The sequence below is a fragment of the Amphibalanus amphitrite genome, unplaced genomic scaffold (genome assembly GCF_019059575.1).
Source record: "Amphibalanus amphitrite isolate SeventyFive unplaced genomic scaffold, NRLGWU_Aamphi_draft 000238F_arrow, whole genome shotgun sequence".
Taxonomy (NCBI): Eukaryota; Metazoa; Arthropoda; class Thecostraca; order Balanomorpha; family Balanidae; genus Amphibalanus; species Amphibalanus amphitrite.
The window spans coordinates 223,178-295,266 of NW_024881733.1; the positions used below are offsets into that span (position 1 = coordinate 223,178).

The 72,089-nt window shown below is 47.4% G+C and overlaps 1 protein-coding gene and 1 long non-coding RNA gene across 2 annotated transcripts in view; both read left to right on the forward strand.

Moving 5' to 3' along the window:
• The window catches only part of LOC122386039 (trichohyalin-like), a 33,564-nt gene extending 22,539 nt beyond the window's left edge, over positions 1–11,025 (forward strand). Inside the window, exons 2-3 of the mRNA XM_043374823.1 lie at positions 8,287–10,114; positions 10,960–11,025. Coding sequence (XP_043230758.1) covers positions 8,499–9,317 — 819 coding nt within the window. The 5' untranslated portion in view covers positions 8,287–8,498 and the 3' untranslated portion in view covers positions 9,318–10,114; positions 10,960–11,025. The remainder of the gene's footprint in view (positions 1–8,286; positions 10,115–10,959) is intronic.
• A 17,168-nt stretch (positions 11,026–28,193) lies between these two features.
• Positions 28,194–44,280, forward strand: LOC122386041. The gene is made up of 3 exons (XR_006257319.1): positions 28,194–28,244; positions 43,946–44,016; positions 44,229–44,280. It is a non-coding gene; the product is annotated as an uncharacterized LOC122386041 (long non-coding RNA).
• Positions 44,281–72,089: the final 27,809 nt, after the last annotated feature.

Genomic DNA, 72,089 nt, shown 5'->3' on the forward strand with positions numbered 1-72,089 from the left:
TTGTGTAGCGTTTGACCTAGAGAAAAATAGAAAAATAGTTTTGGTGACCTGAGGTCAGAGGTCAGGTCAACGACCCCGAAATGTGGTTTTAGTTTTTCGCAAATAACTTCGACAAAAATGGTCCTAGAGCTACGGCAGTGGTACCATCGCATTCGCCTCGTCAAACCGCGTCGAATGATATATATTTTGTTCGGAAAAGGTCAAATTTTATGTTGACCTCATGTGACCTCGAATGACCTCTGGTTGACCTTGACACATGAAAGGTCGTTTATGATGGATTTGTATCCGCTTATCACGAATCTGGCATCTATTTTCCTCTCAGCCTTCATTTAGAGCTTCCGGATGGCAAAATTGTCTTATTTATTATAACTAACTTGAATTAGTGAAATAGCCTCTAGCAGGGATACTCTTCAGTGACCTTGACCTTTGAGCAGCCTTGTATCGTAAGAGGAACCACAAATAGGGAACTGATAAGCCTCAAAACATTTCAAAACATCTTGAAAGTAAGCACGCAAGATGTGCGAAAAAGTGCCAAGTTTGAGGTCAACTTTGAGCGTGACCTTGACCTTGACCTTTTATTTTGAGCACATTTTCGGAATCCTCAGATTCTCTCCTTTCGTTTGACACCCAATTTTGCCGGTTTGATGCCGCCTGCCGTCCTCTAGAAGGCTTACTTTGAGATCACTACACATGTGCCGGTTTTTGCCTTTGACCTTGACCTCTGACCTTGAAAATTGACCTGAGGTCCAAAATTTTAGGTGCTTTAGAATCGTCTCGTAAGGACCTTTCGTTTGGTATCGCTTTTGTTTCCGTAGCTCCCTTATTCACGGAGTTAGGCAGGGGGGGGGGCGAAAAACGCCCCCCCCCCGGGCTGCGGTGGTTGGGATTACCCCCCGGGCCCGGCCGGGATATGGAGAGTTTTTCTCGAATAACTTTCGATTTAGTCAAGATAGGAGCAAACTAAGGGCATCATCGTGATCCTCTCGTCAATCCGCATCGAATGATATATATGTTGACCTCTAAAGGTCAAGGTCAAAGGTTGACCTCAGGTCACGTGACCTCGAGGTCATCATGTATATCATTCGATGCGTCTTGACAAGCTGAACACAATGAGACCATCCACGCGGCTGTATCTTGTTCCTGTACGGAGTTATTGGCCAAAAACCTTTGGTGACCTTTGATGACGTCACATGACCTCACAGCTGCCCAACAGCAAAATTGACCTCAAGGTAGTGAAGGTTGATCGTATATGAAGTCATGTATGGTATATGGGGCCATTCCGACCCGTTTTAGTGGTAAAAATAGGGAGTTGATTTTTCCCCCATTGACTTATAATGGGGAGGTCGCGAAATTGACCTGACCTTAGGTCACCGATATCAAAATTCCGAGATAAACAAATTGTAGCTACTAATGACCTTATAACATCCTGCGACTTTCAAAGGCCTCCGACATCTACTGTAGCTCTGGCACGGTGACAAAGTTGCAAAAAAGTGACTTGAGGTTGGGTCATTCAAAGTGACCTGGTGACCTGACCTTAAAAGTTAGGAGGTTCAAACTTGCGCACCATGTGTAAAATTGATGAGGGAATAGTCGTACCAAATTTCGCGGCGCTACGCGCCGTGGTTTTCCCGCTATTCGCGAAAAACCTCAGGGGGGGCGGATATCCGCCCCCCCGTCGGTGCGCGGGTTAAGGTAGTTAAGCAAATAACTACGTCATGAAATTAAGAAAATGTTGGCCCCTTCGCTCACATGGGCCCCTTTTGGTCTGATTAACCCCCCTGAGGAAAATCCTGGCTACGCGCCTGGCCCTGTCAGGCGTTCAGGGGCCCCTTGGGGTCCTTAACCCTCGCGTGCCCGGGGGGGGCGTTTTTCGCCCCCCCTGGCGAATATTTCCGATAACTCCCGAACGCTTAGGGATAGGAAGGCGAAACTTTCAGTACCTTTTCTCCCATCAATTTGACATCTTCTGAAGTAAAAAATTTGGACCTAGCCCCCTTGATGACGTCACAAGGTCCATTTTTCTAGACCCCTGCACGGCAAACTTAAGCGTCACAGACGCAAACTTCAAATAGCTGCTAAAAATAGAGTTTTAGAGATAAAGACAAATTACGAGCACGGCTGTGTAGCGTTTGACCTAGAGAAAAATAGAAAAATAGTTTTGGTGACCTGAGGTCAGAGGTCAGGTCAACGACCCCGAAATGTGGTTTTAGTTTTTCGCAAATAACTTCGACAAAAATGGTCCTAGAGCTACGGCAGTGGTACCATCGCATTCGCCTTGTCAAGCCGCGTCGAATGATATATATATATTTTGTTCGGAAAAGATCAAGTTTCATGTTGACCTCATGTGACCTCGAATGACCTCTGGTTGACCTTGACACATGAAAGGTCGTTTATGATGGATTTGTACCCGCTGATCACGAATCTGGCATCTATTTTCCTCTAAGCCTTCATTTAGAGCTTCCGGATGGCAAAATTGTCTTATTTATTATTACTAACTTAATAAGTGAAATAGCCTCTAGCAGGGATACTCTTCTGTGACCTTGACCTTTGAGCAGCCTTGTATCGTAAGATGAACCACAAATAGGGAACTGATAAGCCTCAAAACATTTCAAAACATCTTGGAAGTTAGCACGCAAGATGTGCGAAAAAGTGCCAAGTTTGAGGTCAATTTTGAGCGTGACCTTGACCTTGACCTTTGATTTAGAGCACATTTTCAGAATCCTCAGATTCTCTTCTTTCGTTTGATACCCAATTTTGCCGGTTTGATGCAGCCTGCCGTCCTCTAGAAGGCTTACTTTGAGATCACTACACATGTGCCGGTTTTGGCCTTTGACCTTGACCTCTGACCTTGAAAATTGACCTGAGGTCAAAAATTTTAGGTGCATTAGAATCGTCTCGTAAGGACCTTTCGTTTGGTATCGCTTTTGTTTCCGTAGCTCTCTTATTTACGGAGTTAGACAGGGGGGGCGAAAAACGCCCCCCCCGGGCTGCGGTGGTTGGGATTACCCCCCGGGCCCGGCCGGCTTAACCCGCGCACCGACGGGGGTCTGCGCCAACTTCGCACCGACGGGGGGGGGGGGGGGCGGATGACCGCCCCCCTGAGATCTCGAGAACGAAGCAAGATAGCGACAAGCGGTAAACGGCAAGGGATACGCACGGACAAGGTCTACAATTTTTACAAAGGTCATTTTCAGGTCAGGTCAAAGATGACGTCACAGGGGTCAAAAAAGTCAAAATGGCGGCGCTAGGTAAGGAGAGAGTTTTTCTCGAATAACTTTCGAACTAGTCAATATAGGAACAAACTAAGGGCAGCATCGTGATTCTCTCGTCAATCCGCATCGAATGATATATATGTTGACCTCGAAAGGTCAAGGTCAAAGGTTGACCTCAGGTCACGTGACCTTGAGGTCATCATGTATATCATTCGATGCGCCTTGACGAGCTGAACACAATGAGACCATCCGCGCGGCTGTATCTTGTTCCTGTACGGAGTTATTGTCAAAAAACCGCTGGTGACCTTTGATGACGTCACATGACCTTACAGCTGCCCAACAGCAAAACAGGCCTCAAGGTAGTGAAGGTTGATCGTATATGAGGTCATGTATGGTTTATGGGGCCATTCCGACCCGTTTTAGTGGTAAAAACAGGGAATTGATTTTTCCCCCATTGACTTATAGGTAATGGGGAGGTCGAGAAATTGACCTGACCTTAGGTCACCGATATCAAAATTCCGAGATATACAAATTGTAGCTACTAATGACCTAATAACATCCTGCGACTTTCAAAGGCCTCCGACATCTACTGTAGCTCTGGCACGGTGACAAAGTTGCAAAAAAGTGACTTGAGGTTGGGTCATTCAAAGTGACCTGGTGACCTGACCTTAAAAGTTAGGAGGTTGAAACTTGCACACCATGTGTAAAATTGATGAGTGAATAGTCATACAAACTTTCGCGGCGCTACGCGCCGCGGTTTTCCCGCTATTCGCGAAAAACCTCAGGGGGGGGGTGGATATCCGCCCCCCCGTCGGTGCGCGGGTTAATATGCTCAGAGAGTTTTCCTGTAGATCAGAGGACCCGTCACGCGCGCTCAGGGGCCTCTTCATGCACTTAAGGGCCCTGTCGTGTACTCAGAGAGCCTTTCTGTGGCTTAGAGGGCCCCGTGAAGCGATCAGGGGCCCCATCATGCGCTCAGGGGGCCCTGTCGTGTATTCAGAGGGTTTTTCTGTTGCTTATAGAGTGCCCTCGTCAAGTTATCAGGGGCCCCGTCAAGCGAAGTTAAAACCTTGCCATTGGGGCCCCTCTGGGCCCTTTCCATTGGTTGTAGAAGGGCCATTTGGGCCTGAGACCCTGCCACTGGGGCCCCTCTGGGCCCTCCATTGAGTTCGCAGGAGTCCTTCAAGCCTGAGACCTTGCCGCTAGGGCCCCTCTGGACCCTCTTCATTGGTTATAAAAGGGCCCTTCGGGCCTAAAGTTTTGCCACTGGGCCCATCGGGGCCCCTTTCCATTGTGTTCCCAGGGGCCCTTCGGTTTTCTCAGTTCTAACATTTTTTTCATTTTTTAAAATAATTTTTTAACCTTCGCTCCAGTGGGGGGGGGGGCATATGTTACCACCCTGTCGCGTTTTTTTGCGTGTAAATAAAAAGCTACGCGCCGTCTTGGGTTAGCTTTTGGTTCGTCAACTTTAGACAATGTGTGAAATTTTAGACCCCAGGTCATGTCAGGTCAGGTCACCAGGTCAAGTTAACTGACCAAGCCTAAAAAAGTTTGCAATCATGTCCAGCCTGCAGTGTTTGTCAGAAAGGTTTTAAACTTGGTGGATTGCATGATGTTATAGGCGCCTACAATTTGTATATTTCAGATTTTTTATATCCGTGACCTAAGGTCAGGTCCGTGGCGTGACCTTTCCATTACAAGTCAGTGGAGAAAAATGAAAATGCCTCTAGATACGTGTGTACGCATAGGAACAGTCCAAATATTTCAGAATCACAATGATTTGGACCACCCGTGATGACCAAGATGTCATTTTTGCTGATAGCCTCTAGAAAGGTCATCCGAGGTCATTTGAGGTTACAGATTTTTGCCAATAACTCGCGATTGGAAAGAGCTAGAACGCTGGGGATGGCCTCATTGTGTTTGTCTTGCCGAGACGCATCGACTGATATGCAACATGACCTTTTCCGGTCAGGTCATGACCTTGACCTGAGGTCAAATTTTCAAGTTGACCTTTCAAGGTCAAATTATAGTTCATTCGACGCGCCTCGGCGAGAGGAACACGATTCTGGCAATAGAAATGTCGTGGCTTTTTGTAGTCGAAAGTTATTATCGAAAAACACTGTTCGTAAAAACAGCTATTTTTGGAGTTTTTGCCCTCTGGAGGCTATACCGTTGACCTGAGGTCAATTTTGATAATAACCTTATCAAAAGAAGAGCTCAAAAGCTATCGATTGCTTTTCATGCGTTTTTCTAGGTACCATAGTTCCTGAGATAACGGCTTGTTTTCTGAAAAATATAATGACAGTTGTCAAAATTTGAACTTTGATGACCTCTGGTGACCCCAATATTGTTCTAAGATGAGAAATGACAGAAATACTTTCAGACGTACGCATTGAGAGCTATCGACTGCTTTTTGCCGCGTCTTTCTAGCCCTCTTAGTTTTTGAGTTAGAGGTGGGTGGTAACATATGCCCCCCCCCCCCCCCACTAGGGCGAAGTTGGCTGAGACAGCCCCAGTGCACTGGGGCGCGGGTTAAATTTATTTGGGTCCCCTCCAAAAAATAGTTGATGAAATGCGATGACTTTTTGGATTTTGAGGGGGTTTACCTTGGGCCCTGTAAGTTTGGCCCCCTCCTGGAGGAAATCCTGGCAACGCCCCTGACCCACCCTTTGCCGTTTCGCCCCTGATCAAGCTAGAGCTTCGCGGAAAAAGGAGCGTATTGCACGTGACGAGAGGAAGCCGATCATACCCAACTTTAAGGTCCTAGGTCATTGTTTGACCTTCCAGATCAGGTCAATGACCCAAAAGTCGAGAAAATCGGGACCTGTTAGAACGTCGTAAAATGTGGCTGCTATGGGTTTTTCGGGATGCTGATCACGAATACCATGTTAGTTTTTGATCACAGATAATGCCTTCATGCATTTAGGCCTGGTCGGGTAAGGTCAGGTCAGGTCAGGCCAGGTCAGGTCAGGTCAGGTGAGGTCAGGTCAGGTCAATCAGTAGGGGTTCTGCCGGGTATTCGTTGTAGGTGTCAACCGCCTCTGACAGCTTCGTAGCATGTAACGAAGGCACCAAAACTACTTCGTAAATCTTCATATGGTTGCTAAATTCGAATTCACCTAAAAAACTGACCTTGAAATATGTAAAATTTGTTTCAGGGTAAAAATTTGTTTCAGATTCAGGGTAAGGTTCAAGGTCATCCTAGGTCATCTAAAACATTGCGTTTTAGGCAAGCTGAATTTACTTTTCGTTAAGTTTCTTTGACTGCATTTTTGGTAAAAGCTTCTCAATTCATGATCTCATGTAACAGGGACACACAAACCAATCGGTGCACACATCACTATACACAGACACAAACACAGACATACAAACACATATCATTGACCTTGACCTAACCTGACCTGAAATGACCCCAGTCAGCAAAAGTTAGTCGCATAGTGTGACAAAGAGCTGTTCTAGCTGGCTTGACACCAATATTGCAGCGTCATCGGTATATGATGGGCACTGCACGTGATATTCCAACGGTGACCCCAAACAGGAACATTATTTAGTTTGACCTGACCTGGAAGGTCAATGACTGCACATTGAGGTAAAATTGGATACCATTGGATTTGTCTCTTCCAAAAGAATCTGTTAGTTTTTACCGCGAAACTCTATCTCCAGCAGGAACGAAATGGCGCGGGGGTATAGCACCCCCCCCCCCATGTGCGCTCTACGGTGGAAAAATGGCATGTGCGGGCGAGGGTTTAAAAAACTAACCCCGACCACTCTAAGTAGGTACACTTTCCACCGACTGCCGTCCTGTGTTCTTATCAAACATCATGGGCTAGATGGCGATAGTAATGACGCTGATACTGAACAGTTTTAGTCATGTACAGTACCGCGAGTCAGTGTCTTATTTGTTACATTATCACCGTGAGGCACGATGCAGTGCTCATTATTTGAACAAATCGTAAAATTAAAAAATCATTATTTAAACAAATCGTAACAAATCGTAAAAATAAATGCATAAAAACATGTTGAGCGGAGTAACTAGATTTGGCAACTCTCTTGCCCATGCTGATAAATGGCATGCCATAGCACATGGTTACGAGCGAGCGAGCGCAGCGAGCGAAGCGAAGTCTTTTCAATATAACGGAAAAATCTCAGTATGAGCGGCCCGGCCCGGCCCGGCCCGGCCCGGCCCGGCCTGTAACGCTTTTGAGAGGCTTATATCTCAGCAACCGCTGGACCGAATGGCCTGCGGTCTTTTTTACTGGGTAGCCCCATCCCTTCTACCCCGTAATTGACTACTTTTGATACATCTCAGTGACCGCCGTGGCACGTGCCACGTGAAAAGTCAAGGGTGTTCAAGCAGTTTTACAAAAGTAATGATTTTGAGAGGCCCATATCTCAGCAGCGGCTTGAGCGATTGTCTTGCGGTCATTTTTATAGGGTAGCTGCATCCCTTCTACCAAAGGTCGGATACTCTTCATCTATGTGAGTGACCCCCACTGCACGTGCAAAATACAACAATAAGAGGTGCCAAATTTGTTCCCATTTCAGTAACTCGGTAATTACTGGGGCGATTTCGCTGAAACTTGGCATACAGGTAGGCACCCACCAGGCAATGCATTCCCATGTGTTGCGGTTAGGGTGCTACTGCACGTGCGCACGTGCAGGGGGCGTTTCCAGATCTCGAGAACGGCTGGGCCGATTGCGCTCAAATTTGGTACACGGTTGGGGACCGGTCAGTAGGGTGCCGTGCAAAAGTCATTTTGGACCCCGTTTGCACGTGCGCACGTGCAGAATGCCGCTTCCAGATCTCAGGAACGGCTGGGCCGATTGCGTTCAAATTTGGTACACCGCTAGCGACCGGTTAGAAGGGTGCTTTGCACAAGCCCGTTGGAAGTACCCTTTCGCCCTTTTGCACGTGCAGGGCTCACTATCTCGCTCGCTCGTTCTTCGCCCAAAAGGCGTTTTACTGGTTTTTACCTTGTACTGTGAATAGTGATCCAGTTTTTTTTCTTTCGATTTGGTCGCCTATCGACCGTCCTCCCAGCGTATGACTTCTGCCTGACCTGCTGTGTTCCAGACTCGCCGCAGGGTGACCGCGACGGAGGGGTCCAAGACGAGGAGCAGCACTGCGATGAGGAGGAGCAGCCATCAGAGGGTCCGCCTCACCCACACGGGCAGAGGTGGCAGCTGATTGAACAGCAACATCAGCAGCGGTGGAAGGAGCTGGAACTACAACATCAGCGGCTATGGCAGGAGCTAGAGGATCCAGGTCACGAAGATAGAGTGAGGATGGACAAAGAGCATGAAGAGGAGCGTCGGCATCTGGAGCAGAAACACGGTACGGAGTGGCAGAACCTGGACGAACGTCACTATGAGGAGCGCATTAAGCTTCATCAGCAGCACAAAGAGGACACTGGATGCATCAACATGCCGACTGAGGACCAGTTGAGGCAGCTGGACCTCTCCCACCAGCAGCAGTGGGAAGACATCCAGCAGACCTTGCGGCAGCAGTGGCAAGAGCTGGAGCTCAGACACCAGAGAGAGTCACGGGAGCTGGAAGAGAGGCGTCATCAGCTGAGACAGAAGTTAGAAAAACAGCTTCAGGAGCAGGAACAAGACGATCAGCGGCAGAGCCTGCTGGCGCGTCACCAGGAGGAGTGTGAACAGCTCCTTCGGCAGCACGAGGAGGACTCTCGAGGTGTGAACGTGCCGGCCGAGAGACAGCCGCAGACGCAGAGATCGGTGACCAAAGGACAGCGGAAAGCGCAGTCTCGGAGACAGCGGAGACAGCGCGCAGTTCTGGAGCAACAGCACGCCGCACAGCGGGTTGGTCTGGGGCGGAAACTCCGAACACAGCGGAACAAAATGGAGCGCAGACACAAACAGGAGTCACAAGAGCTGGAAGAGAGGCTCCCAAACATCCGGTCAGAGAAGTTGGATCGACTGCTGGAGTGCAGCAGCAGACGTCACGAGCTGCAGGAGGAGCTGCAGAAGGAGCTGGAGAATGAGCAGGAACACGACGATGAGCGGCCGGGTCTGCTAACGATTCACCAGGAGGAAGGCATTGAGCAACACGGGGACTCATTCATCGATGATCCGTTAGATTAGCTAGATCACTACCAATAAGAAAATCTCCAGCAGGTCCTTCAGCAGCAGTGGAAAGAGCTGGAGGAGAGATTCCAGAGAGAGTCACGAGACCTGGAGGAGAGACACCCGTACATAGGCTCTGAAGAGGAAAATAATCAGATGCTGAAAGAGTGCAGGAGCAGACGTCACGAGCTGCATACAAAACTACAGAAAGAGCTGGAAAAGAAGATGCAGAAACCTGGCAGAAACAGCTTCAGGAGCAGGAACACGACCATCAGCGGCAGAGCCTGCTGGCGCGTCACCAGGAGGAGCGTGAACAGCTCCTTCGGCAGCACGAGGAGGCCTCTCGAGGTGTGAACGTGCCGGCCGAGAGACAGTCGCTCGTACTCAGAGCTCGACTTCAGCTGGAGCGACAGCAGCTGGATCAGAGACGGCGAGGGGAGCTGGAATCTCTGGAGCGGAATCACGCACTACAGCTGGAGGCGCTGCGACTGAAGATGCGGCGTGAATGGGTCCAACTAGAAGAACAGCACCGACAAGAGTCCAGGGAGCTGGATTGCCGAGCAAACGACTGAGAGAAGCATCGACTGAAGACAAAGTGTCCGAGGCACCATAAAGGATGTCTCAGGCACCACGAAGGATGTCCGAGGCACCACGAAGGATGTCCGAGGCACCACGAAGGATGTCTCAGGCACCACGAAGGATGTCTCAGGCACCACGAAGGATGTCTCAGGCATCAGACGCTGGAAAATATTCTGGCGACGAGACCAGAGTGTGACGTCATCACGGTTTCCGGTCTCCACCGCTCCCTGTTCACGGTGAGTCCCGGACGCCGCTGGGAGATCCCCCACCGGGGTGGCCATACAGTCACACAGGGGCGCCTCTGGGAGATCCCCCACCGGGGTGGCTATACAGTCACACAGGGACGCCGCTGGGAGATCCCCCACCGGGGTGGCCATACAGTCACACAGGGACGCCGCTGGGAGATCCCCCACCGGGGTGGCCATACAGTCACACAGCCGCTGGGAGATCCCCCACCGGGGTGGCCATACAGTCACACAGGGACGCCGCTGGGAAATCCCCCACCGGGGTGGCCATACAGTCACACAGGGACGCCGCTGGGAGATCCCCCACCGGGGTGGCCATACAGTCACACAGGGACGCCGCTGGGAGATCCCCCACCGGGGTGGCCATACAGTCACACAGGGGCGCCGCTGGGAAATCCCCCACCGGGGTGGCCATACAGTCACACAGGGGCGCCGCTAGGAGATCCCCCACCGGGGTGGCCATACAGTCACACAGGGGCGCCGCTGGGAGATCCCCCACCGGGGTGGCCATACAGTCACACAGGGACGCCGCTGGGAGATCCCCCACCGGGGTGGCCATACAGTCACACAGGGGCGCCGCTGGGAGATCCCCCACCGGGGTGGCCATACAGTCACACAGGGGCGCCGCTGGGAGATCCCCCACCGGGGTGGCCATACAGTCACACAGCTTGTGCTACTTTGGTAAGGGCGCATGTGTTTTTGATGGGTGGAAAGAAGGGGGGGGGGGGGTGTAAAACGAATCGTCGTGGTGCGGGTGAAACGGTTACTGATGTGATGAATCTAAAAATATGTCCGTGTGGTCAGGATCGTATGACAGGGCTTACGTCTTGTTTCAGCTCCAACATCACCATCAACCCCAGCATGACCATCATCATCACCATCAGCAGCACCATCACCAGCACCAGCACCAGCACCACCGGCTCCGGGATCGATCCCACCACCAGCATGTCCGTAAGTGTCGAATCATAAAATGGCCATGAACTTGTGAAACGTATTCCTATCGTCATAGTTTTGATCATCCTGTTCGTCTTACTTCTTTGTCTTACAGTGTTCAACACGCTGATCTAAAATCATACTGACTGTTTTTCAGATCATCTACCAGCACCACCAGCAGCGTCACCAGCATCACCAGCACCACCACCAGCACCACCGGCTCCGGAACCAAGCCCGCCACCAGTCTCCGTGAGTACAGACGTGATAACCGGGCAGACTGTTGCCTGTTGCTTGTATCTGGGAAACGAAAACATTTGACGATGCGCAATGATGCAGAAACTATAAAAAAAACAAAAAATGAAAAAAAGAATAAAAGCAGTGAAATATTTGATTTTTTCATTGTCTTCGTTAGGTACATTTATATTTATTCGGTCTTACAAACTGTCAGTTCCGACTCTTCTTTGATCTTACCAATAAATAGTCCTTTACTTGTCATGAAAAACACCATGAACGTATTCTTTTTTCAGTAATATATTTAACGGTCTTGCTATATGTTATCGATACTTTTTGTATTGAATGTACTTGTCCGAACATTTTTGTTTATTTTGCCGTAGACATTGCTACCGCTCTGTCTGTATGATAAGGTGATCGTTTCGTCTGTCATATATAATGATTCAATCGTTCATATTGTTTCAGGTTTGCCATCACCACCATCACCACCACCAGCACCGCCACCAGCACCACCGGCTCCGGAATCAAGTCCTCCACCAGCCTCCGTGAGTGTCTTATCATTGAATGCATCCTGAAACGTAAAACTTGTTCTTTCCGCAATGTTACATAGGATTTGTGGTCCATAATTTTTTTTTCATATTCAGATCGATAGGAATAGCAAATAGTAATATTGATATAATAATACAACAATAATAACGGAATCCGTCAGGATTTTTCTGACCGTAGGGCTGGTTGAGAGGTGAATCCACTGTATTTGATAGGAGTTGTATCGGTTTGTGGCTAATTTGTATTTCCTCCATTTCAGACCACCAACCAGCACCACCACCAGCACCACCGGTCTCAGCTCCAAGCCCGCCACCACCAGCACCACCGGCCTCAGCTCCAAGCCCGCCACCACCAGCACCACCGGCCTCAGCACCAAGCCCGCCACCACCAGCACCACCGGCCTCAGCACCAAGCCCACCACCAGCCTCCGTGAGTATCTTTTTATCAAGTGACCATAAAAGCTATATTTTTTATTTTAGTCGTAAGTTCGAGACACACTGATATTTATTTTTCATCACCAAATTTATATCGATAGGTTATATATTTTTCTGTAACAAATATTACATCAGGAATGCAGTGCTGATGAACGCAAGAGGTGTGAAGAATAAAAGTGGCGCAATAATTTTCTTACAGTGAATAACAAGTGGAACTCAACATGTGCACTTCTTTTTCAGGTCATCAACCAGCACCACCACCAGCACCACCGGCTCCGGAACCAAGCCCGCCACCAGCCTCCGTGAGTACAGACGCGATGTCGGCGGGAACACTGTCTTCTCCTGTACCGCACGACTCAGTAGTTTGATATTTAGCCAACATATGGCTCTGGCATACAGCGCCTGAAGCATGCTGTACCACTCGACTCAGTAGTTATTCATCTCGACAACAGATGGATCTAGCATATAGCGCCTGAAGCATGCTGTACCGCACGACTCAGTAGTTTCAGTGTTAGCCAACAGATGGTTCTGGCATACAGCGCCTGAAGCATGCTGTACCGCACGACTCAGTAGTTTCAATGTTAGCCAACAGTGACCAAATGGCTCTGGCATATCGACACCTTTTTTTAAACCACACATCTGTTCTCCGGGGAATTTCCGGGAAGCATGAAAGATCTCTTTTTAGAAGTGTCCAATCGTCCGATCCTGATCAAATATGTGCGTTCGTAAGCTTGCTCTGGCATTGCTTGATCTGCCAAAATAGACAAACTTGTACCTTTTTTGAAGGTTTCTAAGTGACTTGTCTGAACTTCACGGGAGAACAAATATGGGGTTTAAAAAGAAGGTGTCGATATGGCGCCTGAAGCATGCTGTACTGCACGATTCAGTAGTTTGATATTTTGCCAACAGATGGCTCTAGTATACAGCGCCTGAAGCATGCTGTACCTACCGTCCGACTCAGTAGTTTCAGTGTTAGCCAACAGAAGACTTTGGCATACAGCACCTGAAACATGCTGTACCGCACGACTCAGTAGTTTCTTATGTCAACAACAGATGGCTCTGGCATACAGCGCCTGAAGATTGTTGCGCCGCAGGTCTCAGTAAATGCATAGGGAAGCCCACAACCAGCCTCTGAGAGTTGGGACGTGATGTCATTGGCACACTGTCGCCCGTGGCTAGTTTTTAGCAAAGGAACGCTTGACGTTGATAATTGATACACAGGCGAAACAAATGGATCCGACATTGCCATGGATACACTTTTAGATTCGACTTATACGAAACTCTAAATTGCGACTCTTCTTTGCTGTTTCCAATAGTCCTCTATCTGTGTGAAGACACCATGAACTTGTTTTTCAGTTACAAATTTTACGTTTACGTTATTGGTGTCGAAACTTTTTGTATTGCATAATAGTATCAGAGCAATTTTGTTCATTTTGCCCTAGACATTGCTACCGCTCTGTCTGTATGATAAGGTGATCATGTCAAATACAATAAATACATCGTTTGTATTTTTTCAGGTCCGCCATCACCACCGTCCCCAGCATCACCATCACCATCACCATCACCACCACCACCGGCTCCGGGATCAAGCCCGCCACCAGCCTCCGTGAGTGTCTGATTTTTGAATGCAACCTGAAGCGTGAAACTTGTTCTTTTCTCAATGTTAGGGGAGAGTGGGGTGGGTTGTAACAGTTTTTACTCCGAGACCCATAACCTCATAACTATCCGTGATAAACTCATTATTTCCATAATATCTCCTTCCTTGATTCTTCTGCTTTTTTTTGCAAAGTAACTTTTCCGCTACCTCTACCAGTTTTTCTTCTACGGTCTGCCGAAAAGAACAATGTTTTTGATACAACTTACCCCATGGCTTGGGTGAGTTGTATCACATGGTGGGGTAATTTGTATCACCATTTTACGTTTCAGGGAGTGTGCTTGCTACTGGTTTTGAACATAACAACAACATTAAATGGGGTTAATACAATGTATATATGCTCAAAGGCTTCACTTTTATTAGACCAAACTTAGGTCAATCCGAACGAAACATCGAAACGAACGAAACATCAACAGACTAGGTGCAAAAGTGGCCCGTTAACAGCAAAGAAGAAAAACATTGTGCCGAAATGGAACGAGTATTGACTAGCTACCTACAAACGCGAGCCAGGGCTTAGCTTTCGCGATCAAAAGCAACATACCCATACATACATACATACATACATGTTACAAAATACCCCACCCGGCTCTGATACATGTACCTCGCCGCCATCTTGGAAAAACATCCTCGTGCTCAAAAACAGCGGACAGCTGGAGAAATCCATTTTCACTCACGCAGCCTTAGAACCTACCCTCACCAACGCTACGGAGATCTTTCAAATTCGTGCACATCTAAATGCCCAAAACACACATTTTCTTGCAACTTATTTTTTTAGAATGACATTAAAAAACATAAAATCGGCTGTCACCTCGAGACGCGTCCACCCAGCCACACGACAGAACAGGGAAAGATGGCGCCCGGAAAACCTCGTCGGCTGGTCGTGTCACGAGCGTCATCTATTGAATAAGTTTGGCACAATTCGCCCTGATACAACTTGGACATGATACAACTCTCCCCACTCTCCCCTACATAGGATTTGTGGTCATATTTTTTCATAATCAGATCGATAGGAATAATATTCCCGCGTGGGGCTGGGGGGGGGGTAAATTTTACCCCCCCTCGCGAATTTTTGCAATACGCCAAACTTTTAGTACCTTTTCTTACATCAATTTGACACGTTCCCTGAAAAATTTAGCGAAATCCGTCGGAACATTTTTGAGAAATTGACGTTTTAGTGACGTCATGTTCGCCATTTTCGCCTCAAAAAACGGCAAAACTTCAAACGCCGCTAACATCTTCATTTTTAAAGGAATCCAGACGTAACAAAAAAGGTTATACGTAATTCTACTTTGTCTATGAAATGGCTATCTCGGTTTTTTGAAAATTTTGGATTTTGGCCCAAATTTTTTTCAAAAACTGACTTTTTTGGGAAAATAATTATAAAATCCAAAATTTTGAGCGTATCGAAAAAACCCGAATATGTGTCAGAGAAGTGGTCTATGTGCACCTACATACCAATTTTTAGAAGAATCGGTTCAAAAATGTAGGAGTTATTCAAGATTTTATGACGTCACGACACACAAAAATTTTGAAAAATGATTTTTGGGAAGTTCTAGACCTCGTACGGAAACAAACATAGCACCATTCGATTCGCCGTGAAAAAACTGCATCAGATAGACACCTTTTTAGGCCTTAACAACCAACTTCAAAATTTGACATCACTTGACCTGACCTTGACCTGACCTCGACCTGAAATTCATCCAGAGGTGGTTTATATCACTTATTGAGTGTGCCTATTGAATTCTATGAGTAAAATGACCCATAAAACATGTGTCGCACACGCCCTTTTCTATATTTTGTTTTTTGGTGACCTGACCTGACCTGACCTGACCTGACCTTGACCTCGACCTTTGAATGATATTGTATGCAACGAATATTGTCTTGGTAGCCTAAGAACACGTTTTTGGGCAGTCAGTCTCAGTCGATGACTCAATTCTTCAGCAACTACGGTGCAAGGCCGATACTGTAGAAACTTGCAATTTGTACCCTTGACCTGACCTTGACCTTGACCTCAAACTTTAAATTAAGTACATGTTTTTAGTTGTTCGTGATGAGATCTTTCGATTGACGTTTGATTTTTCCAAATCGGACCCTTAGTTCGGGAGATAACAGGGGGGGGGGGGTAAAATTTACCCCCCCCCCCCCCCAGCCCCGCGCGTTCGGCTGCAGACCCCAGCCCCGCGCGGGACCTTAGGACTGGTTGAGAGGTGAATCCACTGTATTTTATAGGAGTTCTATCGGTTTGCGGTCAATTTGTATTATCTCCCTTTCAGGTCATCTACCAGCACCACCAGCACCACCGGCCTCAGCACCAAACCCGCCACCAGCCTCCGTGAGTATCTTATCACAAATTGACTATAAAAGCAAATATCTTTCATCTATGTCGTAAGTTTGAGACACATTCAGAGTTTGTTAACCCGCGCGGGGCTGGGGTCTCCAGACGAACGCGCGGGGCTGGGGGGGGGTAAATTTTACCCCCCTGTTATCTCCCGAACTAATGGTCCGATTTGGAAAATTCAAACGGCAATCGAAAGATCTCATCACGAACAACTAAAAACATGTACTTAATTTTAAGTTTGAGGTCAAGGTCAAGGTCAGGTCAAGGGTACAAATTGCAAGTTCCTACAGTATCGGCCTTGCACCGTAGTTGCCGAAGAATGGAGTCATGGACTGAGACTGATCGCCCAAAACGTGTTCTTAGGCTACCAAGACAATATTCGTTGCATAAAATATCATTCAGAGGTCAAGGTCAAGGTCAGGTCAGGTCAGGTCAGGTCACCAAAAACAAAATATAGAAAAGGGCATGTGCGACACATGTTTTATGGGTCATTTTACTCATAGAATTCAATAGGCACACTCAATAAGTGATATGGACCACCTCTGGATGAATTTAGGGCCGAGGTCAGGTCAAGGTCAGGTCAAGTGAGGTCAAATTTTGAAGTTGGTTGTTAAGGCCTAAAAAGGTGTCTATCTGATGCAGTTTTTCACGGCAAATCGAATGGTGCTATTTTTGTTTCCGTACGAGGTCTAGAACTTCCAAAAAAGTCATTTTTCAAAAATTTTGTGTGTCATGACGTCATACAATTTTGAATAACTCCCACATTTTTGAACAGATTCTTCTAAAACTTGGTATGTAGGTGCACATAGCCCACTTCTCTTAAATATATTCCGGTTTTTTCGATACACTCAAAATTTTGGATTTTATAGTTATTTTCCCAAAAAAGTCAGTTTTTTGAAAAAAATTTGGGCCAAAATCCAAAATTTTCAAAAAACCGAGATAGCCATTTCATAGACAAAGTAGAATTACGTATATCCTTTTTTGTTACGTCTCGATTCCTTTAAAAATGAAGATGTTAGCGGCGTTTGAACTTTTGCCGTTCTTGAGGCGAAAATGGCGAACATGACGTCACTAAAACGTCAATTTCTCAAAAATGTTCCGACGGATTTCGCTCAAATTTTCAGGGAACGTGTCAAATTGATGTAATAAAAGGTACTGAAAGTTTGGCGGCGCTGCGCGCCGCCGTTTTTGAGATATTGCAAATATTCGCGAGGGGGGGGTAAAATTTACCCCCCCAGCCCCGCGCGGGTTAATCATCACTAAATTTATATCGATCAACCATACATCATATTGTAACAAATATTCTATTAGGAATGCTAATGAGCGTAAAACCTGTTAACCCGCGCCCTGCTGGGGGGGTGTTCGAACACCCCCCCTTGTGGTTTTTCGCGAATATCTCAAAAACGGCGGCGCTACGCGCCGCCGTTTTTGGTACACCTTATCATACATCAATTCTACACATGTTGTTTAAATTTCAGACCAAGGTCATTCAAGGTCAGGTCACCAGGTCACTTGAAGTGACCTCACCTCATAAAAAGTTTCAATGTCTGCCATAGCTACACCGAGTGACCGATCGCTTTGAAGCTTTCAGCGACTGCTAAGAGCAATAGCATGTGCAACATCTATATCTCAGAATTTTGATATCGATGACCTAAGGTCAGGTCAATTTTGCGACCTCTCCATTATAAGTCAATGGGAGAAAATTGAAATGCGCCTCTTTTGGACGAAAGACATTATAAACACTCCCAAACACCGAATTACAAGTGGTTTAGACACACTGAACATGAAAATGGTGTCCTGGACCCCTGTTTATGCCCTGAGGTCATCTTAGGTCACGAATGGTATCTAACAGTTTTTCGCAAATAACTTTTGATAGAGGCATGCTAGAGTGATGAAAACGCCTTAGATGTGTTCAGCTCGACGATACGGATCGACTGATATGCAACATGACCCTTTCCGGTCAGGTCATGACCTTGACCTGAGGTCAAATTTTTAAGTTGACCTTTCAAGGTCAAGTTATAGTTCATTCGATGCGTCTTGACGAGAGGAACACGATGCTGGTAAAAGTAAGCTCATACAAGGCTTGGGTCAAAAGTTATTGCAGAAAAACTTTCCGAAAAAAATCGGCTATTTTTGCAGTTTTTGCCCCCTGCAGGCAAAACCGTTGACGTTAGGTCAAATCTGAGAAAATTATTCAGAAAGGGCGTTAATAGGGCTATCGAATGCGCTTTTCCGCGACGCCGTAGCTCTATTGGTTCCCGAGTTATGTGTTGGCTTCTTGGAAATTGTGGACATTCGACCTGGAAATCGGCGAAATTTTGCCTTCAATGACCTCTGGTGACCTGACCTTTGACCTGACCAAAAAAATTGACCGAAGTGATTTCCTCATTATTTTTGACGCTCTTTCGAACGCCGCCTTCCGCGTATCGCTACGTGGCCCAGGAGCCGAGTTACAAAGGGGGGATGTTCAAACACCCCCCCCCCCCAGCAGGGCGTGGAAATCCAGGACCCCCAGCCGGGCGCGGGTTAAGAAAAGAAGTGAACGCAATATTTTCTTACAATGAATAACAATGTGAACTCAACATGTGTTGATTCTCTTTCAGGTCATCTACCAGCACCACCAGCACCACCGGCCTCAGCACCAAGCCCGCCACCAGCCTCCGTGAGTACAGACGCGATATCGGCGGGCACACTGTCGCCCGCTGTACTCGTCTATAGGAAATAAAATATTTTACCATTCTAATGTATGTTGATAGAATAGGTACAAGTTTTATCTTAGATGATTTTTTTCAACTGCAAGACGATCAGTTCTGACTTTTCATTTTGTTATGAATGGTCGGGTTTCTGCGTCAAATTACCACAATTATCTTTTTTTCTTACAATATTTCTATTGAAATATAAGAAGAAATTGGTACAATATACCTAGGCCTACGTATGTAACGTCAAACCAATTTCAGTAATATCTGTTGTGTGGTTAGCCGTTGTATTGTATTTGTATTATATCCCTCGCCCGTAAACGGTGTTTTGCCACCTTCGCCAATGCAGGGGGGGGGGGTGCGACCCCCCCTGGCGTTTGAAAACGGAGCGTCGTAGAGCTTAGCGGAAAAGATTAACGGATTGCTCTCAACGAGATCTCGCGATTGGTGGTATATTTTTTGGTCCTAGATCAACATTTGACCTACTTATGACCGGTCAAAGGTCAAATTTTCGGAAAAATCTAACTTTTTCAGATTTCCGCGCCGATTGCGGCAAAACGGTAAGAGATATCGACTTGAAACCTTCACTACCGTGATCCTTGATCAATTCTCTATCGTTTGGTGTGTATTTCGATGTCATAACTCTAAAATTGATGCGTTGGGAGCATCGGAAGTCTGCAAGGTCATTTGTGCATTGGGTCACGTCAGGCGTGTGACGTCACTGACCTGACCCTGACCCAAAATGAACTACAAGAAACAACCGGCGATGCCTGAAATGGATAGCAAATTCGAATTCAGGGCATCAAAATACCCCGAAAAGGCATACAAGTGCAAGAAGTCATTACAGGTCAACCGAGGTCACTGACCTTACCTTGACCTTTAGTGACCTTCAAAATGTCAACGGACATTGTGCCAAAGTCAAATCAGCCAGTTATGATTCTAAAACAATCCATCAGTGTGTCAGGTCAGTCGGCATTTATACCAATGTGAAGCAATCTCCAATTTAGCGTAAATCTGGCCGGAGGTTGTTCCCTTTATGACGTCATAACTCCGTGACCTGACATGACCTTGACAAAAATAAAATATCAAAAGCTGCGCAAAGGATGCCCCATAGGGTACTGAAAATTTGAGCAGGCTACCTGAAACGGTTCGGCGTGTAGCTAAGAAAAACCTCAGGGGGGGGGGGGGGTGCACCAACCCCCCCCCCTACATGGGCGAGGGATATGCGGCGCTAATTGGTCTCTGCGTACCTAGTAATTAAAACGTTTGTATTATTTTAGGTCCATCACCATCACCAGCACCGCCACCAGCACCACCGGCTCCGGGATCAAGTCCTCCACCAGCCTCCGTGAGTGGCTGATCTTTGAACCTGAAAACGAAAAACTGATTTTGTATTATAAACAGGAGATTTAGTGAGTAATTTCTTCTTAATAATCAGATAAAGTGAAGTACTGTAGCATTATATTTATTCAAATACTGATGACGGATTCTGTCAGGAAACTTCTAATCGTAAGATATGGTCAGAAAAGAAACCACAGTAATGTATTATACATGCAGCAATCGGGCTCAATTTATAATTTTATTCCTTCCTTTCAGACCATCAACCAGCACCACCACCAGCACCACCGGCCTCAGCACCAAGCCCGCCATCAGCGTCCGTAAGTGTTTTATAACATATTGGCCATAATGGCGTTAACATTTTATTTTATTCGTAATTTCGAGACACATTCGTAGTTCATTTCTCATCACAAAATGTAGATAGATGGGCCATACATTGTAGGTGTTGTGGCAAATAGTTTGTCAGAAATGCCCAAAAACGTAAGACGTGTTTAGAAAAGAAATTAGCGATGCTTTTTCTTACAGTGTACCTATCACAATTTGAATAAAAAATGTGCTGATTCTTTTTCAGGTCATCTACCAGCACCACCACCAGCGCCACCGGCCTCAGCACCAAGCCCGCCACCAGCCTCCGTGAGTACAGACGCGATATCGGCGGGAACACTGTCTTTTCCTCTACCGCACGGCTCAGTAGTTTGAAATTCAGCCAACAGATGACTCTATTATATAGCGCCTGATACATGCTGTACCGCTCGACTCAGTAGTTATTCATCTCGACAGCAGTTGGCTCTGGCATAAGGCGCCTGAGGCATGCTGTACCGCACGACTCGGTAGTTTCAGTGTTAGCCAACAGATGGCTCTGGAATACAGCGCCTGAAGCATGCTGTACCGATTGACTCAGTCAGTGTTAGCCAACAGATGGCTCTGGCATACAGCGCCTGAAGCATGCTGTACCGCACGACTCAGTAGTTATTCATTTCGACAACAGATGGCTCTGGCATATGGCGCCTGAAGCATGCTGTACCGCACGACTCAGTAGTGTCAGTGTTAGCCAACAGATGGCTCTGGCACACAGCGCCTGAAGATTGCTGCGCCGCAGGTCTCAGTACATACATAGGGTAGCCCACCACCAGCCTCTGAGAGCTCGGACACGATGTCATTGGCACACTGTCGCCCGTGGCTAGTTTCTAGCAAAGGAACGCTTGACGTTGATAATTGATACACAGACGAAACAAATGGAATAATTTGATCCGTCATTATCTTGGATACACTTTTTAAGATTCGATATACTTAACTGTAAATTGCGACTCTTCTTTGCTGTTTCTAATAGTCCTCTATCTGTGTGAAAAACAGCATGAACCTGTGTTTTCAGTTACAAATTTAACGGTTTTGTTGTATTGTGTCGAAACTGTTTGTATTGCATATAAGTGTCAGAGCTATTTTGTTCATTTTGCCGTAGACATTGCTACCGCTCTGTCTGTATGATAAGGTGATCATGTCAAATACAATAAATAAATCGCTTGTATTTTTTTCAGGTCCGCCATCACCACCGTCCCCAGCATCACCATCACCAGCATCAGCACCTCCACCAGCACCATCGGCTCCGGGATCAAGCCCGCCACCAGCCTCCGTGAGTGTCTGATTTTTTATTGAAACCTGAAAACGTAAAACTTATTCTTCTCGCTATGTTACATAGAATTTTTTTTTTTTTTCGGTAATTTCTTCTTATTAATCAGATCAATAGGAAGAATAATATGTATAATAAAATAAAACGCTTTAATAATAAAATATAATAATAAAACGCTGACAACGGATTCCGTCAGGATTTTGCTGACCGTTGGACTGGTTGAGAGGTGAATTCACTGTATTTTACAACAGTTTCATCGGTTTACGGTCAACTTGTATTTTTTCGCTTATAGATCATTAACCAGCACCACCACCAGCACCACCGGCCTCAGCACCAAGCCCGTCACCAGCGTCCGTAATTGTCTTATCACAAATTGACTTTAAAATTGGAGGTATTTGATTTTGGTCGTAAGTTCGAGGCACATTTTTAGTTTGTTTTTCATCACCAAATCTATTACGATAGGCTATACATTGTATTGTTACAAATATTCCATCAGGAATGCTAATGATCGTAAAACCTCTTAAGAAAAGAAGTGAAGCTATATTTTCTTACAATGAAGAGCAACTCAACATGTGCTGATTCTTTTCCAGACCATCTACCCAGCACCACCACCAGCACCACCGGCCTCAGCACCAAGCCCGCCACCAGCCTCCGTGAGTACAGACGCGATATCGGCGGGCACACTGTCGCCCGCTGTACTCGTCTATAGGAAATAAAATATTTGGCAATTGTAATGAATGTTAACAGAATACAAGTTTTATCTTAGATTATTTTCTTTTCAACTATAAGACGATCAGTTTTGACTTTTCATTTTGTAATGATTGGTTGTGTTTTTGCGTCAAATAACCACAATTATCATTTTTTGTTGTTTTTTTTTTCTTACAGTATTTTTATTATAATATAAGAAGAAATTGGTACAATATACCTAGGCCTACGTATGTAACGTCAAACCAATTTCAGTACTATCTGTTGTGTGGTTAGTCGTTTTATTGTATCTGTATTATATTCGTTGCTAATTGGTCCTTACGTAGTTACCTAATAGTTGAAACGTTGGTATTATTTCAGGTCCACCACCATCACCAGCACCACCACCAGCACCACCGGCTCCGGGATCAAGTCCTCCACCAGCACCACCGGCTCCGGGATCAAGTCCTCCACCAGCCTCCGTGAGTGGCTGATCTTTGATTGAAACTGAAAACGAAAAACTTTTTTCCTATGCTGCACATGATATTTTGTCAGTAATTTCTTCTTCATAATCAATGCAATGGAAAAACTGCAGTAACATCCTCACTCAAATATTGATAACGGACTCAGTCATGATTTTTTTTTTCTGACCATTAGACTGGTTCAGAGGTGAACCCATTGTATTTCTGAACAGTTGCATCTATTTGCGGTTAATTTGTATTTCTTTCCTTTCAGACCGTCCACCACCAGCACCACCAGCACCACCGGCCTCAGCACCAAGTCCACCACCAGCAGGTAGGTGCGGCTCCAGAAATACTCCCCTTTTCCAAAATTTTTACCTTTGTTTTGTTTTAATTTGTATGTTCCCTCGCCCTGGCAGGGCATTTTTCATAACACGGCCTGGCAGGGGGGGGGGGGCGATGCGACCCCCCCTCGCGATTGGCTCCTATGGCACCTAGAAACACCAAATTTGGTAGGTAGGTGGGCCCCTCAAGTTCTCGCCCCTGTGCAAATTTGGTTGCTCTAGGTCAATATTTAGGGGGGTTTTGGGGGGTATAAATGTAAAAATTTCGCTAAAAACAGGTCAAATGTTTTTCGCTTATAACTTTTGATCTAATTAAGATAGAGCAAAAAGAAAAACACCAGTGAACTCAGCACGTCAAGGTGCGTCGAATGATATACTTTGTAGCTTGCTTAATTGTACTTAAAGTTTTTCTTAAATTTTAAGTAAACTTAAATTAATAAATTAAGTTCAAGTTAATCAATTTGCATCATATCGGATATCATTCGATTTGGCTGATCACCAGGAACACAATGATACCATTTTCTAAGCTCTAGCGTCATTATGTGCCAAGTTATTGGCAAAAACGTCAGTTGACCTCAGTTGACCTCATTTGACCTGACCCATGGATAAGTACACCAAACAAAGAAGCACCAAGTGACCTGCTGATAAGTACTGTGGTTTCAAAGCACAAAAGTGATAGAACGAAGCGGATGTCTCCAGTATTTTAGGAATTTAGTATTTTCCCATAGGCTTAACATTACGACGTAATGACCTCTAACTGACCTCAGGTCAGTGACTTAACCCTATTAGTGGCAGGCTCCTGGCTACCCCCTATTAGTGGCAGGGGGGGGCTGTTTACGACCCCCCTTGATATCTCGAGATCTAACTGGCCGATTTTCAAAATTCAAACGGCATTCGATTTCGCTCAACGTGATCTACATTTCTAAAAAATAAAAATTAAAAAATGTCAAAAGGGGGGGGTAGAGGGGGTTAAAAACGGGCAAATTGCAGATACATTTTAGAATGTTTATCACGGCCAGGTTTCTGAACCAATCTTAACGCAACTTTTGCCGATCGATAGAGAATGAACCAGGAATTCACATGGATCCTAAAAATATGCATTTTCAAAAATCATAGGCGGATACAGATCATTGAGATTGGGGGTACACAAAAAGTATAGTAAATAAGGTTTTTGTTGGTACTGTTTCTAAAAAGGGTGGCAATGGTCTTGTTATGTTACAATTTTCTTATGAGAAAACGACTACAATTGTATTGGTCATGCATAGGCGGTGTCAGGGCACCTATGTTGGGAGGTAAAACATAACCCCCCTTTTTAGACGCCTGGATCCGCCTATTATAGCAAAAACGTGTCAAAAGAGGATGCACAATAACTTTGTATATGTTATCACATGATACCTTTCATTCAATGTTCCTAAAACTGGTGTATACAGTTATAATACATCAGCATCGTGATCTTCGCCCCAAATGACTCGCTTCACGAATAGGACCCCCCAATTCCCAGTGCTCTGGAGCCGCCCCTGGTTAAGGTATGAACTTGAAATTTTCAGGGAATGTGCCCAATTTAGTTTTAGGAAAAGTCAGAAAATTTCAGCATCGTAGCTTCAGCGGTTTCGGAGATATTCCCGAAAAACCTGAGGGGTGGATAAAAACAACCCCCCCCCCCTGCCACTAATAGGGTTAACCCGGCAGGCGGTGGGCCTACCAGCCACCTTCCGCGCGGTGGGGAGGGGCACTTTTTTGCCCCCCCCCGTATCTCCGAAACTACTGGACGGATCCGGAAAATTCAAACGGCGTTCGATAGCCCTGTCAAATTTGTTGAGGGAAACCAAATTTCATTGACCTCGGGGTCACCGATGACGTCACAGGTCAGGTCAAAGATAAAATGTTTCACCGTTCACGGGGCTTCTAGGGAAAGCGCTATAACACCGAGTAAAACGCATTTTGTCGAAAATCAGCGATAAGGCGCCAGTTGTCTAGTACATATGTTGCTATTAGAGGTCACTGGTCATACCAGGTCAGGTCACAGGTCAGGTCACCAAAGGTCACCAAGGGTCACCACATGAGCCCAACTTTACTAAGGTTATGCGATGCATGTTTTATGGCCAGTTTTTGATTTCCAACTCAATGGTGTTGGTTATAAGACCATCAGGTACGGTTTAGGTCACTTTCTGGTGGAGGTCAGGTCAAGGTCAGGTCAAAAAAGGTCAAATTTCAAACTTGATATTTTTGCATAAAATGGGTATCGATTCGATGCAGCTTGTCACGGGGAGTCTAATGGTGGTCTTTGTTTTGCGCTACGAGGTCTAGAATTGCTAAAAATTGAGTTTGAAAATTTGACGTCATCAATTTTGAACAGTTTTTTCGCTATAACTTGGCCAAAAAAAGAGGTATCGATCTCAAATTTGGTATGTAGATAGAAGGCGGTAGGGGCTATCACATTTATTCCGTTTTTTCGCAATTCAAATTTTTTTTGGATTTTTTGGCTATTATATTCAAAAAAATCTATTTTTTTATTTTTGGGGGTCAAAATCCATAAAAATTGAAAAACCGAAATAGCAGTTTTGTAGCTCTTTTAATTCCACACCTTTTATGTCTAAAACATTTTTCTGTATCTCTAAAGCTGTAGGCCTGACAGCTCTTCCCGCGAAACATTTTTTTGGGTCGAAAATGGCAAAAATGACGTCACTCTGACGTCATTAGCGGCCAACCTATCGTAGCCTTTGGAAAAAAAACTTTTGGTCACCATGTGCGCTAGCTGCTCCCGGGAGGGTACTGAAAGTTTGGTGACGATCGGCGCAGCGGTTCTCGAGATATATCGAAAAAACTAAAGGGGGGGGGGGCAAAAAATTCCCCCCCCCACCGCCTGGAAGGTTAACCCGCGCCCCGCTGGGCTATTCAGCCATACGCGCCCTGCTAGGGGGGGGGGGGCAGATTCTGCCCCCCTGTCTAACTTCCGAACCGATGGTCGTAGAAAGACGGGGAAAACGGCAATCGAAAGCTCTCAACAAGGCGGATCTTAAGAGCCCAATTTGTTTTGCTTAAGTAGGTCAGAGGTCAGGTCAAGGTCAGGTCAAGGGTACAAAATGCAAGTTTCTACAGTATCGCCCTTGCACCGTAGTTGCCGAAGAATGGACTGAGACTGATTGCCCAAAACGTGTTCTTAGACTACCAAGACAATATTCGTTGCACACAATGTCATTCAAAGGTCAAGGTCAAGGTCAGGTCAGGTCAGGTCAGGCCACCAAAAACAAAATATAGAAAAGGGCATGTGCGACACATGTTTTATGGGTCATTTTACTCATGGAATTCAATAGGCACACTCAATAAGTGATATGGACCACCTCTGGATGAATTTCAGGTCGAGGTCAGGTCAAGGTCAGGTCAAGTGAGGTCAAATTTTGAAGTTGGTTGTTAAGGCCTAAAAAGGTGTCTATCCGATGCAGTTTTTCACGGCAAATCGAATGGTGCTATTTTTATTTCCGCACGAGGTCTAGAACTTCCAAAAAATCATTTTTCAAAATTTTTGTGTGTCGTGACGTCATAAAATTTTGAATAACTCCCACATTTTAGAACCGATTCTTCTAAAAATTGGTATGTAGCTGCACATAGACCACTTCTTTGACATATATTCCGGTTGTTCGATAAACTCAAAATATTGGATTTTATGAATATTTTCCAAAAAAAGTCAGCAAAAATCAGGGTTTAATCAGGGTTCTAAGCAAATTGCAAATTATGGTCATGAATAGATGCAGCTCAACGAGTTCTTTAACATGGCTAGCTCGGATTTTCCATAAAATGTGTTTTTAACCCCTAAAAATTCAAAAAACTTTTTTTTTTGGAAAACAGCTAATAAAATCCAAAATTTTGAGAATTTCCAAAAAAAAAACGGAATATATGTTATAGAGCTCTATTAGAACATTATATGTCCCAAATTTCAACTTTCTTTCTTGATTTTTGACCCCCAAATTGTAAAAAATAGCTCCAACATGCATAGGGCATGGTGACGTCATAAGCATTTTCGTGAATTAGAGGCACTTTTGAACATCGCATGTGAAAACAAATGGCACCACTAGATTCCTGGGACAAAGCTTGTCTAGAAAAGTGCATTTTTATGTCAAAAATAAAAAGTTGAAAAATTGACCTTTTTCTTAGCCCTCGTTTAGTTATGTATGGTATAAACGATTTTTTTATGCTTTCAATGCACACTTATCACCAGCACAGTGACTTGGGGTCACATATAACCATTACCATCGGATTCGGCGTGAAAAATAAGCCATAAAACATGTGTCACACGCCCATGTAGCAGAAAGTGAAAACCGTGACCTTTCGTGACCTGACCTGACCTTGACCCGTACTTAGTATGACCCCTATACGCAAATGGTACCTTCACTAGGTCTTTGAGGTCATTTTTGGTGAGTTTCGAGCAGCAGCTGTCGATTCCACTGTCCGTAAGCCTAATCATGCAAAACCCCAGAATTTGACCTTTGACCTGACCTTGACCCGAAAGTTGACCTCAATCTTAAAATCTTAAGAATGCTTTGGGAAGGTCTCGTAGAGACCTTTCGAACGCCGCCTCGCGGGGCTCGATACGACCAGGTTTTCGAGATAACAGGGGGGTCGGATCCGACGCCCCCCCCCCCCCCCGGCTGTCGTGGGTACGGAAATAGCCCAGGCGGTGCCGGGTTAAGTTTTCTACAGAACCTCACCAAATAGAAATAAATATATGATCAAGTATTGATGAAAATTACCATTTATTTTAGGTCCACCATCACCATCAGCCATCACCATCACCAGCACCAGCACCACCGGCTCCGGAATCACCACCACCAGCCTCCGTGAGTGTTTTAGTATTGTATTCAGAGTGAACAGGCACGCATGAATTGTGTATGTGTTATCAATACATTGATAAATGATTTGATAGTAATCTCAAACAGCTTTGTATATGCTTAGTGTTAGTTTACTTCTACCATCATCTTGGAAATATTGTGAGGAGTCTTGCAAGCGATACCTAGGCCAGTTGTCATGTCGTCAGAGAAAAAAAAACTGTACGAGTTACGATGTATAGGTACCTACAAATGGTGTAAGTGCTAAATATTTATATATTTCAGATCCCCTGCCCTGCATTGGCAGCACCGCCACCAGCACCGCCGGCCTCAGGACCAAGCCCACCACCAGCGGGCGTGAGTACACCAGCGGAATCTTCTTATTGTTTTGAACATATTTTCCTGGGTCAATGTCCCATGCGTCCCTATTCCCGTGTCCGTATATTTTTATTTTTAATATGTATTTTGGTATTTTTGTGTAGTGCTTTGTATTATGTATTGCGTATTTGTATAACCCTCGCCGGCACAGGCCATTTTGCGTCCTTCGACGGCACAAGGGGGGGGGGGGGTACGACCCCCCTCGCGTTTGACCCCTGATCGAGCTAGAGCTTCGCGGAAAAAACGAGCGTGTTTCCCGTCACGAGACGAAGCCGAAGATACCCAATTTTAACCCTCGCCGGCCGAGGGGGGGGGCGGATGCCGCCCCCCCATAGGGTTTTTTCGCGATAGCTCCGAACACGCTGGCGATAGAGAGCTGAAACTTGGCATACCTGACCTTTGATCCAAGCCGGATCTTTTGACACCAACCGAATTTTTGGGTCAGGTCAGGTCACTGACCTATGAGTATGACGTCATAAGTGAACCTCTGCACGGTCTTCAGATGTCACAACTTCGCAACGCCCTCACTGCCAGAGGAGATGTCACAGGGAAATGAAACTTGCAGGATCTAGTATCCATTATGAGTCCCACAACTTGTATATCTCGGATTTTTCCTAAAGGTCATATGAGGTCAGGTCATTTTCGTGACCTCACCATTATAAGTCAATGGGGAAAAATGAAAACTGCTATTCTGGCGCCGGGAACGATCTCCAACTATCTCAAGCACACAGAATCGTGATTTGATGCACTCCTTGCAAGGTAAGATGCGTCACTTTTGCAATGTTGACCTTGCGTGACGTCATTTATGACGTCATCAAGGTCATATTAGTTTTTCGTCAATAACTCTTGATCAAATTGAGCTAGCGAGTCGGGAAAGCCACCAATGGACTCAGGAAGACCTGCCGAATCGAATGATATGCGACATGACCTCTTTCGACCAGCTTCGTGACCTGGGGGTGCTGACCTGACCTTGACCTGAGGTCAACACCCCAAGTTGACCTGAACCGGACAAAAAGTATATCATTCGACGCGCCTGAGCGAGACGAACAAGATGCTGCCAAAATCGGCGCTCTGCGGCCGTTTTTTGCGAAGTTATTCACCAAAAACTGAACCGTACCTTGGGGCACTTGACCTGACCTCAGAGGTCACCGGTTGACCTAGGACCTTAAAATCGGGTACCAATCTTTGCGTCTCGTAACGGCGCACACGCTCGTTTTTTCCGCGACGCGCTAGCTCCACCAGGGGCGAAACGGCGAGGGGGGGGGGTCGTACCCGCCCCCCCCCCCTCGGCCGGCGCGTATGTAGAAAACCAATAGGTCCGGCGAGGGTTAAGGTCCTAGGTCATCGGGTGACCTTCCAGGTCAGGTCAATGACCCGAAAACCGGGAAAATCGGGACCTGTTAGAAAGTCGTAAAGCGTGGCTGCTATGTGGTTTTCCGGGATGCTGATCACGAATATCGTGTTAGTTTTGATCATAGATGATGTCTTTAAGCATTTAGACCAGGTCGGGTCAGGTCAGGTCAGGTCAACCGGTAGGGGTTGTGACGGGTATTCGTAATACGTGTCAACCGCCTCTGACAGCTTCGTAACATGTTACGAAGGCACCGAAACTACTTCGTAAATGTTCAAATGGATGCTAAATTCGAATTCAGCTAAAAAACTAGCCTAGAAACATGTAAAACTCGAAAAAGTGAACCGAGGTCACCCGAGGTCACCAAAGGTCAATGACCTGACCTGACCTTCAGGTGACCTTGACACCCACCCTAATGCATGGGAGCAACATCAAATCACATGTTTGAACGTTTGAAACCACGAAAAGCTTGCAAACGCGCGGCTAATGCGAGCCGACATACGCCGAATCGCGATTCCGGCCAAACATGGTCTCAGAAAAGAGGTCACAGGTCAAAGGTCATTTGAATCAGGGTCATGAAATTTTCAGGATAGGTGTAAAATTAATCAATGCGAGGGTACTAAAAGTTTCGTCGTGATCGGCCGCTTTTTACGCGAGTTATTCGCGAAAAACCTTAGGGGGGGTGCATCAACCCAACCTGTGCCGGCGAGGGATAAAGTTATTTTCCGCTTCCCCTTCGAGCTGCCAGCAAACATAGAGACAATTAGCTATGCTATGCGTAACCAATCTCAGCGCAAACTTCACAACCAAGTCCCTCCAGGAAAACACTGTAGCTGTACAAAAGGGGCTATTGGTATATTCAGCCCAAATGAACACGACACAAACACACTAGCAAGTATACAAGTCTCAACCGAGACTGCCCTGCCAACGGGCCGCCACCCCTCCCCCCGCGCGGCGCAATGGTGTCCCCACCCAAACTAGAAACCCTGTCGTGTGTGTCCTCCCCCGGAAAAAGTCCTAACTAGAAAAAAAAAAACGGGGGACCTAGCTGGGGAAAAACCACATTTTGTGGAAAAAACCCATCTTTATTTAAGAGTTTGGTATGTGTAAAAAAAAAAAAAAAAATGGTGGTGGGTGGGTGGGAAACGCAAAAACATTTCAGAGCGAAAACACTGCTGACTTGCGTCAGACCGGGCGGCTTAGAACAGAGTGACCGCGCAAATGCACTCAAACCCCGCGCCGTCACCGTCACGTGACACAAGTCGCTCCACCAATCAGATGAGGCCGCCGCCTTAGCGGCCTTGCCGCTCGGGGGCGCAGGCGGCCGCCCGCCTGCCGCCGAACGCTGCTCGCAGAGGCCGGCCCGGCTCCGGGGCCGCCCCAAAGAAGACGCTCGTTGTGTCGCGGAAAAACCGGTTATATCTTGTCATATATAACCGGGCGTATTTCTTATAAAGTCCTTTTTTGCCAACCTGCCAACCTGCCAACATGCCAACCTAGACTACTATATATCAATAATGCAGTAGTTAGCAATATAGTAACTGGTAGTATTAGCAATAGTCCATGATGCTAATAAAAGTAAAACTGGAAATATGCAGATGACGTCATAGATAAATCTACTGGAGTTTTCACCTGTCTATTTACTACACCGGCAGGTTGACGTGGCGGGTGTGCGGCTCTGGCGCAGCTGAGCCGTCGACCTCCGGAGCCAATCCGGCAGTCCGGCATTTCAGCTGCCGCACACTCACCCGTCACAGGATGAGAGGCCTCCCGAGACAGGTTAGTTTCGGGGACGTTTTTGGGGAGGGGAATCGATGCTCTGGAATTATTTTTTTATCTATACTTGCTAACAAGCAAGCTGTTGATCATACCATTTTTCAATCATATCCAGGAATTTATATATATCTAATGAAAACATTTATTTTAGCTATCTCATTTCAGGCGCAGCTGAGACAGCGAAGTTCACCACACCGCTCGGGTGGTAAGAGTCCAATGTGAAATTGGAGAACGAGTGAAGAATGTTGTGATAGCACAAGAAGAGTTTTACTCCATTTTGAGGCAATAATTTCATTGAATAACTTTTAGCATAACACTTGGCATGTGCTTTATTCTTCTGCATATCGAGCATTCAGTCGTATATAGAATATTAAGGAGGCTATCGAGTAGACGTGCTGAACATTGATTCATAACCCTTGCCCGACGAGGGGGTTGTTGACGCAACCCAATTAACCGCGCCATTTCGTTCCTGTTGGAGATAGAGCTTAGCGGTAAAGACCAAAAAGATTCTTTGGGAAGAGACAAATCCAATGATACCCAGTTTTACCTTCTCAGGTCAGTCATTGACCTTCCAGGTCAGGTCAAACTAAAAAATGTTGCTGTTTTGGGTCACCGTTGGATATCAAGTGCGCTGCTTATCAAATACCGATGACGATGCTGTTTTCTGGTGCCAAGCCAGCTAGAACCTCTTTGTCACATTACCCGACCAGAATTTTGCTGCTGAGGTCATTTCAGGTAAAGTTAGGTCAAGGTCAATTATATGTGTTTGTATGTCATTGTCTGTGTGTGTCTGTGTGTATACTGATGTGTGCACCGATTGTTTTTGGGTCCATATTACATGAAATCATGAGCTGAGAAGCTTTTACCAAAAATGCAGTAAAAAACTTCACAAAAAGTAAATTCAGCTTGCCTAAAACGCAATTATCTTAGATGACCTAGGTTGACCTTGACCCTGACCTTGACCCCTGTACATCGTCGAACAACATGTTCCATGATAGGTGGGAGGTAAGACTGGCAAAAAAGGCCGAAATCAGGGTGTCAAAAGCTCACAAGGCCCATGGCAAACGCAAGATGTTGAGAATTGGCCATTTGGGTCATGACATGACCTGAAAAACAAGGTCATATCTCCGAAACCGAAAATCACAGAAACTTGAAATTTTTAGTGGACATCAAGAAAGGATAGAGGAGCAGCTATACGAAAAATCAGCCTTCTAGCTTTATAAATGTTGAGTGCAGAGCAGAAACACTACCTGGGGGGGGGGGTGGCAACCACCCCCCCATGTGCGGGCGAGGGTTAAGGTTTTTCGCAAATAACGTAAAAACGGCGGCGCGTAGCGCCGCGAAATTTAGCATACCCTGGGGCAACATTTTCGCACCTTTGCTGAAAAGTTGAAGTCCCGGTCTTTTCAGGTCAGGTCAACAGGTCACAAAAACCGGTACAAGGTCAGGGGAAAATTGGACTAGCTTAGTGGCAACAATTCCAGAGTTAACTAAAATTGGTAACAAATTATATCATTCGATGCGCACGGACGTCCTGAGTTCACTGGTGCTTTTATATTTGCTCTATCTTTACTAGGTAAAAAGTTATAAGCGAAAAAAAACTTAACATGTTTTAGCACAATTTTTCCACTCATACCCCCCAAAACCTCCCTAAATATTGACTTAGAGTTACCAAACTTTAACCCGCGCCCTGGTGGGGTCTGTTTATAACGCGACCTGGTGGGGGGGGGCTATTTTTTGCCCCCCCCCCTCGTATCTCCGAAACTACTGGACGGATCCGCAAAATTCAAACGGCATTCGAAAGGCCTGTCAAATTTGTCGAAGGAAACCAAATTTCATTGACCTCGGGGTCACCAATGACGTCACAGGTCAGGTCAAAGATGAAATGTTTCACCGTTCACGGGTCTTCTAGGGAATGCGCTATAACACCGAGGAAAACGCATTTTGTCGAGAATCAGCGATAGGGCGTCAGTTGCCTAGTAGATATGTTGCTATTAGAGGTCACTGACAATACCAGGTCAGGTCACAGGTCAGGTCACCAAGGGTCACAGGCAGGGCCTATTTTAAGACAAATGGACTGGGGTGGCCAGGCAGTGGTGGCGCCCCTGTCTCTTGTGTGGGCGCCCCCCCCCCCCCTACTTTCAACTTTACCTCCAACCAATTTCACCCCATTGTTGCTTGTAGATAAATATAAATATCTCGCCACACCACTGCCCCGAGACGCTCTCCAGATTTTGAACCGCTTATGGCTCTGTACCTAATGCCAAGAAAGATGCATTGGTAACCAGTGTTGTAGCTAATTCCTAGGCGGCGAAACGGGGGGCACCTGGGCACCGTTTCCCCTTTGATTTTGGCATTAAACCGGGCCGGGCCGGTGCTCCGCCACTTCCGCGCCGGGCAGGGGGAGGGGTGTCTGAACACCCACCCCCTTTTAACTCGGCCCCTGGGCCACGTAACGACATGCAGTAAGCGGCATTCGAAAGAACATCCAAAATAAGGACGAAAACACTTTGGTTATGTTTTGTGTCAGGTCAAAAATCAGGTCACCAGACTAGGTCATCAAAGAAAAAATGTTGGCTATTTCAACATTTTGGAAACTGCCAACGGGAACCGTTGGCAGTTGGCACTCGGGAGTCGGGAACGGTAAGAGCTAAGGCACCGCAAAAAACTCAATCGATAGCTCTTTTACAGGCCTTTCTGTAAAATGTTCTCAGATTCGACCTCAGGTCAACGGTTTAGCCTCCAGAGGGCAAAGACTCCAAAAATAACCGCTTTTATTAAGTGCTTTTTTCGGCAATAACTTTTGACTCAAAAGAGCTACGACATTACTTTTCCAGCATCGTGTTCCTCTCGTCGAGCCGTGTCGAATGAGCTATAATTTGACCTTGAAAGGTCACTTGAAAAATTGACCTCAGGTCAAGGTCATGACCTGACCGGAAAAGGTCATGTTACATATCAGTCGATCCACATCGTCGAGCCGAACACATTTAAGGCGTTTTCATCGCTCTAGCATGCCTCTATCAGAGGTTATTAACGAAAAAATGTTAGATACTTTTCGTGACCTGAGATGACCTTGGGGACATGACGAGGGATCACAGATGCCATTTTCCATTTCAGTGTGTCAAGTTTACCTGCACCCCGATGTTTGAGTGTCTAGAATGGTGTTCGTGCAAAACAGACGCCTTTCAATTTTCTCCCATTGACTTATAATGGAGAGGTCGCAAATATACCTGACCTTAGGTCACCGATATCAAAATTATGAGATAAACGTTTTATAGATATTGCTACTTTTATCAACCGCTGAAAGTTTCAAGGCAATCGTTCAGTCGGTGTATCTATGACGAGCATTCTATTTTTTTTTTCTGAGGTGAGGTCACTTGGCGTGACCTGGTGACCTGATCTTGAGCGACCTGGGTCTGAAATTTTCACAACATGTGCGGAAAAGATGCTCAAACAGGTGTGCTAAAAAACAGCGGAGCTGAGCGCCGTCGTTTTTTTTTGACATATCTGCGAAAAACCGCAGTGGTGTTGAAACACCCCACCCCATCCCCCGCCCAGCGCGGGTTAACCCTCGCATGTGTGCGGCGTTTGCCAGCTTCTAATGTGTAGGGGGGGTCGGTTGGACCCCCCCTGCCTGCCGTTTGGCCCCTGATCGAGCTAGATCTTCGCGGAAAAAACGGGCGTGTTGCCCGTGACGAGAGGAAGCCGATGATACCCAATTTTAAGGTCTTAGGTCATTGGTTGACCTTCCAGGTCAGGTCAATAACCCAAAGTCGGGAATATCGGGACCTGTTAGAAAGTCGTAAAGTGTGGCTGCTAAGGGGTTTTTCGGGATGCTGATCATGAATATCGTGTTAGTACTTAGTTTTGATCACAGATGATGTCTTTAAGCATTTAGACCAGGTCGGGTCAGGTCAGGTCAGGTCAACCAGTAGGCGTCGTGACGGGTATTCGTAGTACGTGTCAACCGCCTCTGACAGCTTCGTAACATGTTACGAAGTCACCAAATCTACTTCGTAAATGTTCAAATGGTTGCTAAATTCGAATTCAGCTCCAAAAACTAGCCTAGAAACATGTAAAACTCGAAAATGTGAACCGAGGTCACCAAAGGTCAATGACCTGACCTGACCTTCAGGTGACCTTGACACCCACCCTAATGCATGGGAGCGACATCAAATCACATGTTTGAACGTTTAAAACCACGAAAAGCTTGCAAACGCGCGGCTAATGCGAGCCGACATACGTGGAATCGGGATTCCGGCCAAACATGGTCTTGGAAAAGAGGTCACAGGTCAAAGGTCATTTGGGTCAGGGTCATGAAATTTTCAGAATAGGTGTAAAATTGATCAATGCGAGGTTACTGAAAGTTTGATCGCGATCGGCCGCTTTTTACGCGAGTTATTTGCGAAAAACCATGCCGACCCCCTACACATGCGAGGGTTAACCTTCGCCCCAGTGGGGGGGGGGGCATATGTTACCACCCTGTCGCGTTTTTTGCGTATAAATAAAAAACCGCGGCGCGTAGCGCCGCGCCGCTTGGCTTAGCTTTTTGTACATCAATTTTGGATAATCTGTGAAATTTTTAACCCCAGGTCATGTCAGGTCAGGTCACCAGGTCAAGTTAACTGACCAGGCCTAAAAAAAGTTTACAATCATGTCGAGCCTGCAGTGTTTGTCAGAAAGGTTTTAAACTTGGTGGATTGCATGATATTATGGGCGCCTACAATTTGTATATCTCGGATTTTTTATATCCGTGACCTAAGGTCAGGTCAGTGGCGTGACCTTACCATTATAAGTCAATGGAGAAAAATGAAAATGCCTCTAGATCCGTGTGTACGCATAGGAACAGTCCAAATATTTCAGAATCACAATGATTTGGACCACCCGTGACGACGAAAGGTCATCCGAGGTCATTTGAGGCTACAAACAGATTTTTGCCAATAACTCGCGATTGGAAAGAGATAAGACGCTGGGGATGGCCTCATTGTGTTTGTCTTGTTGAGACACATTGAATGATATGCAACATGACCTTTTCCGGTCAGGTCAAGACCTTGACCTGAGGTCAAATTTTCAAGTTGACCTTTCAAGGTCAAATTATAGTTCATTCGACGCGTCTCGTCGAGAGGAACACGATTCTGCCAATAGAAATGTCGTGGCTTTTTCTAGTCAAAAGTTATTGTCGAAAAACACTGCGAAAAAACAGCTATTTTTTAGTTTTTGCCCTCTGGAGGCTAAACCGTTGACCTGAGGTCAATTTTGATGATGACCTTATCAAAAGAAGAGTTCAAAAGCTATCGATTGCGTTTCCATGCGTTTTTCTAGCTATCATAGTTCCTGAGATAAATGCATGTTTTCTGAACAATATAATGACATTTGGCAAATTTTGACCTTTGATGACCTCCAGTGACCCCAATATTGCTCCAAGATGAAAAATGACCGAAATACTTTCAAACGTACTCATTGAGAGCTATCGACTGCTTTTTACCGCGTCTTTCTAGCCCTCTTAGTTTTTGAGTTAGAGGTGGGTGGTAACATGCAGGGTTGGGCAGATAAATTGGGACAAATTTCAACTTTCTCTAAAACGACTATTTTTTGAGTGATTAAGATAATTTTTGAACATAAATATAGGCTAATGAATACTTTTCCATGTTATGCAGGTTGCGTTGTAATTTTGAGTCGGCTGGTCACAGAACGTGGGCTTAAGCCAGTCACTATCAACTTGGTCCGTGCGCACATGCATGCCAATACTCTCATTATGCTCCATCAAATGGCTGAAAGTAGTGTGTATCGAACAGACGTAAACGTTGGAGGAAGAGAAGATGTTGACTCATCCTTACATACTTATTGCATTGACACCGGCCGCTCCCCCGGTTTTCCAGGGGGGCTAAAAGGCAAAATTCAGTTAAATCAGAGGATCCTCGCGAAAACAGTGGCGCGAGCTTACAACGAAGGTAGCCGCGCCATGAGAAAGCGATATACCAGCTTCTCAAACATGTACTCTTATGCATTGATGCATATCAACCTGTTAACATAGATGTTGAAGCAGCTGTGACGTTAAAAAGATTGTTTCCTCTTGAAGGGCTTGGAGAAGCGAGCAAGCACGTGCAGGTCTTTTTCGACGATGGTATCCCGATCCCCATAACCGAACATATGAACAACCGCAAACACCATGAAACATCGCAACCAGCCCAGAAGACGTGATCTTAGTTCCAAAAAGCATGCAGCAGACCTCGGTAATGTCATTCCACTCGGTGACTTCTGACGGCCACGTGGGGCCCCCTTATTTTACGGAATCGGGAGGGGTTTCGCCATTACAGCGTACCTAACCATTATTCCGGCAGTTCGAATCAACAAGATGGAAGAAGGCAACATCCTGCATGGAGTGATGCTCTTCTAGGAGTCAGCTCCCCGGCATACAGTAAATTAAATACAAAATCTTCTGAAACGGAGGATCTCGCAAACTGTACCCAAGGGAAAATGCCCCCTTCCTCATTAAACCTCAGCCCACACAAGTTCTGATTGCTGGGGCGTTTTTGCGGGTGAATCTAACGAACGTCCCCATGTGACTGCTGAGCCTCAGCAGTGCCAGTTGGCTACAATTACGAGCCATTTCAGACGGGAGATCTCGCCGCGCGTGCGGCCAGTCCAGGCACCGATAAGGACTGCTGCAGGTGGACCACGGTGACCATATTTGGTGATAAATGTGTAAAATTGGTGTGGCAATATGTGATCCAAACTTGAAATGCCTACGTTTACAAATTTCTAAGCTACGGCGTTCTGAATGCAAATATGTATTTTGTCCCAATTTATCTGCCCAACCCTGTATGCCCCCCCCCCCCCCACTAGGGCGAAGTTGTCTGAGACCGCCACTGGGGCGCGGGTTAACATTAGATCATTGGCGTTGCATGGAAAGAATGCGACCAAAAGTCGGCGGTTCCCCCTTAATTGAAGGCGTTCCGCCGTCACTGTTGTAATTGGGGCATTCCACGATAGATCGACCAAAAATAAAAAATTACACCCTCATATTTTATTTTTTGCTTAAAATTGGTCTAATGGGTTGTGATGGGCGGGGAACCCAGCTGTGGCAAGGATTTTTTTTCTTCGAACAACGGTTTCCGAGATATAGCCTCGGGCAGTTCCTGGAGGTCACGCTGCAACCCTATGTTTGGCGGCTTATAACTCAGAAACTGTTGTTTTTCTATAGTAAAAACTTTATATGGTTCAACTTGCAAACAACCAACAAACGTTTTGGCTATCTCGGATTTCCGATTTTTGAAAATTTTGATCACGTGACATCTTGACTTTTTTCGAAGAGTGACCTTGATATTTTCCCAACTGAAAGTCGCAATTTTGTCTGATGACGATTAAAGCCTTATCAATTGTCATCAATATGCGATAATAAAAAGTGGCTTTCGGCCTGCGTTGACCTCAGGTCAGGTCATTTTTATGACCTGTCCATTATTACGAGCGGGAGCGACAGCGAGATCTCGAGAACAAAGCAAGATAGCGACAAGTGGTAAACGGCACAAGGTACACATGGATGAGGTCTACAATTTTTACTGAGGTCATTTTCAGGTCAGGTCAAAGATGACGTCACAGGGGTAAAAAGAAAGTCTAAATGGCGGCACTACATATATATGAAGTTTTTCTCGAATAGCTTTCAAAGTATCCCAACTAGGAACACATTAATAGCACCATCGTGATCCTCTCGTCGATCCGCATCGAAACATGTGTATGTTGACCTCGAAAGGTCAAGGTCAAAAGTTGACCTTAGGTCACGTGACCTTAAGGTCATCATATATATCATTCGATGGGCCTTGACGAGCTGAACACAATGAGCCTATCCGCGCGGCTGTATCTCAAACCTGTAAGGAGTTATTATTAAATAACCATTTGGTGACCTTTAATGACGTCACATGACCCAAGAGCAACGTCACAGTTGACCAAGAGCAAAAAAAGTCTCAAGGTAGTCAAAGTTAGTCGTATATGAAGTCACTCATGGTATATTAGTCAATTCCGACGCGTTTTAGTGTAAAAACAAGGGAGCTGATTTTTCCCCAATTGACTTATAATGGGGTGGTCAAGAAATTGACCTGACCTTAGTTCATCGGTATTGAAATTCAAAACAAACTGGTGCTAGGCGAAAGCAAACACAATGGTGCCTGTTCCACGTCTCTTTCTTTATTAGATCAAAAGCCAAAACTATTTTGACTTCCTTTTTACCCCTGTGACGTCATCTTTGACCTGACCTGAAAATGACCTCAGTAAAAATTGTAGACCTTATCCGTGTGAATCCTGTACCGTTTACCGCTTGTCGCTATCTTGCTTTATTCTCGAGATCTCGCTGTCGCTCCCGCTCGTAATAATGGACAGGTCATAAAAATGACCTGACCTGAGGTCAACGCAGGGCGATAGCCACTATTTTTATTTTCGCATATGAATGACAATTGATAAGGCTTTAATCGTCATCAGACATAATTGCGACTTTCAGTTGGGAAAATATCGAGGTCACTCTTCGAAAAAAAGGTCAAGATGTCACGTGATCAAAATTTTCAAAAATCGAAAATCCGAGGTAGCCAAAACGTTTGTTGGTTAATTGCGAGTTGAACCATATAAAGTTTTTACCATAGAAAACCAATAGTTTCTGAGTTATAAGCCGTCAAACATAGGGTTGCAGCGTGACCTCCAGGAATTGCCTGAGGCTATATCTCGGAAACCGTTGTTCGAAGAAAAAAAATCCTTGGCACAGCTGGCTTCCCCGCCCATCACAACCCATTAGACCAATTTTAAGCAAAAAATAAAATATGAGGGTGTACGGCTTTGGTCGATCTATCTTGGAATGCCCCAATTTTGTATATTGCTATTTGTCATTGATGCGCCGTTGATACCTACCGACATATCGCCCCTTGGTGGCGGCTTTAGCTGCCGGCTACGCGGCCCACAAGAGCCGCGTGGCTACGTCACCGCCTCGGCGGTGACCGGGAGGAGTAACAACAACAACAACAACAACAACAACAACAACAACATATCGCCCCAGTTGTGGTAAGGCGCCTCAAAAGTAAGAACGACCCAGTAGCGGTATGGCGTCCCTGAGGGGCGCCCCAGTAGTGACAGGGCGCCCCAGTATCGGTAAGGCGCCCCAGGCGTGGCGGGGCACCTCTCAGTAGTGTAATGAAGCCCCAGTAGCGGCATTGAGCCCAAACAGCGGTGGGCGCCCCATTAGTTGTAAGGCGTCCCAGTTGTGGCATAGCGCACCAGTAGTGGCAGTAAGGGCGAGTTTGTACTTGACTTACTGCTATCAGTAAATGCGCCCCTGTAGTGGTACGGCACCTCCGTTGTGGTAAGGTGCACCCGTTGTGATAGGAAGCCCCGATAGTGGGAAGCGCCCCAATAGTGGTGGGCGCCCAAGTAAAGGTAAAGCGCCTCAGTGATAGTAGGGTGTCCTAGTAGTTAAAGTGCGCTCCACTACAGGCAGGGCGCCCCAGGAGTGGTACGGAACCAAATTGTGAAAGGGCGCTCAAGGAGTGGGATGGTATCCTAGGAGTAGTAGGGTGCCCCATGGTGATGGGCGCCCCAGCCGTGTCAGGGCGCCCAGTGATGGTAGGGGCAGGGCGCCCCGTTGTAGCAGGGCGCCGGAGGCCCAAGTAGTGGTGGGCGCCCCAGTGGTGGTAGGGTGCCTCGTGGCGGTGGGTTGCACCAGAAACTTAGGGCGCCCCAGCACCAGCGGAACGTCACATTAGTGTTACGACGCCCCAGTAGTGGTACGGCGTCCCATTTCTGATAGGGCGCCCAAAGGTGGTTGGCGCCCCAATCGTGTCTGGGCGCCGCCCTATTTGTAGTCACCGTGGGCGCCCCAATGTTGATAGGGCTCTTCAGTCGTGGTAGGGTGCCCTATTACCGGTAATGTGTCCCAATCAAAGTAGGGCGCCACAGTTGCGGCAGGGCGCCCCAGTAGTGAAAGGGCATCCCATTGGTGGTGTTAGCGCCTCAGTGCCAGCCCTTTTCCCCCTGTCAAGCATGTTGCGTCTCAAGAATGTGTCGCCCCCGTGATTGTCGGCAGCTAATATCTGTGAGCAGACTTTGGGCTGTTTTTCACTGGGGTGGCAAAGTAAGACGACTGGGGTGGAAAACCGCACCACTGGGGTGGGTTTTGCCACCCCAGTTAACATGTTAAAATAGGCCCTGGTCACAGGTCAGGTCACATGAGCCCAACTTTACTAAGGTTGTGTGATGCATGTTTTATGGCCAATTTTTCATTTCCAACTCAATGGTGTTGGTTATAAGACTATCAGGTACGGCTTAGGTCACTTTCTGGTGAAGTACAGGTCAAGGTCAGGTCAAGGTCAGGCCAAAAAAGGCCAAATTCTAAAGTTGATAGTTTTGCATTAAATGGGTATTGATTCGATGCAGCTCGTCACGGGGAGTCTAATGGTCGTCTTTGTTTTGCGCTACGGGGTCTAGAATTGCTAAAAATTGAGTTTGAAAATTTGACGTCATCAATTTTGAACAGTATTTTCGCTATAACTACGCCAAAAAAAGGTATCAATCTCAAATTTGGTATTTGGATGGAAGGCGATAAGGACTATCACATATATTCCGGTTTTTACGAAATTCAAAAAACTTTTTGGATTTTTCGATTATAATATCCAAAAAAAAAAATTTGATTTTTAGGGGTCAAAATCAATTTTTTTAAAAATCCGAGATAGCAGTTTTGTAGCCCTGTTAACCCTCGCCCGCACATGGGGGGGGGTTGCCACCCCCCCCCCAGGTAGTCTTTCTGCTCTGCACTCAACATTTTTAGAGCTAGAAGGCTGATTTTTCGTATAGCTGCTCCTCTATCCTTTCTTGATGTCCACTGAAAATTTCAAGTTTCTGTGGTTTTTGGTTTCGGAGATATGACCTTGTTTTTCAGGTCATGTCATGACCCAAATGGCCAATTCTCAACATCTTGCGTTTGCTATGGGCCTTGTGAGCTTTTAACACCTTGATTTCGGCCTTTTATGCCAATCCTACCTCCCACCTATCATGAAACATGTTGTTCGACGATGTACAGAGGTCAAGGTCAGGGTCAAGGTCAACCTACGTCATCTAAGATAATTGCGTTTTAGGCAAGCTGAATTTACTTTTTTGAATTTTTTTTGACTACATTTTTGGTAAAAGCTTCTCAGATGATGATTTCATGTAATATGGACACATAAACAATCGGTGCACACATCAGTATACACACAGACACACACAGACATACAAACACATATTATTGACCTTGACCTAACTTGACCTGAGATGACCTCAGCAGCAAAAACCTGGTCGGGTAGTGTGACAAAGAGGTTCTAGCTGGCTTGGCACCAGAAAACGGCATCGTCATCGGTATATGACAAGCAGCGCGCTTGATATCCAACGGTGACCTAAAACAGCAACATTTTTTAGTTTGACCTGACCTGGAAGGTCAATGACTGACCTGAGAAGGTAAGACTGGGTATCATTGGATTCGTCTCTTCCCAAAGAATCTTTTTGGTCTTTACCGCTAAGCTCTATCTCCAACAGGAACGAAATGCCGCGGGGGGGGGGTGGCAACCACCCCCCCTCCCCCATGTGCGTTCTAGGATGGGAAAATGGCATGTGCGGGCGAGGGTTAATTCTATAGCTTTTACGTCTTTATCATTTTTCTGTATTTGCAAAGCTATAGGCCTGACAGCTCTTCCCGCGAAACCCTTTTTTGGGTCGAAAACGGCAGAACATGACGTCACTCTGACGTCATTTCCGGCCAACCTATCATAGCCTTTGGAAAAAAATTTGGTCACTATGTGTAAAATTGATGTCCGGGAGGGTACTGAAAGTTTGGTGACGATCGGCGCAGCGGTTCTGGAGATATATCGAAAAGTCTGGAGGGGGGGGCAAAAAATAGCCCCCCCCCACCAGGTCGCGGGTTAACAGGGGCGAGATCTCCTATGGACCCACCTACCCTGTAAATTTGGCATTTTTTCTAAGTGCCATAGGAGCCAATCGCGAGGGGGTTCGTACCACCCCCCCCCCCCCTCGCCGTCCGTGTTATGGAAAAGGCCCTCGCCTGGCAAGGGATAAAAGACATTTTTAAAAAAAGTGACGAATTACAATGCTCTGACGTATGCGACTTTAGTGCACGTAAATAAGCTACCACTAAACACAAGTCAATTGTCTAGGTGCTGGTAATGCATATATCGTCTTTCAGATCCCCTGCCAGCATTGGCAGCACCGCCACCAGCACCGCCGGCCTCAGGACCAAGCCCACCACCAGCGGGCGTGAGTTCACCAGCGGAATCTGCTTATTGATTTTTGCAAATTGCCCGGTTATCGTGTCCCGTTTCCGTGTCCAGTTCCCGTGTCCCGTTTCAGTTTTGTGCCTTATCAAGTCCACCTTACGTTCATTATAAATAATTTTTACTACAAGAATCTAAAAACACCATACATTAATCATCTGGAATAATAACCTATCCATTTATCTGCACTGGCAGGCTGACGGAGGCGGGTGTGCGGCTCTGGCGCAGCTGAGCCGTCGACCGCCGGAGTCAATCCGGCAGTCCGGCATTTCAGCTGCCGCACACTCGCCCGTCACAGGATCAGAGGACTCCCGAGACAGGTTAGTTTCGGGGACGTTTTTGGGAGAGGGGAATCGATGCTCTGGAATTAATTTTTTAGCTATACTTGATAACAAGCAAGCTGTTGACCATACCATTTTTCAATCATATCCAGGAATTTATATATCTAATGAAAACATTTATTTTAGCTATCTCATTTCAGGTGCAGCTGAGAAGGTAAAAGACACCTCACCGCTCCTCGGGTGGCGAGAGTCCAATGTGAAATTGGAGAACGATTGAAGAATGTTGTGTAGCATTTTACTCCATTTTTAGGCAATAATTTCATTTAATAACTTTTAGCATGACGATTGGCATATGCTTTATTCTTCTGCATATCGAGTATCGAGTCGTATTTAGAATATCGAGGAGGGTATCGAGTAGACGTGCTGTAGAAAATTGATTCATAAAAGACATTTGTAAAAAGTGACGAACTACAATGCTCTGCCTTATGCGACTTTTTTTGCAAAGAAATAAGCTGCCACTAAACACAAGTCAATTGTCTAGGTTCTGGTAATGCATCTATCGTCTTTCAGGTTCTCTGCCAGCATTGGCAGCACCGCCACCAGCAGTCAGCACCGCCGGCCTCAGGACCAAGCCCACCACCAGCGGGCGTGAGTTCACCAGCGGAATCTTCTTATTGGGTTTTACATATAGTCCAGTTGTTGTATCCTATTTCTGTGTCCGTTCACGTTTCCTGTTTCCGTTTCCCGTTCCCGGGTCCGGTTTCCGTATTCTGTTTACCTTTGTCTTTTTTTTGTAAGTCACCATATATTATAGTTCTAATAAATTGTGTTTAACTCTGAAAGCTACATGAAATTAGGAGCATGTTCCTCATGCATATGATGAATAAATCAGACCTGGGATAATAGCTTATACTTTTACTGCACCGGCAGGTTGACGGAGGCGGGTGTGTGGCTCTGGCGCAGCTGAGCCGTCGACCGCCGGAGCCAATCCGGCAGTCCGGCATTTCAGCTGCCGCACACTCGCCCGTCACAGGATCAGAGGACTCCCGAGACAGGTTAGTTGGGTGGGCGATTTTTGCATGATGCATACCTGTTTATGTTCCAACGTTTGTGAATATACTTGATACGATTCGACTTGTAGTTAGCAGCATTCACAAATGACACCAGACTCATAATTATTGCATTACCAGTCCCGGGATGACGCGTTTTCCTTCCGCTGTTAGCGTCTCCAGCTCCCCGCGCGGCCAGCTGTCGCCATGACGGTGAACAAAGCCCGGGGGCAGACGCTCGGTCGGGTGTCCGTCTTTCTGAAGGAGCCAGTGTTCAGCCACGGGCAGACAGCTGTACGTGGGCCAGCAAATGGAAAACTGACATGTGCACATGTTATCGGAGCTGGCTTTGGTAACCTTCCCAGCTCGAGCATACATTATGATTTATCAGAATGTAAACCAATCTATTCAATGACATATTATGGAAAAATATATGATAAAACGCCAGTCGTTGTACGACAGTGCCCTGACCCACCGGTATATTTTCAGCCACCACGATCAGCTGGTGTAGGCCACCCACGACAGATGAGTGATATACAAGCCTGCCTCTGCCGTGCTTGGAGAGCTGTCTCGCCCAAGGGCCGTTTGTGCCCACCAATCGGCTGCGAGTAGCACACACCGAGATGGGCTACTCGGGGCCGGATGGCTGCCGTGTCTTCCCTCAGGAAATGGTGGGCTCTGCACTACCTGAGGGGTCTCGGGCGATAATAGAGACGCAGTCCGATGTGGCAGCCTCCACGTGGCGGATTGCGGGTAATGCTAATAGCCACACAGAGCCACACGTAAGTATTGCACTGTATTATTCACTAGATTTGAGTGCGTTGCAGGAACATGGCATGTGACGTCACCTGTACCGCTGTTTCCGCTTCTAATCACGACGTGGTCAGGTGTCGGCTCTGCTGCAGTGTCAAGAGGACGCACGGGTTCTCCGACAGCATCATCTTGGTCGCCGTGGCGACTGTATCCGCCAGTGGGGATGGTGTTCAGGAGATCACTAACCTCTCGTCCTATTCTCCTCTCCATGCGGTGTACTCGGCAACCACAGGTTCCGGACCAGACTGGTAGGCGGCGCTAGTGTCGCTGACGTGCTCTATCTGCGGCTCTGTGCTCCCCTCCTCTGCCCGCTGCTCCTGTTGCTCTACCCAGACCTCACAGGTGGGTCCCCCTCTTCTGGTGGTGTCTACTACACACAGTGTCAGATGGCCGGTACAGTGATAAGTAATGGACAGTGCACTGTGGACCTTGGTGCAATATATATTGACGATAAACCGGTCTGTGTTGTTTGTCACGCCGATGTTGTTTGCTATTTATGGCGACTCTGTTTGCTGTGTAGTGTGTGTGTCACACATATCATCTATAATGTTTGTTGTGTTTGTTGTGACTCCGTTGTGTTTGTTGTCTGTTACAGGTCCGGCCCGTACCGACATTGACTCACGACGAGTCTACTGAGTCATACAGAGTCATGGGGAGTCATCCAGAGGTCAATGGAGTCATGGTAGTGATCATGAGTGTCGAGGAGTCCCCGGGAGTCGGTGAAGTCCCCCCGAGTCCCTAGAGTGCCGGCAGTGAGACCGAGCTCCGTCGGCGGGTACAGCCGCTGGTTATCGGCGGCTGCCGTCTCTCCTAGTGGTGACGGTGGCAGAGGTCGGTGAGCGGCGGTCGGTCAGCTAGCCGCTAGCCGCTAGCGGCCAGCTGTCAGTCCCAGCTGTCCGGCGGTGTCAGTGACGGCTCTCAGCTGTCCGACCCGCTCTCCGTGGGGTCTCGGTATATATACCACGAGGACTGTCCCGAGGGGCCGGCCCCAGACGGTGGGCTGCAGCAGCCCGGTCTCTCAGCTCGGCCACGCGGCCCGTCCGTACCGACGGTCAGCGAGCTGTGCGTCCATCGGCTCCGACGAGCGGTCTTACCGACGGGGGACGGAGCGGAGCTCCACCAGCCGAGGGCGAGCTGTGGCCAGTCCGATATCCTTCGCCCCAGTGGGGGGGGGGCATATGTTACCACCCTGTCACGTTTTTTGCGTGTAAATAAAAAACCGCGGCGCGTAGCGCCGCGCCGCTTAGGGTCCTTTTTGGTACATCAATTTTGGACAATGTGTGAAATTTTTGACCCCAGGTCATGTCAGGTCAGGTCACCAGGTCAGGTTAACTGACCAAGCCTAAAAAAAAGTTTGCAATCATGTCCAGCCTGCAGTGTTTGTCGGAAAGGTTTTAAACTTGGTGGATTGCATGATGTTATGGGCGCCTACAATTTGTATATCTCGGATTTTTTATATCCGTGACCTAAGGTCAGGTCAGTGGCGTGACCTTTCCATTACAAGTCAATGGAGAAAAATGAAAATGCCTCTAGATCCGTGTGTACGCATAGGAACAGTCCAAATATTTCAGAATCACAATGATTTGGACCACCCGTCCATCCACAGGCCATCCACAGCGTCCTATCTCTTTCCAATCGAGAGTTATTGGCAAAAATCTTTTTGTAGACTCAAATGACCTCGGAAGACCTTTCTAGAGGCTATCAGCAAAAAAAGACACTTTGATCGTCACGGGTGGTCCAAATCATTGTGATTCTGAAATATTTGGACTGTTCCTATGCATACACACGGATCTAGAGGCATTTTCATTTTTCTCCATTGACTTATAATGGTAAGGTCACGCCACTGACCTGACCTTAGGTCACGGATATAAAAAAAAAATCCGAGATATACAAATTGTAGGCGCCCATAACATCATGCAATCCACCAAGTTTAAAACCTTGCTGACAAACACTGCAGGCTGGACATGATTGCAAACTTTTTTTTAGGCCTTGTCAGTTAACTTGACCTGGTGACCTGACCTGCCATGACCTGGGGCCAAAAGTTTAACAGATTGTCCAAAATTGATGTACAAAAAGCTATGCCAAGCGGCGCGGCGGTTTTTTATTTATACGCAAAAAACGCGACAGGGTGGTAACATATCCCCCCCCCCCCCCCACTGAGGCGAAGGTTATTGTAACTGACCAACAATCAACTGTCAATAGCTAGGTGCTGGATATTCATCTCTGGTCTTTCAGCTCCCGTCCCAGCATTGGCAGCACCGCCACCAGCACCGCTGGCCTCAGGACCAAGCCCACCACCAGCGGGCGTGAGTTCACCAGCGGAATCTGCTTATTGGGTTTTACCAATTGTCCGGTTATCGTGTCCCGTTCCAGTATCCGGTTTCAGTTTTGTGCTTTATCAATTCCACCTTACCTTTACTCGAGGGCAGCGCTTTTCGAGTAGCGCTGCGGTACCTTTATTCTAAATAATTTCGAATACATGCATCTAAAAACACCATTCATAAATCTACTGGAGTTTTCACCTGTCCATTTACTACACCGTCAGGTTGACGAAGGCGGGTGTGTGGCTCTGGCGCAGCTGAGCCGTCGACCGCCGGAGCCAATCCGGCAGTCCGGCATTTCAGCTGCCGCACACTCGCCCGTCACATCATGAGAGGTTCCCCGAGACAGGCTAGTTTCGGAAACGTTTTTTTTAGAGGAATTGAAGCTCTGGAATGAATTTTGTAGCTATACCTACTTGATAACAAGCAAGATGTTGATCCAATTATTCCTCAATCATATCCACCGATTTATAGATCTCTAATGAAAACATTTATTTTAGCAATCTCACTTCGGGTGCAGCTGAGAAGGTGAAAGACACCACACCGCTCCTCGGGTGGTAAGAGTCCAATGTGAAATTTGAGAGCGATTAAAGAATGTTGTGATTGCACAAGTGGACTTTTACTCTATTTTGAGGCAATGATTTCATTGAATAACTTTTAGCATGACTTTTGACATATGCTTATTCTTCTGCATATCGAGTATCCAGTCGTATATAAAATATTGGGGAGGATATCGATTTGACATGCTGTAGAAAATTTACATATATAAAAATCAAAATGTCCGTATGTATGTATGTATGTGACGCGTCCGTCACGCTTGGCGGGCTATTGCTCCGGAACGGTGCGGGCTACGGGGGTGAAATTTTCGACTTTAGTCGGACGCGTGCATCTGTTTGTTGTATTAAATTTTGGAGGGGGTGGGTTCGGTGGTTTGCACGTGGCGGGCGCATCTTTGTGGGATTTTGGGCCGCGGCCGGTTTCGAGCAGACGGCACGCGCCTTAAGGTCGCCGTCCACTGCACATTGGCATCCGCCGAAAGTAAGCGTGTAATCGTCGATAAGCGCGTATTTTCGGCATTTGCTTAAATGACGCCGTCCACTGCACAAAAACATTGGCAGAGATGCTCAAAGCACGGCTCAAAGGACCCGCCGGCCGAGGCCGTATACAATAGAATGGAGAAACATAATTACCATGGCTCGCCTGCCCGTCCAGTTAGTTCGTACTAACCACGGTGACTATAAATAGTACTAACGAATAGTGTTTTAACCAAGGCTATAGAACTGTTTTAACTATTGTCACAAACCTTCAGTTATAGGAGAATGGTTAGCCGTTTGTTTACATCGTTGACCTTGAAAGATGACGTCAGCGGGTGTCTACCAATCTTCGCCATTATTTATCTTCGAGGATTTTATCCTCTAAGGCAGTTTGATATTAAACTTTTGGGCTCCCTTAGAGCGTAAAAAAGGTTATTTACAGCACAACAATGTCTTAAAAATCGACAAAACTTCGACACCCCGTGACGTCATCTGTCTCCTGAGCCCTCCCTACGTGACCTGCCGACTCTGATTTCGCTCAGTTTTCACTGTGAAAAATCTGGGCCTAAGGCACGTGCTCTCTGCTCGGCACCGGCCGCGGCCCAAAATGTCGCAAAGATGCGCCCGCCACGTGCAAACCGCTGAACGCACCCCTTCGAAAAGCTGATACGACAAATGGTTGCATCCGTCCTACTTTGTGCGAAAATTTCACCCCCGTAGTCCGCACCGTCGCCGAGCAATAGCCCGCCAAAGGGAACTGAATCATGCGCAGTCGGCGTCAACAGCGGCAGAAAAAGCTCCCACGATCCAACTTCTCCGCCACTAAATTAAGAGCGCAAAGTAAGCGATGAAAAGATAAACATGCCGAAATGCGTTGTCGGCGGCTGGGCCGTTTCGGCGTCTGTAGATTCTGCTCCTACCATTGCCTCTGTAGTTAATTCTGTCAGTAAGCGCTTATTTTCGGCGGATAAAAGTGCAGTGGACGGCGACCTTAAAGGTCGCCGTCCACTGCACATTGGCATCCGCCGAAAGTACGCGTGTAATCGTCGATAAGCGCGTATTCTCGGCGTTTGCTGAAATGACGCCGTCCACTGCACAAAAGCATCGGCAGAGATGCTCAAAGCACGGCTCAAAGGACCCGCCGGCCGAGGCCGTATACAATAGGATGGAAAACATAATTACTGGCTCGCCTGCCCGTCAGTTACTTCGTACTAACCACGGTGACCATAAATAGTTCTAACGAATAGTGTTTTAACCCAGGCTATAGAACCGGTTTTTAACCACTTTAACTATTGACAACAAACCTTCGGTTATAGGAGAATGGTTAGCCGTTTGTTTACATCGGTGGCCTTGAAAGATGACGTCAGCGGGTGTCTACCAATCTTTCGCCAATATTTATCTTCGAGGATTTTATCCTCTAAGGCAGTTTGATATTAAACTTTTGGGCTCCCTTAGAGCATAAAAAAGATTATTTACTGCACAGCAATGTCTTTAAAATCGACAAAACCTTGACACCCCGTGACGTCATCTGTCTCCTGAGCCCTCCTTACGTGACCTGCCGGCTCTGATTTCGCTCAGTTTTCACGGTGAAAAAATCTAGGCCTAAGGCACGTGCTCTCTGCTCGGCACCGGCCGCGGCCCAAAATGTCGCAAAGATGCGCTCGCCACGTGCAAACCGCTGAACGCACCCCTTCGAAAAGCTGATATGACAAATGGTTGCATGCGTCCGGCTTGGTGCGAAAATTTCACCCTCGTAGCCCGCACCGTCGCCGAGCAATAGCCCGCCAAAGGGAACTGAATCTTGCGCGGTCGGCGTCAACAGCGGCAGAAAAAGCTCCCACGATCCAACTTTTCCGCCACTAAATTAAGAGCGTAAAGTAAGCGATGAAAAGATGAACATGCCGAAACACGTTGTCGGCGGCTGGGCCGTTTCGGCGGCTGCAGATTCTGCTCCTACCATTGCCTCTGTAGTTAATTCTGCCAGTAAGCGCTTATTTTCGGCGGATAAAAGTGCAGTGGACGGCGACCTTAAGGCTCAGTTTCTTCGCTGCGAAAATGAGGGAAATCAGAGCCGGCAGGTCGTTGACCTTTGGCAATGAATACGGGAACAGAGCACCGCCGGCCAGGAGTCACCAAATTTATTCTGGCAATAACTCGGCCGCTACTGGGCCGATTTTAATGAAACTTGATTTATTACGCTGCGCGTAATGCTGGACACCTAGTTTACATATATAAAAATCAAAACGTCTGTACGTATGTATGTATGTATGTAACGCGTCAGTCACGCTTGGCGGGCTATTGCTCCGGAACGGTGCGGGCTACGGGGGTGAAATTTTGGACTTAAGTCGGACGCGTGCATCTGTTTGTCGTATTAAATTTTGGTGGGGGTGGGTTCGGTGGTTTGCACGTGGCGGGCGCATCTTTGCGGGATTTTGGGCCGCGGCCGGCGCCGAGCAGACGGCACGCGCCTTAGGCTCAGTTTCTTCGCTGCAAAACTGGGTGAAATCAGAGCCGGAAGGTCACTGACCTTTGGCAATGAATACCGGAACAGAGCACCACCGGCCAAGAGGAGACGCAACATTTATTCTGGCAATAACTCGGCCGCTACTGGGCCGATTTTAATGAAAAATTGATTCATTACGCTGCGCGTAATGCTCGGCACCTAGTTGATTCATAAAATACATTTGTAAAAAGTGACGAATTACAATGCTCTGACGTATGCGACATTTTTTTGCAAAGAAATAAGCTGCCACTAAACACAAGTTAACCCGCGACCGCCTGGGGGGGGGGGGTCAGATCCGACCCCCCCCCCCCCACCCTCCGTTTTCCTTGAATAACTCATGAACCGCTTACGCTATCAACTTGAAACTTGGCATACCTTCTCCCCCATCAATTTGACGTCTCCTGTGCAGTTTTTAAGAAAAAAATTCCTTTTTTTTAGATATACCTATCGATTTTAGTGATGTAACTACATGGCGTTTTTAGTCAAAAAGTGGTAGTTGTTTAAAAAATCGCCAAAAATCAGGGTTTAAATTAAATTGCAAATTAAGGACATGAAAAGACGCAGCTTAACCCTCGCCCCGTTGGGGGGGCATTTTGGCCCCCCCTGTGGTTTTTCCTGAATAGCAAGAAAACGGCGGCGCGCAGCGCCGCCAAATTTTCAGTACCTTCCCGGGCATCAATTTGACACCTTCACACCAAATTTCAAGTCTTAGGTCACCTTAGGTCAGGAGTTGTTGAGGTCAAACTGAGGTCATGTTCGAGCAAAAATGAGCAAAAAACATGCAATCTTGAAACGCTCACCAAATCTACAGTTATCAAGCAATTTCAAAGCTCTTTATATGGTCTAGTAGACAAAAAGGGGCGCTACAAAACTGCTATCTCGGATTTTCAAAATTTTGGGTTTTTGACCCCCAAAAAATCAAAAAATTGATTTTTTTTTTAAACTACAAAAAAATCCAAAAATTTTTTTTCCGAATTTCGAAAAAAAACGGAATATATGTGATAGTCCCTGCGCTCTTCTATATACATACGAAATTTTAGATCGATATCTCGTTTTTTGGCCAAGTTATAGCGAAAAAACTGTTCAAAATGATGACGTCAAATTTTTTAACTCAATTTTTAGCGATTCTAGACCACGTACGGCAAAACAAAGACCACCATTGAACTCCCCGTGACGAGCTGCATCGATTCGATACCCATTTTATGCAAAAATATTAGCTTTGAAATTTGACCTAATTTGACCTGACCTTGACCTGACCTTGACCAAAACGTGACCTAAGCTGGCCCCAAAGGCTGCCTGACCCACATAATCGCATTTGTCATGTAAAATGGACCATAAAACATGTATCACACGACACTTTCATATTGTGACCCCCCAGTGACCTGACCTCTGTGACCTGACCTGGTATCAGTGACCTCAAATAGCAAAATATGTGTTTGAAGAACATTTCCCCATCGATGATTTTCAATGAAATGCATTTTACTCGATTTAACCCGCGCCCGGCTGGGGGGGGGTGTTTGAACACCCCCCCCCCTTGTGGTTTTTTGCGAATATCTCAAAAACGGCGGCGCGGAGCGCCGCCGTTTTTGGTACACCTTATCATACATCAATTCTACACATGTTGTAAAAATTTCAGACCAAGGTCATTCAAGGTCAGGTCACCAGGTCACTTGAAGTGACCTCACCTCATAAAAAGTTTCAATGTCTGCCATAGCTACACCGAGTGACCGATCGCTTTGAAACTTTCAGCGATTGATAAGGGTAACAGTATCTATCAAATGTATATCTCGGAATTTTGATATCGGTGACCTAAGGTCAGGTCAATTTTGCGACCTCCCCATTATAAGTCAATGGGAGAAAATTGAAATGCGCCTCTTTTGGACGAAAGACATTATAAACACTCCCAAACACTGAATTACAAGTGGTTTAGACACACTGAACGTGAAAATGGTGTCCGTGACCCCTATTTATGCCCCTGAGGTCATCTCAGGTCACGAATGGTGTCTAACAGTTTTTCGCAAATAACTTTTGATAGAGGCATGCTAGAGCGGTGAAAACGCCTTAGATGTGCTCAGCTCGACGATACGGATCGACTGATATGCAACATGACCCTTTCCGGTCAGGTCATGACCTTGACCTGAGGTCAAATTTTCAAGTTGACCTTTCAAGGTCAAGTTATAGTTCATTCGATGCGTCTTGACGAGAGGAACACGATGCCGGTAAAAGTAAGCTCGTACAAGGTTCGGGTCAAAAGTTATTGCAGAAAAACTGTTTCCGAAAAAATCGGCTATTTTTGCAGTTTTTGCCCCCTGCAGGCAAAACCGTTGACGTTAGGTCAAATCTGAGAGAATTACTCAGAAAGGGCGTTAATAAGGCTATGGAATGCGCTTTTCCGCGGCGCTGTAGCTTTATTGGTTCCCGAGTTATGCGTTGGCTTCCTGGAAATTGTCGACATTCGACGTGAAAATCGGCGAAATTTTGCCTTCAATGACCTCTGGTGACCTGACCTTTGACCTGACCAAAAAAGTGACTGAAGTGATTTCGTCATTATTTTTGGCGGTCTTTCTAACGCCGCCTTCCGCGTATCGCTACGTGGCCCAGGAGCCGAGTTAGAAGGGGGGTGTTCAAACACCCCCCCCCCCCAGCAGGGCGTGGAAATCCAGGACCCCCAGCCGGGCGCGGGTTAACAACGCATTTCTTGAAATGCCTGTAAACGGTGAAAATTGGACCTTTGACCTGACCTGTGACGTCATCGGTTTGACCTAGGTCAATAAAATTGGGTCAAAAGGTAGTTCCCTGATAGGGCTATCCATCACCGTTTGCCGCTTGTCGCTAGGTTGCGTGGTTCTTGAGATCTTAGGGGGGGCCAAAATGCCCCCCCAACGGTGCGCGTTGCTCGGCAGAGCCCAACGGGGCGCGGGTTAACGAGTTTTTTAAAATGGCCATCTCGGATTTTCCATAAAATGCGTTTTTCATCCCTAAAAATTCAAAAAACTATATTTTTTGGAAAACAGCTGATAAAATCCAAAATTTTGAGAATTTCCAAAAAAACGGAATAAATGTTATAGAGCTCTATAAGAACATTTGATGTTCCAAATTTCAACTTTCTATTTTGATTTTTGACCCCCAAATTGTAAAAAATAGCTCCAACATGCATAGGGCATGGTGACGTCATAAGCATTTTCGTGAATTAGAGGCACTTCTGAACATCGCATGTGAAAACAAATGGCACCACTAGATTCCTGGGACAAAGCTCGTCTAGAAAAGTGCATTTTTATGTCAAAAATAAAAAGTTGAAAAATTGACCTTTTTCTTAGCCCTCGTTTAGTTATGTATGGTATAAACGATTTTTCATGCTTTCAATGCACACTTATCACCAGCACAGTGAATTGGGGTCACATATAACCATTACCATCGGATTCGGCGTGAAAAATAAGTCATAAAACATGTGTCGCACGTACATGTAGTAGAAAGTGAAAACCGTGACCTTTCGTGACCTGACCTGACCTTGACCCGTACTTAGTATGACCCCTATACGCACATGGTACCTTCACTAAGTCTTTGAGGTCATTTTTGGTGAGTTTCGAGCAGCAGCTATCGATTCCGCTGTCCGTAAGCCTAATCATGCAAAACCCTAGAATGTGACCTTTGACCTGACCTTGACCCGAAAGTTGACCTCAATCTTAAAATCTTAACACGCACACCGACGGGGGGCGGATATCCGCCCCCCTGAGGTTTTTCGCGGATAGCGGGAAAACCGTGGCGCGTAGCGCCGCAAAATTTGGTACGACTATTCTCTCATCAATTTTACACATGGTGTGCAAGTTTGAACCTCCTAACTTTGAAGGTCAGGTCACCAGGTCACTTTGAATGACCCAACCTCAAGTCACTTTTTTGCAACTTTGTCACCGTGCCAGAGCTACAGTAGATGTCGGAGGCCTTTGAAAGTCGCAGGATGTTATTAGGTCATTAGTAGCTACAATTTGTATATCTCGGAATTTCGATGTCGGTGACCTAAGGTCAGGTCAATTTCGCGACCTCCCCATTATAAGTCAATGGGGGAAAAATCAACTCCCTGTTCTTACCACTGAAACGTGTCGGAATGGCCCCATATACCATACATGACTTCATATACGATCAACCTTCACTACCTTGAGGTCTGTTTTGCTGTTGGGCAGCTGTAAGGTCATGTGACGCCATCAAAGGTCACCAGCGGTTTTTTGCCAATAACTCCGTACAGGAACAAGATACAGCCGCGTGGATGGTCTCATTGTGTTCAGCTCGTCAAGACGCATCGAATGATATACATGATGACCTCGAGGTCACGTGACCTGAGGTCAACCTTTGACCTTGACCTTTCGAGGTCAACATATATATATATATATATATATATATCATTCGATGCGGATTGACGAGAGGATCACGATAATGCCCTTAGTTTGTTCCTATCATGACTAATTCGAAAGTTATTCGAGAAAACTCTCCTTATCTAGCGCCGCCACTTTGACTTTTTCGACCCCTGTGACGTCATCTTTGACCTGACCTGAAAATGACCTGTGTAAAAATTGTAGACCTTGTCCGTGCGTATCCGATGCCCTTTACTGCTTGTCGCTATCTTGCTTCGTTCTCGAGATCTCAGGGGGGCGGTCATCCGCCCTCCCCCGTCGGTACGAAGTTGACGCAGACCCCCGTCGGTGCGCGGGTTAAGAGTGCTTTGGGAAGGTCTCGTAGAGACCTTTCGAACGCCGCCTCGCGGGGCTCGATGCGACCATTGGTTCTCGAGATAACAGGGGGGTCGGATCCGACCCCCTCCCCCCAGGATGTCGTGGGTACGGAAATAGCCCAGGCGGTGCCGGGTTAATTGTCTAGGTTCTGGTAATACATTTATCGTCTTTCAGGCTCTCTGCCAGCATTGGCAGCACCGCCACCAGCACCGCCGGCCTCAGGACCAAGCCCACCACCAGCGGGCGTGAGTTCACCAGCTGAATCTGCTTATTGATTTTTGCAAATTGCCCGGTTATCGTGTTTCGTTTCCGTGTCCTGTTTCCCGTGTCCCGTTTCAGTTTTGTGCCTTATCAAGTCCACCTTACGTTCATTCTAAATAATTGTGACTAGTCATGAAACTAGGAACATCATACATAAATTAGCTTGAATAATATTTTGTCCATTTACTACACTGACAGGCTGACAGAGGCGGGTGTGCGGCTCTGGCGCAGCTGAGCCGTCGACCGCCGGAGCCAATCCGGCAGTCCGGCATTTCAGCTGCCGCACACTCGCCCGTCACAGAACCAGAGGCCTCCCGAGACAGGTTAGTTTGGTGGGCGATTTTTGCATGATGCATACCTGTTTATGTTCCAACGTTTGTGAATATACTTGATACGTGGCGATTTGTGGTTCGCAGCATTCACAAATGACACCAGACCCATAATTATTGCATTACCAGCCCCGGATGACGCGTTTCCCTTCCGCTGTTAGCGTCGCCAGCTCCCCGTGAGGCCAGCTTTCTCCATAACGGTGAACAGAGCCCAGGGACAGCCGCTCAGTCGTTATACAGCAGTGTCCTGACTCCTGGGTATCCTTTCAGCCCACACGGTCACCTGGTACGGCCGTCCTGAGCCAGTCGAGTTCTCGACAACCGGCTGCCGTCCGCCGTGTGTTGGGTGGCCGTCTGTCACCCGGTGGCAGTCTGTCTACGAGCAGCACACACCGAGATGGGATGCTCGGGGCCGGATGGCCGCCCTGTCTTCCCTCAGGACATGGTGGGCTCTGCACTACCTGAGGGGTCTCGGGCGATAACAGAGACGCAGTCCGATGTGGCAGCCTCCACGTGGCGGATTGCGGGTCATGCTAATAGCCACACAGAGCCACACGTAAGTATTGCACTGTATTATTCACCAGATTTGAGTGTGTTGCAGGAGCCTGACATGTGACGTCACCTGTACCGCTGTTTCCGCTTCTAATGACGACGTGGTCAGGTGTCGGCTCTGCTGCAGTGTCCAGAGGACGCACGGGTTCTCCGACAGCATCATCTTGGTCGTGGTGGCGACTGTATCCGCCAGTGGGGGTGGTATTCAGGAGATCACTAACCTCTCGTCCTATTCTCCTCTCCATGCGGTGTACTCGGTAACTACAGGTTCCGGACCAGACCGGTAGGCGGCGCTAGTGTCGCTGACGTGCTCTATCTGCGGCTCTGTGCTGCCCTCCTCTGCCCGCTGCTCCTGTTGCTCTGCCCAGACCTCACAGGTGGGTCCCCCTCTTCTGGTGGTGTCTACTATACACAGTGTCAGATGGGCGGTACAGTGATAAGTAATGGACAGTGCACTGTGGACCTTGGTGCAATATATATTGACGATAAACCGGTCTGTGTTGTTTGTCACGCCGATGTTGTTTGCTATTTATGGCGACTCCGTGTGCTGTGTAGTGTGTGTGTCTCACATATCATCTATGGTGTTTGTTGTGTGTTTGTTGTGACTCCATTGTGTTTGTTGTCTGTTACAGCTCCGGCCCGTACCGACATTGACTCACGACGAGTCTACTAAGTCATACAGAGTCATGGGGAGTCATCCAGAGTCAACGGATTTCATGGGAGTGAACATAGGTGTCGAGGAGTCCTCCGGAGTAAGCGAAGTCATCCAGAGTCTATAATAGAGTCCTGGGAGTGAAAATGAGCTGTGTTAGCGGGTTAAGACGCTGTTTATACGTCTCCCGGCTAGGCCGGCCGTCGCTCGGCGGCCGGCGGTCGGTGCGCCGCGCCGCCCGCCCATGTGTCACGGCTGGCCGGCTGTGCGGGTTCTCCTGCCCGCCCCCGATGATCGGTCCGTACCACGAGGGCTGAGAGGGGACGGGCCCCGCGGCGGTCTGCAGCAGCTCAGAGAGGCCTCGGCCGGTCAGCCGACGGTGCGGTGTGTGTCCGACGGGTCCGACGGCGGCCTTACAGACGTGAACGGACCCGAGCAGCCGAGCTGAGGGCGAGCTGCCCATTCTGATCGGCGTGGCCTACACTGGTCAGACACTGCAGCCTATACTGATCTTGAATACACTATGTATATGTGAAGGATAACTTTATATGGTCCTCGGGTGACGAACGAGTACGAGTGAACGAGTACGAATACGAGCCAACAAGCTCTGAAGAGTCATTGGGAGTCAACAGAGTCGTCAGAGTGACCCGGAGTCAACGGACTCATCACGTGTCCCGGGGAGTCATCCGGAGTCAGCCGAGTGATGGGTGAGTCAACCGAGTCCCTCTGACTCCGAGTCACACCCTGAGTAGGAGCGAGTCGGTGGTGGGGATGGCTGAGTCAAAGATGGCGCCGATTGGTGACGGCACGCGGTGCCCACTGGTGACGGCTGTGGTGACGTCACTGGGACGTGTGTGTGTCTGTGTGTGACGTCACATGTCGCCCCCTCTACAGCCGCTGTCCGACACAGAGTCTCTCCAAAAAGGAAGGCCGTCCGAGACGCAACAACTTCTACCGTATCCATTCTCATTTATCATTGTTGCTTCGAAATTCGTCTCGTTGGTTCTCTTATGCACGCAAATATTTCAATCACATTTAATTTGAGTTTGCTACGTGAATTGTAGGTAGGGGAGAGCGGGGAGATTTGTATCATGTCCAAGTTGTATCAGGGCGAATTGTGCCAAACTTATCCAATATATGGCGCTCGTGACACGACCAGCCGACGAGGTTTTCCGGGCGCCATCTTTCCCTGTTCTGTCGTGTGGCTGGGTGGACGCGTCTCGAGGTGAGGGCCGATTTTATGTTTTTTTAATGTCATTCTAAAAAAATAAGTTGCAAGAAAATGTGTGTTTTGGGCATTTAGATGGGCAATTTGAAAGATCTCCGTAGCGGTGGTGAGGGTAGGTTCCAAGGCTGCGTGAGTGAAAATGGATTTCTCCAGCTGTCCGCTGTTTTTGAGCACGAGGATGTTTTTTTCCAAGATGGCGGCGAGGTACATGTTGTATCAGAGCCGGGTGGGGTATGTTGTAACATGTATGTATGTATGTATGTATGGGTATGTTGCTTTTGATCGCGAAAGCTAAGCCCTAGCTCGCGTTTGTAGGCAGCTAGTCAATACTCGTTCCATTTCGGCACAATGTGTTGGCTTCTTTGCTCTTATAACGGGCCACTTTTGCGTCTAGTCTGTTGATGTTTCGTTCGTTTCGATGTTTCGTTCGGATTTACCTAAGTTTGGTCTAATAAAAGTGAAGCCTTTGAGCATATACATTGTATTAACCCCATTTAAAGTAGCAAGCACAGTCCCTGAAACGTGAAATAGTGATACAAATTACCCCACCATGTGATACAACTCACCCAAGCCATGGGGCAAGTTGTATCAAAAACATTGTTCTATTCAGCAGACCGTAGAAGAAAAACTGGTAGAGGTAGCGGAAAAGTTACTTTGCACAAAAAAGCGGAAGAATCAAGGAAGGAGATAGTATGGAAATAATGAGTTTATCACGGATAGTTACGAGGTTATGGGTCTCGGAGTAAAAACGGATACAACCCACCCCACTCTCCCCTACAGCAATATTCATTAGCTGTTCCAGTGACACAGGGGACAAAACGTGGCAAGAAGGTGATAACTCAGAGCCGGCCGGAATTTCCATAGAGACGATTCTCTGTGACGTTTGCCACTAAACTAGACCTTACTGCTGTCTCCAGAGACACAAAGTTTTACTAGTACGCTAAGACAAATGCTGCGCACTAGGGACAGCACAGCGCAGCTTCTGAACACACCCTTGGGATATGCGTAGTGTGTTTGAAGCGACGGCAAAAGGCAATTGAAGCTGCAAGGTACTGGAGTAAGTGGGGGAGTTTGACGAGCAAAAGTATATTATCGGTCCGGTCAGCCGGGCAACTTTTCCGATTTCCGACATTGACAGGTCAGTCTCCAGCCGACATTGACAGGTCAGTCTCCGGCCGACATTGACAGGTCAGCCGGGCCGGCTCCAGCCGACATTGACAGGTCAGCGGGCCGGCTCCAGCCGACATTGACAGGTCAGTCTCCGGCCGACATTGACAGGTGAGCCGTCTCCGGCCGACCCCGGTCAGCCGGCGGTGTATTCAGAGGTAGGGGGATCACCACATGCCACAAACAGTCATCTGCACCGTGAGACTGTCCCTGTAGCCGGTCAGTCTGTCTATGGGGATGCCCGTTCAGTATAGGGGAGAGCGGGGAGAGTTGTATCATGTCCAAGTTGTATCAGAGCGAATTGTGCCAAACTTATCCAATGGATGGCGCTCGCGACACGACCAGCCGACGAGGTTTTCCGGGCGCCATCTTTCCCTGTTCTGTCTTGTGGCTGAGTGGACGCGTCTCGAGGTGAGAGCCGATTTTATGTTTTTTTAATGTCATTCTAAAAAAATAAGTTGCAAGAAAATGTGTGTTCTGGGCATTTAGATGTGCACGAATTTGAAAGATCTCCGTAGCGGTGGTGAGGGTAGGTTCTAAGGCTGCGTGAGTGAAAACGGATTTCTCCAGCTGTCCGCTGTTTTTTAGCACGAGGATGTTTTTTCCAAGATGGCGGCTAGGTACATGTTGTATCAGAGCCGGGTGCGGTATGTTGTAACATGTATGTATGTACATATGTATGTATGTATGGGTATGTTGCTTTTGATCGCGAAAGCTAAGCCCTGGCTCGCGTTTGTAGGTAGCTAGTCAATGCTCGTTCCATTTCGGCACAATGTGTTGGCTTCTTTGCTCTTAACGGGCCACTTTTGCGTCTAGTCTGTTGATGTTTCGTTCGGATTGCATTGACCTAAGTTTGGTCTAATAAAGTGAAGCCTTTGAGCATACCTATACATTGTATTAACCCCATTTAATGTTGTTGTTATGTTCAAAACCAGTAGCAAGCACACTCCCTGAAACGTGAAATAGTGATACAAATTACCCCACCATGTGATACAACTCACCCAAGCCATGGGGCAGGTTGTATCAAAAACATTGTTCTATTCGGGAGACCGTAGAAGAAAAACTGGTAGAACTAGCGGAAAAGTTACTTTGCACAAAAAAGCAGAAGAATCAAGGAAGGGGATGGTATGGAAATAATGAGTTTATCACGGATAGTTACGAGGTTATGGGTCTCGGAGTAAAAACTGATACAACCCACCCCACTCTCCCCTACGGGGACACACCGTGAGTCGGCCGGTCACCGTCTCACCAGGACAGAGTCACAGCACCGGGACGGACGGGCTCCACTGATAGCGCTGCTCCGAACCGCCGCCACCACACAGGAAGGGTGACCGCGCCGCTGCAGCTGCGGCTGACAGGAAGGACGGCAGATAACCGGGTTAACACCGCCGAGTCCCAGAGCCGCAGGCAGGATGATGTGTTGAAACCGCCGGCGGTCCTGGAAGGGGGGACGGGGCGGAACAGCAATCTGGTCGGGAACTGCGCAGTTCACAAACGGCGCCGTTGGGTCCGGGTCAGGTCACTGTGAAGGTCGGTGGGTCCGGGTCAGGTCACTGTAGAGGTCGGTGGGTCTGAACCAGGTCACTGGAGAGGTCGTGGGTCCGGGTCAGGTCACTGTACGTATAGAGGTCGGTTGGTCCGGCTCATGTCTCGTCTCGTCATGTCTCGTCGCTCATGTCTCGTCTCGTCATGTCCCGTACACGGCGGTACCTCGCAGTCACACGGTGTCCCCCCCCCGCTCCCCCTCGACGGTATCGACGCGTCGTGCTCGACGCGTCTGACCAGCCGGCGTCAGCGCGGCTCGGCTCGGCGGTGATGGGCGCCGGGCCACCGCCGAGCCGAGCGGCTCCGAGCAGTGTCCCGGAGCGGCTCCCGAACGGAGCGGGCCCGGGAGCCGCGCCGTGTGACGTCATCACACGGCGGTGTCACGGCCGTGTCGGCTCTCACGAACCTCCACCGTGAGAGACTGTGAGCGGCCGGGGAGACCGGGAGACTGGCGGTGCACCGGTAACGGGGAGGCACCACCTGTTGGTGATCAATATTCCATGTTCTTAGCGATCTATTGTAACAAGGATCTAGTCACAGAATCGCTGTGAGCTGTAAAAGGCAACGTATTCTTATTATGTCGAAGAAAGCAGCCCAACTGAACAAGATTAGCAAAAGTGACTTTTGTCAATAGGCATTGAATTCGACGACACTGCAAAACAGGTGACCCATAATAATATTCCTTCCTTCACAACCGTTGTCTCCTGATCGGCAGCTGTTCGTTTTATAGCATGGCCGCTGTTTTATGGGAACACCAGGTGTCATATCTAGCGACTGTGGACTCTCCCTGTGACACCCGTTACGACATAGACTGTACAAACTGGTCACACTGTATAATCTGGAGTGGTCTGACTATGTATGAACCGGTGTCCGACTGCAGTCACTGGGCCGCTGTTTGTGAATGGTCGTTGACAGGGAGCGTCTGACCGAGCGTCGTACTCGTCTGTCGGTCACCCAGTGACGTCACTGGTGTCGTTAGTGTGACGTCACACACACTAGTGACGACACAGTACCAGACATGACACCCCAGGGGGCCGAGGGGGGGGGAGTGGAGGTCGGCTCTGAATCTAACCGGGTCCTGCCATGAACCATGCATCTTGAACACTACACCTGATTATAAAATACGAGTATGAAGTGAATGGAAAGAAAACATTTGCTCATGGGTATGTTTCTTTACACGTTGTAGCCCATAAGTATTCCCAGTGGGGAAAAGGCTGTTTTACTCGATGCAACTAATGATGCCTGCAAATAGTTTCAATTTACCCGGCCGGGCCCGGGGGGTAATCCCAACCACCGCAGCCAGGGGGGGGCGTTTTTCGCCCCCCCCCCCCACCTGTCTAACTCCGTAAATAAGGGAGCTGTGGAAACGAAAGCGATACCAAACGAAAGGTCCTTACAAGACGATTCTAAAGCACCTAAAATTGTTGACCTCAGGTCAATTTTCAAGGTCAGAGGTCAAGGTCAAAGGCAAAAACTGGCCATGTGTAGTGATCTCAAAGTAAGCATTCTAGAGGACGACAGGATGCAAAAAACCGGCAAAGTTGGGTGTCAAACGAAAGAAGAGAATATCAGGATTCCGAAAATGTGCTCAACATTAAAAGTCAAGGTCAAGGTCATGCTCTAAATTGACCTCAAACTTTGAACTTTTTCGTACATCTTGCGTGATAACTTCCAATATGTTTTGAAATGTTTTGAGGCTTATCAAGTCCCTACTTGTGGTTAATCGTACGATACAAGGCTGCTCAAAGGTCAAGGTCACAGAAGAGTATCCTCGCTAGAGGCTATTTCACTGATTCTAGTTAGTAATGATAAATAAGCTAATTTTGCCATCCGGAGGCTCTAAATGAAGGCTTAGAGGAAAATAGATGCCAGATTCGTGATCAGCGGGTACAAATCTATCATAAACGAACTTTCATGTGTCAAGGTCAGCCAAAGGTCATTCGAGGTCAAATAAGGTCAAGTTAAAACTTGACCCTTTTCAAACAAAATATATATCATTCGACGCGGCTTGACAAGGTGAATGCGTTGGTACCACTGTCGTAGCTCTAAAACTATTTTTGTCGAAGTTATTTGCGAAAAACTAAAATCACAGCTCGGGGGTCGTTGACCTGACCTCTGACCTCAGGTCACCAAACCTATTTTTATATTTTTCTATAGGTCAAATGCTACACAACCGTGCTCGTAATTTGCCTTTATCTCTAAAACTCTATGTTTAGCAGCTATTTGAAGCTCGCGTCAGTGACGCCGAAATTTGCCGTGCAAGGGTCTAGAAAAATCGACCCTGTGACGTCATCAAGGGGGCTAGGTCCAAAGTGTTTACTTCAGAAGATGTCAAATTGATGGGAGAAAAGGTACTAAAAGTTTCGCTTTCCTATCCCTAAGCGTTCAGGAGCTATCGCAAATATTCGCCAGGGGGGGGGGGGGACGAAAAACGCCCCCCGGGCGCGGGTTAATTGAACTTGGGAGAACGGGTCCAACGGGTTCCGATTCCACCTCAGACCGGGTCTGACTGGTTCCAGAAATGTCCAGATGGGTCTGGTTCGAGTCTGGTTCCCAAAATTTTCACTTTTTGCCACCTCTAGTGTAGAGCAGAGACAGCGCTACAAAACTGTTATCTCGGATTTTCGAAAATTTGTGATTTTGACCCTATAAAATAAAAAAACTATATTTTTAAATGAAATAGCAAAAAAAAATCATTTTTGTAATTTCGAAAAAAACGGAATACCTTTTTATGAGAGTACTACTTCTATCCTCTTCTATCTATATATCCCTACCCTCTTCTATCTACATACCAAATTTTAGATAAATATCTCTTTTTTTTGGCCAAGTAATAAGAAAAAAATGTTCAAAATTGGTGACGTCAAATTTATCAACTCAATTTTTAGCAATTCTAGATTACGTAGCGCAAAACAAAATCCACTTTCACACTCCCTGTGACGAGCTGCATTGAATCGATATTCATTTTATGCAAATATATTAAATTGGAAATTTGACCAAATTTGACCTGACGTTGACCTGACCTTTACCAGAACATAGCCCGCGTCGGGCCGGGGGATGTTTGAACACCCCCCCCCCCTGCGGTTTTTGGCACACCTGTTCGTGCATCTTTTCCGCACATGTTGTGAAAATTTCAGACCCAGGTCGCTCAAGGTCAGGTCACCAGATCACGCCAAGTGACCTCACCTCAGGAAAAATTAGAATGTTCGTCATAGCTACACCGACTGCACGATTGCCTTGAAACTTACAGCGATTGATGAGAGTAACAGTATCTATAAAACTATTATCTCCGAATTTTGATATCGGTGACCTAAGGTCATGTCAATTTTGCAGCCTCTCCATTATAAGTCAATGGGAGAAAATTGAGAGGCGTCTGTTTTGCACGAACGCAATTCTAGACACTCTCGAACATCGGGATGCATGTAAAATGGACACACTGAACCCGAAAATAGCACCTGTGACCCCTCGTTATGTTCCCGAGGTCATCTCAGGTCACGAATAGTATCTAACAGTTTTTCGCTTATATCTTCTGATAGATGCATGATAGCGGGATGAAAATGCGTTAGATGTGTTCGGCTAAACGATGCGGATCGACTGATATGCAACATGGCCTTTTCCGGTCAGGTCATGACCTTGACCTTTGGTCAAAATTTCAGGTTGACCTTTCAAGGTCAAATTATAGTTCATTCAACGCGTCTCGACGAGAGGAACACGATGCTGGCAAAAGTAATGTCGTGGCTCTTTTGAGTCAGAAGTTATTGCCGAAAAACACTGTTCGTAAAAACGGCTATTTTTTTAGTTTTTGCCCTCTGGAGGCTAAACCGTTGACCTGAGGTTAAATCTGAGGACATGACCGCGAAAGAGCGTTAAAATAGCTATCGAATGCGCTTTTCCGCGGCGCTGTAGCTCTATCGGTTCCCGAGTTAGCCTTTGGCATTCTCCAAAATGTTGAAATAGCCAACATTTTACCTTTGATGACCTCTGGTGACCTGACCTTTGACCTGACCCAAAAAATTATCTAAGTGTTTTCGTCCTTATTTTGGACGCTCTTTTGAATGCCGTTTACCGCGTGTCGCTACGTGGCCTAGGAGCCGAGTTAGAAGGGGGGTGTTCAGAACACCCCCCCCCCCCCGGCCCGGCGCGGAAGTCGCGGAGCACAGGCCCGGCGCGGGATAATCTTAACTAGCCTAAAAGGTTGCCTGACCCACATAATCGCATTTGTCATGTAAAATGGACCATATAACATGCATCACATGATATTTTCATATTGTGACCCTCAGTGACCTGACCTCTGTGAACTGACCTGTTATCAGTGACCTCAAATAGCAAAATGTGTTTGACGGACAATTCTCAATCGATGATTTTCAATGATATGCATTTTACTCGATTTTACAACACATTTCTTCAAATGCCTGTAAACGGTGAAAATTCGACATTTGACCTGACCTGTGACGTAATCGGTTTGACCGAGGTCAATGACAATGAGTCACAAGGTAGTCACAAGGGCTATCCAACGCCGTTTGCTGCTTGTCGCTATGTTGCGTGGTTCTCGAGATCTTAGGGGAGGGGGGGAAATTCCCCCCCCCCCAGCGGGGCGCGTTACTCGGCAGACGCCAACGGGGCGCGGGTTAAAAGAAGACCACATCACGGACGTGGTGATGGGCCATAAAATGGACGCGGTGATGGGCCGTAGAATCCGGACCCGGATATTAATGTGTCGGTGACCGGTCGACAATCCCACTCCACACGGAGCCGCCATAATCCGCGCCCATCGGGACATGGCCCTCACATACATTATCAGTGTATACTGTATGTAGACGGTGAGGGTGTGAATATGTGGACCGTGTCCGGTCTCTGACACCGTCCTCAGTCGTGGAGCTGACTCACGGTCCTCTCCACTGTCAGGGGGGGGGGTAGTGTAGGGGGGTCAGCCGCACTACCGGCACGGCGGCTCGGAGTGGCGGAAGTGTGCATTGCTGACTATGTCGGGAGATGTTTTTAGCGTATGTGCTTACTAAAACAACTTTGCTGCTTACGCAACAACGTCCAACTTTGAATGTCAGTTGATGCAATATCTGGAGTACGTACAGGCCACGTTTCCTGTGAAACAATGAACATCAGGCGACGCTGGAGCAATAAGCGTGCTAGAGCACACTCACACCCTATAGGTAGTTGTTGGTCACTGTCTTTTGAAGAATTGGAACCTGCGCCTACAATCCACCGTGGAGCCAGCCAGCGAGCCGAGCCGGTCAGGCCACGGACAAAGACGGTGACGAATCGTGAGCTGCCTTTCCGCTCCACCGATAGCGCTGCTCCAAACCGCCGCCACCACACAGGAAGGGTGACCTCGCCGCTGCAGCTGCGGCTGACAGGAAGGACGGCAGATAGCCGGGCTAGTACCACAGAGTCCCAGAGCCGCAGGCAGCATGGTGCGGTGGACATAGGCGACGGTCCGGGGAGGGGGGCGGGACGGAACAGCTATCTGCTCGGCCGAACGGCGCAGTTTGGAGTGGGCGTCGGTGGGTCCGGGTCAGGTCACTGTAGAGGTCGGTGGGTCCGGGTCAGGTCACTGTGAAGGTCGGTGGGTCTGGGTCAGGTCACTGGAGAGGTCGGTGGGTCCGGGTCAGGTCACTGTGAAGGTCGGTGGGTCTGGGTCAGGTCACTGTAGAGGTCGGTGGGTCTGGGTGAGGTCACTGGAGAGGTCGGTGGGTCCGGGTCAGGTCACTGTAGAGGTCGGTGGGTCCGGGTCAGGTCACTGTAGAGGTCGGTGGGTCCGGGTCAGGTCACTGTAGAGGTCGGTGGGTCCGGGTGAGGTCACTGGAGAGGTCGGTGGGTCGGCTCATGTCTCGTCTCAGCCCCCCCCCCCGTGCCGCACACGGCGGTACCTTACCGTCGCGCGGTGTCCCGTCTCTCCCCGCCCCCGGGCCCGCCGCCCCCTCTCGACGGTATCGACGCGTCGCACGCGACACGGCTGACCAGACGGCGGTAGGGCGGATCGGCGGCGGTGATCGGCGCCGGGCCGGCACCCGAGCGGCGGCCCGGCGGCTCAGCCCAACAGAGTGGGCCCGGCAGCCGCTCCCCAGAGCCACCGTGACGTCATCACGGCGTCCAGGCCGTGTGCGCTCTCACGAATCTCGGCAGTGAGACTGCGCTACCGAAGACTCGGAGAGTGACAATGCACCGGTAACTTGTACCGACCTGTTGGTGACGAATACTCTCTACTCGCAACGATTTGGCACTTAGTACCTAACTACATAGTCGCTCAATCGCTGTGAGTTATAATGGCAGCGTACTCTTATTTTCTTTTCGAAGAAAGCAAGCCAACTGAGCATATCACATATAATTAAAAAAAAATTTCAACACCGGATTCGAGTCGCCAATAATGCGTAACTGGCGATCGATAAACGGTTGTTTGTTTACAACTGCTGCCTCAAAAGGTCAGCAGCATGTGCTGTTTTATGGCGACACTATGTGTCTGATATCTGGCGGCTGTGGACACTGGCTGTGACACCACAAACTCGGCACGCAGTAATCTAGCCCGGCGGCCGCACGGTCTCCACGCCCGACCCGCCGGCCGAGAGAGAAGGGAGGGGGGGGGCGGGTTTCCTTTGACGATAGTGTCCCAATGAGAAGAGATATACCCGTAGAAGCAAAGCTTTGCACACATATTCCTGTACAGCTATTCGAAGTCGTTCTCACTAATTTGGTGTCGATTCCATCTGAAATGACGTCACAGTGACGTCATCAGTCCAATTATATATCGGTGTTTCTTAGTTTACCAACGATGTATCCGATATATGGGGGCCGAATGGTGAATATATAGGACTGATGAATGGTCAGGAAGTATAGTTGTAAGTGTACTAGATGTGTCAGGATGACAGCAGGTGCTGTGTAGTACATTTTTTACCCTTGCGTGTCATGCTCAGTGACACCAGACACGCTCCATATCGGAAAACGACCAACGTTTATGACGTCTCTCTGGTGCTATCTTCAGAGCTACAACCACCTAACTTTTTCTCAAGTTTGGCCTCGGTATTCATTTGAAGCTACACGAAGTTTCAAGTTCACATCTTATCAGGTTCGGGTGATATGACCCAAAACGTAAGGGGGTAACTTTACGCCCCAAGCGGCTGGTGGGTTGGAGCGGTCCGAAGCAGTAGGGACTGGTATCCGACTGCGGTCATCGGGCAACTGTTTGTCAGTGGTCGTTGGCAGTTCAGCGTCTGACCGAGTATCGTACCCGTCCGCCAGTCTTGGACACATCATGGTGACGTCACTAGTGTGGTAAGTGTGACGTCACACTAGTGGCGTCACAGTAGGAACGGCATAGCTTCTGCGTCACCCTGGAGTGTCTGGAGGCGCTGATCGGCCGCAGAATTGACTGCCAAATCGGCCTTGGTGACCTGTCGGATAGCCAGCTGATCCGGCGCGGGCAATACTCGGCCCCGGTTTGGCCGCACCTCTCAAATATATTATCGGTAGTGTATATATAAACGCCAACGGGTCGAGTCTGCGGTCCGTGACCAGCCTCGGACCCCGCTCCCCAGTGACGGTGCTGACTCACGGTCCCCTCCACTGTCCGCCGAGGGGGGGGGGTAGTGTAGGGGGGGGGGGGTCAGCTGCACTATCAGCACGGTGGTGCAGAGCGGTGCCGTGAGCCGTGTGCAGTTTCTACATTGGGGACTATGTCGGGAGATGCTTTTAGCATGTGTGCTGAACAACTTTGCTAGCTACACAACAGTAGGTATCCGTCTATGAGATATCGGTGCTACCTGGAATAGGCTACTTTTTAGGTAGGAGGACTAAGTAAATGCAGCTGACCATTCAATACTTCCCACATTTCTATGTGAAATATTGAGTATCGGACGACGCTGCGGTAATACGTTCCGTTCCTGCGTTGCGCCATTTTGTTCCTGTTGGAGATCAACCTTCGCGGTAGGACCAAAAAGATTCTTTGGGAAGAGACGAATCCAATGATACCCAGTTTTACCTTCTCAGGTCAGTCATTGACCTTCCAGAAAATGTTGCTGTTTTGGGTCACCGTTGGATATCAAGTGCGCTGCTTATCATATACCGATGACGATGCCGTTTTCTGGTGCCAAGCCAGCTAGAGCCTCTTAGTCACACTACCCGACCAGGTTTTTGCTGCTGAGGTCATTTCAGGTCAAGTTAGGTCAAGGTCAATGACATGTGCTTGTATGTCTGTGTGTGTGTGTGTGTGTGTGTGTGTGTGTAGGTGTGTGTGTGTGTGTGTGTGTGTGTGTGTGTGTGTGTGTGTGTGTGTGTGTGTGTGTGTGTGTGTGTGTGTGTGTGTGTGTGTGTGTGTGTGTGTGTGTGTGTGTGTGTGTGTGTGTGTGTGTGTGTGTGTGTGTGTATACTGATGTGTGCACCGATTGTTTATGTTTCCATATTACATGAAATCATGATCTGAGAAGCTTTTACCAAAAATGCAGTCAAGAAACTTCACGAAAAGTAAGTTCAGCTTGCCTAAAACGCAATTATTTTAGATGACCTAGGTTGACCTTGACCCTGACTTTGACATCTGTACATCGTCGAACATCATGTTCCATGATAGGTGGGAGGTATAAGATTGGCAAAAAGGCCGAAATCAATGTGTCCAAAGCTCACAAGGCCCATAGCCAACGCACTAGATAATGAGAATTGGTCATTTGGGTCATGATATGACCTGAAACACAGGCCATATCTCCGAAACCAAAAACCACAGAAACTGGAACTTTTCAGTGGGCATCAAGAAAGGATAGAGAAGCACCTATACGAAAAGTCAGGCTTCTATCTCTAAAAATGTAGAGTGCAGAGCAGAAAGACTACCTGGGGAAAGGGGGTCAGCCTCCCCCCATGTGCGGGCGAGAAGTAATCATGTATAGCATTGATTGGCAAATGAATACTTTTGAGCTTGTAGTAGTACACCCTCGCCCACACATGGGGGGAAGGTGGTTGCCAACCCCACCCCCTCCCAGGTAGTTTTTCTGCTCTGCACTCAACATTTATGGAGCCTGATTTTTCGTATAGCTGCTCCTCTATCCTTTTTTATGTCCACTATAAATTTCAAGTTTCTGTGTTTTTTGGTTTCGGAGATATGACCTTGTTCTTCAGGTCATGTCATAACCCAAATGACAAATTCCAAATACTTTTCGTTGGCTATGGATCTTGTAAGCTTTTGATATCTTCATTTTGGCCTTTTTTGCCAGTCTTACCTCCCACCTATCATGGAACATGTTGTTCCACGATATACAGGTGTCAAGGTCAGGGTCAAGGTCAACCTAAGTCATCTAAAAAATTGCGTTTTAGGCAAGCTGAAATTAACCCTCGCATGTGTAGGGGGGGTCGGATGGACCCCCCCCCATGGTTTTTCGCGAATAACTCGCGTAAAAAGCGGCCGATCGCGACGAAACTTTCAGTACCCTCGCATTGATCAATTTGACACCTACCCTGAAAATTTCATGACCCTGACCCAAATGACCTTTGACCTGTGACCTCTTTTCCGAGACCATGTTTGGCCGGAATCGCGATTTCGCGTATGTCGGCTCGCACTAGCCGCGTGTTTGCAAGCTTTTCGTGGTTTCAAACGTTCAAACATGT